A 71152-nucleotide genomic window follows, 5' to 3' on the forward strand; every position below is an offset into this window, starting at 1 on the left:
TCTTTGACCCGTGCAGGGCTCCTTCCTCTCTGCCTTCAGAGATCTGTCACCACCCTGCACCCCCCACATGTGGACTTGGAAGGGCAGCCCCTGGGGAGTTGGGCGCTCAGACCACTGACAGGTGGTGATGCTGGAGTTTAGTGAGACACAGGCTGCTAAGATTCCCAAGGAAAGGGAGGGTCAGTGCAACACGCCCAGGGCAGGTGAGTCCAGCTTGGAACCCAGGGCCCAGGGCTGTGTGTCAGGTTAAGAAACTATGGTAAGAAATCATGTCTCAGGGAAACGTCAATCAAAATGACAATGAGATTACTCAGAAAATTAAAAGAACTACCATATGACCAAGGAATTCCACTTCTGGTCATTTATCCAAAGAAAATATAAACACTAATTCAAAAAGACATATGTGCCCCTTTGTCCATTGCAGCATCCTATATAATAAGAGAGGAATATGCTAATTAGCCATTATGCCCTGAGGCATAATGACCAAATGCATTGTGACCAGATCACCGATCAGCAGGAGGGTGGGCCAGAGAGGTACAAGTGGCTGCGGAGAGCTACAGGAGTGGGCAGGGCAGCAAGCTACGAGGCGGGGGCGAGGGGGGAAGGGGATGGGGGGAGCTACAGGAGGGCGCCAGCGACCTACTGGCTACAGGAGGGCGGCAGAGAGCTACAGGATGGGGCAGGGCAGCAAGCAGGCAGGAGGCAGGAGGTGGAGAACTACAGGAGAGGGCAGGGCAACAAGCTATGGGGAGGGGGAAGCTAAGGAGGGTGGGGCAGTGGGAGAAGAGCTACAGGAGGCAGCAGCGACCTACTGGCCCACGGATTCATGCGCAGGGCTACTATTGCTAATAATAGCCAAAATATGGGAGCCACTGAGGTATCCATCAATAGATGAATGGATAAAGAAGATGTGGTGCATATGTGCAATGGCATACTACTCAGCCATAAAAATGAAGGCAATCTTGCCACTGCAACAACATTGATGGACCTGGTCAGTATACGATGTTAGGTGAAATAAGTCAGACAGAGAAAGACAAATACTATGATTTTACTTATACATGAAATGTAAAAAAACAATAAATGAATAAAACTAAACAGAAATGAACTCATAGAGAACAAATCGATCGTGGCTAGAGAGATAGGATTCAGGGTGTGGGCAAATTAGAAGGGGATCAAGGAGTACAGACTTACAGTTATAAAATAAGTAAGTCACAGGGATGTACTGAACAGGCTAGAGAGTGTAGTTAATAATATTGCAATAACTTTGTGTGGTGAGGAGGGAAACCTGACTTGCGGTGCTTCCTTGCTGCCAGTAAATAAAACTGCCCAAGGGCAATCCCGTCTCATTCTTGAATAGAACACCCGAAGTGGCAAGCCTCTTGAGTTTGGAAACAATACCACCTCACGCCCACTAGGATGTCTATTACCAAAACCAGAATAAAACAAGTGTTGGTGACAATGTGGAGAGGTCAGGATGCCTGTGCACTGCTGATGGGAATGTGAAATGGTGCAGTCACTTTGCAAAACAGTATGGCAGTCCCTCAAAAAGTTAAACGTAGAGTTACCATGTAACGGAGCAATGTCACTTCTGGGTATACACTCAAAATAATTGACAGAAGGGTCTGGAATAGGTATTTGTACGCACATGTTCATAGAAGATTTATTCACAATAGCTAAAATGTGAATGCAACTCTAGGGTCCATGGATGGATAAATGGGTAAGCACAATGTATATACAGACAATGGAATATTATTCACCCTTTAAAAAAGGAAATTCTGGCCCTAGTTGGTTTGGCTCAGTGGAAAGAGCATCAGACTGTGGACTGAAGGGTCCTGGGTTCGATTCTGATCAAGGGCTCAAACCCCAGTAGGGGGCGTGTAGGAGGCAGCCAATCAATGAGTCTCTCTTATTATTGATGTTTCCATCTCTCTCTCCCTCTTCCTTCCTCTCTGAAATCAATAAAAATATATTTAAAAATGCCTCTCCTAAAAAAGGAAATTCTGTAATATGCTACAGCATGAATAAACATTGAGGATATTATGCTAAGTGAAATAAATGGGGCACAATAGGACAAATATTTTATGATTCTAATTATATGAAGTACTTAAATCAATCAAAATAATAAAGACACAAGGTGTAATAGTAGTTGTCAGGGACTTGGGAAGGGGAGAATGGGGATTTTTTGTTTTTTTCTTTCTTTATATTTATATTTTTTATTTTTTTATTGTTTTATTGCTTAAAGTATTACAAAGGGTATTCAATCCCCCCGCCGCCCCCCGCCAAGAATGGGGATTTTTTGCTTAATAGGTAGTGTTTCAGTTTTACAAGAGTTATGGGATGGATGGTGATGATGATTGTACAACATTGTGAATGTATTTAATACAATTGAGCTGTACCTTAAAATGGTTAAGGTACTAAATTTATGTTATGTTTTTTGTTGTTGTTAATCTTCACCTGAGGATATTTTCCCATTGATTTTCAGAGAGCATGGGAAGGAGGGGGAGAGACACAGAGAGAGAAACATAGATGTGGGAGAGACACATCCATAGGTTGCCTCCCACACGCACCCCAACCCAGGACAGGATTGAGCCTGCAACTAAGGTACAGGCCCTTGACCAGAATTGAACCCAAGGCCCTTCAAACTGTGGGCCAACACTCTATCCACTGAGCCAAACCAGCTGGGACTGTTATGTGTTTTTACCACATTAAAAAAAGAAAGTAGAAATCATGGATCATTTGCCAACGGTACACTTGACTACAAAATGAGGACCGTCCTGAGGGTGCCTTCCAGCCCTCTTGGTGGTTAAGGTGGTTGATTTTCAAAAAAACAGTTGTCTGGTTCCCTTCCTGTGACTTTACAGCTCTCAGATGTTCTGAGAGGGTTCATTGCTGCCCTAACTGTTATGTGAAAATGACAAGTCATGTACCTTCTCTGTGACTCAGTTTCCCTATTTGCATAATGGGGTAAAGGTATTGCTAAGCTCATAGGATTATTGGAATGGTTACAAATTAATAAATGGGAAATTGTTAGCTACCGCTGAAAAGGTTGTATTGTCTAGTCTTGAACACAAAAAAGAGCTATTTCAAATCTTCTTGTGGAAAGTAAAAATCATATACTTAAAAAAAGTATTGACAGTATTACAGTATTACAACTGTTCCCCATTCTTCCCCTTTCTCCACTCCGTCCAGTCCCCATCCCATCCCAGGCCACCACATCATTGTCTGTGCCCATGGGTTATGAATATATGCATGTATGTTCTTTGATTAGTTTCTTCCAGGCCCCTCAATTTTTCAAAAAATTAAACATTTTACTTTGAGATAATTTCAGATTCACACCCTGTTGTAAGAAATAATGCAGAGACATCCCATGTACCCTCCAACCAGTTTCCCCTAACGGTACAAAACTATAGTAGGATACCACAAGGAGGAAATTACCACTGATGCAGCCCACTCATGTGATTCTGATCTCATGAGTTTTGCAGGTGTGTGTGTGTGTGTGTGTGTGTGTGTGTGTGTCTGTCTATGTGTGTGTGTGTTTAGTTCTATGAAATTTTATCACCTGTGTAGGATTGTGTATCCACCACCACAGTCAAGATACAGAACAGTTCCAGCACCACAAGGACCCTCCTGGCCGTTTATAACCAGGCCTGCCTTCCTCCCCACCCACTGCCTCCCCTGCACCCTCACTCAGTTCCTAACTTTTGGCAACCTGGTAATTTTTGGTGATCTGTCCACAGCTCCTCACAGCCCTGGTTTCATCCAGAAGATCGTCCAGATGGTTGTTCTGCTGTTTGGTCTAATTAGCATATTAGCTCTTTATTATATAGGACTAGAGGCCTGGTGCACAAAAATTTGTGCACTCGGGGGAGAGGGGGTGTTCCTCAGCCCGGCCTGTGCCCTCTCGCAGTCTGGGACCCCTAACAGCAGAACGACTGGGAATGACTGGTCACTATGACACACACTGACCACCAGGGGGCAGACGCTCAATGCAGGAGCTTCCCCCTGGTGGTCAGTGCACTCCCACAGGGGGAGCTCTGCTCAGCCACAAGCCAGGCTGATGCCTGCCAGTACAGCGGTGGTGGTGAGAGCCTCTCCCGCCTTAGCAGCACTAAGGATGTCCAACTGCAGCTTAGGCCTGCTCCCTGCTGACAAGTGGATATCCCCCGAGGGCTCCTGGGCTGCCAGAAGAATGTCTGATTACCAGCTTAGGCCCAATCCCCTGGGGAGCGGGATCATCCCCCGAGGGTCATCCCCCGAGGGTCATCCCCCGAGGGTCTCCGACTGTGAGAGGGCACAGGCCGGGCTGAGGGACCCGCCCCCCTTGAGTGCGCAAATTTTTGTGCACCAGGCCTCTAGTGTTACATAAACTACAACCCCACCTTCTCATCCTTTCCCACCTCTTTCCCAGGCATAAGCACTCTCCTGTAGGGGAAGGGTCTATCATCTGGTACTTCTTATCTTCTGCTTGTATTCATAACTGATATGTTGTGTAGTTTTATATTTTAAATGTACAGAAAGGGGTCATGTTTTTGGAAACAGGCTTTTCTTTTAAAGAAAGAACTCTTTTATTGTCTGCTTTTTTGCTAGTTTTGGTTTGTCACGTCTCCCACGTCTCCCCTCCAGGCCCCAACTACCTCTCCTAGCAGGTGTCTCTCTAGCTGCCTGCTCTAACAGTTTCTCTGTGGATCTATTAATACAGAACATGGAGCTGCTGGCAAGGGCATCTTTAATGATCATGGAAATTGCCAGGTTACTCATCTCAGTGGTTATGCTAATCCACATATCTGTCCATGAAAATAAAATTCGTTTCCCAGCTTCTCACCACCCTTGGTGATATACCACATTCCTCGGTGCTATAAATTCCTGTGTTACCCACAGTGAACTCACTGAATAAAAATAAGAAGAAGACAGCAGGCTGTTGTATTGACAGCAACTAACTCTTCATGATTCATTTTTACTATAGCATTTTGCAAGCTTTGGGGCAAGCATGTATTAGGTTGTCACGTCTCTCCTTAAAAAGCCCCTTGGAATTCACTCTCTTGTAGGAGATTTGAGCCCATCTTTTTCAGTAACTGAGAGAACAAAGTGGTTAGTGAGGATATAGGACATGAACCATGTCCTAGAAGCTTGAACAGACCTGCATATTATATTGTAATACAGTTTTCCAAGCACACATGCCTAAGTGGGCTGTGTGTCTCCTGTCTGCCCATCATCTCACAGCTCCCACCTCCACGTCCACCTGCCCTCTCTCACCTGTGTTCCTTCATGGTCCACTCTACATGAAAGGGCTCTGAGTCCCTCTCCCCAACAGCAGGGAGGGGAAGGGGAGGATGAGTTCCCCACAGACAGCCTAGCAGTGGTGTTCTGAGGGGTGGGGGTCAGGGAGGACCTCATACTCCCACCTCCTGGGTCCTGATCTGGAGTTGATGGCCAGGACACTGCCTGCTCCTTCAGGTCCTAAGAGAACCTGTGTCATGGAAATAACACATCTCTCCTAATTCTTCCAGGTAGGACACTTCTTGAAATATCCCGGGGGACCCATCTCCCACTGTGGAAGGCCCAGTCTGGAAAGTTCCACAGCAACTTAGGCCGTTCCACCTGAACAGATCCTGTGACAGGACCTTTAGGGTTATGGGCTCATGACCATTTTTCTTAGGGCTACACCTGGGGGCAGGGGCAACTGGGCCCTGAGATTCCAGCTTACACGGTCCACCCCTCGCCCCAATGATGGGCCCTGGAGTCTTGGGACAGCATGGAGGTAACATCTGGGTTCCATCTTGACTGAAAGAAGTCCATCTCTGAGGCCTGACGTGACTCCTTGCTTTCAGTAAAATTCCGTAGTTGAAGTTAACCGAACCGCATCCTTGAAGGAAAGAATATAGGATGATAACATCCTTTCTTGACATCCTGTTCTGCAAAACAGTTTTTTTGTTAATTAAATGGTAGCTAGAATGTTTGCACAAGCATTATTCTACAGGCCCTTTGGGTGGTCCACTGACCATGGGAAAACCCAGGACTACCCCGGGACCAGCCACCACCAGGTGAAGCTCATGGGACAGCTGACCTCATCCTCATGCCCAAGCCCTGCACCCACCCCAAGGCCCCCATATAAGCCATCCACAGGAACCCCTCGGGGGAGATCCACTTCTCTTTTCTGGCCGATTCCCTTGTGCACAAGCTTTTTTTCCAATAAACTCTATCTGCTTGAGATTGTACTGGGTTCAGTGCTCAGTTCTATGAAACTGAGACTCAAAGACCAGGCATTCAAGGTCCTGTAACATCCTGACCCCCATTTATTTCCAAACTATCACAGCCCTCCCCATCCCATCTTGTGAGTGATGTCTTGTCTCCCCAGGACACGTGCAGCAGCCTGCATCCTTCCTCTTCTCACAGAGCCCTGTCCTGGCAGAAATCCCAGGTGGAGTTACTACCATGGGAAAAGGGAGCCCACCCTGACCTCAAAGGAATCAGGGGATGACTCCCATCCCCAAAGTCCCTGGTCTATGCGACACTTTCCTCTGGTCCCTGAAGACATCTCACCAGCCCACGGTGTCCTGGGGAACAAGGGGGACTTCCTGTGCAGGATGGGACAGGAGAACCCAGGACCTGGGGGTTCTTCCATCTCAGAGCGGCTGAGGGTTCCATGGGGGCCTCTTCTCCCCTAACAGAGGGACCCACAGGATCCATGGTTGACACTTCACGTGGAACTGCCCCAGATCCTGGGCCCTGTGGGGAGGCCTAGAGCAGATGACAGACAGGAACACAGATGACTTGGATGCAGTGCCTCAGTGCTGTGATGGGGACACACACAGGGCATTCTCGGGATCAGTCCTTCAGGCTGGCACACTCTCCTGTAAGCCTCAAGAGACCCCTCACCAGGCCTTTCCTTGGAAATCTCGGGAACAAGGAGTTCCTCCTAAAACAGCATATTCCCCTGAGGGACAGTTCTCATGACACTGGATCCGGACTCCTCTGGACAACGCCTGTCCTCTCCCTGCGCTCACCCTGCCCTGGGGTGAAGTCAGGCAGCCTGAGACCCACTGTGACTGGCCACTCAGCCTGGAGGTCAGAGCTCACCTCTCCCAGGCCTCAGGGTCAGCTCACAGCATCTAGAGCCTGGTCAGCATCCCTGGCGCTGTCCCTGACATTGGCTGCAGGTCTCCTTCATGACCTCCAGGTGGCAACATGGAGACACACAGACAGCACACCGGAAATGCACACATGAACCTGGCTTTGGCTAAGGAGGTGCAGAAGCAGCTGATTTCCATCCCCGGCTCCATCAGGCCCTCTGGGCTCCTCCCTACTACCCGGCTCCTTCTAGGGGCCTTGGCGCACCTGCTCTCTCAGGGGTCTCAGTGCTGCTCCCCACCCCATGCCTGGCACCACCCATGGGGAAGGCAGGGTGACCACAGGAAAGTCCCCCAGGCAGAGGAGGGACAGAGGCTGCTCTGACCATCAGGGAGCACGTGGACAGGCCTGAGCCACAGCTCAGCCAACAGGCACAGAGAGGGAGGGTCTCCTTGAACCCTAGAATCTGAGGACCAGGGAGCCCACAGCCATCTGACCACCAAGCACAGTCCTCACTTGAGAGGACACACAGGACACCTATACCTTCACCCCAGGAACTTCAGGTCCTTCTGAGACACCTGGTCCTGGTCTCTGTGTGGGAAGCAAGGGCCAGGTGGGTGACAGCTGGAGATAGAGAGGGGCTCCCCTCCCCGTCATCATTCAGCTGACCCCTTTCTCACCCCAGAGTCGCCTCTGTGGCCTTCCAGCTGGGAGGAAATCCAACCTTCCCAGTGCATTTGACAACACAGGGAAGACCCAGATGGGTTTCTGTGTCGAAAATGGAGTAATCCCCAGGTTTGGGGACGCCTGGAGCTGTCTGTGTTGGTGACAGACCCAAGGCCTCTCCACAGCAGAGGCAAAGGCTGTGTGCAGAGTCTCAGGTCCACCGCACACCTGCCCAGTCAGAATCTACATTTGAACAGGATCTGAAGACCCTCTCTGTGCACAGGAGAGGGGGGGCGGCTGCCCCACCCACACAGCATGGGTCTCAGCCTGGCGGGCATCCACCTTAGCTGGGCAGCTGCTGAAGCAGTGTTTCTATGGTGCCACCTGGGCATTGCAATCGTTACCAAGTTCCACAGGTGATTCTCAAGCATGACGGGAGATGACATTCCTGTGACAAGAGTTCCTGATGCGGCCCAGGCTCCTATTCTTAAGGGAAAAGTTCCAAGTGATGAAAGGGGGCTCTGGGGGATGTCTGAGACCCCGACACCCCAACATCCCAGCCTTGTGTTTGTCCTAACAGGACGTGTGTGTGTGTACGTGCGTGGTGGATAATCACAGCTAAAGAAACTGAAGCTTCAGCAGTTCCCAGGAAACAGAAATGTAGACAGAAGGAAAAGGGGAGGAGGGGACAGGGGACTCAAGAATGAGAGGGAAGGGAGAAGGAGAGTCCTAGGGATAGACGCCGCCCCCTCCCACGTGACCGGGAAGCATTCCTGCCCTGGGAGGAGGTTCAATGCACTGGAAGAAAGGACAGCAGATCCCAGGCAACCAGAACAAAGGTGCCTGGGAGTGTTCCTGGGCCCAAGCTCTTCTCACAGAGGGAGGGACGGAACAGACAGCAGACACCATGGAGTCCCGCTCAGCCCCTGCACACAGAGGGTGCGTCCCCTGGCAGGGGCTCCTGCTGACGGGTAAGGAGGGGACCATCCCTGGGGGTGTACAAGAGGAGGGGAGACAGAGACTGGCTCAGGGTCTCCTGGGGCGCACAGCGCTCTGAGAGGGAACAGAGGGCTTCTGTTTGGACCTGAGGGAGAGGACAGGAGAGCAAAGTAGGGTGGGGGAGGGGCTCAGCAGCAGGACAAGCCCATGATCTGGAGGTGGTGAGGGGCAGGAACACCTTGACTGCTGTGTGTTTTTAAAGTTAATAATTTCTGAACAATAAGTTTTAGAAACTGATGACAATAATCACAATTTATGTCAGGGGGCAAGAACTTAACCAGGGGTGCTAAATAGCGTCCTCACCAGCAAGCTCAGAAATGGGCTGATACATCCCCGGAGGTGCAGGACCCTGCAGCACTCACTCATTCACCCACAGGTACTTACAGCCTGTTGCAGGCACTGGGGTGCAACAAGATCAGACAAGCCCCTACCCCCATGAAGCTCATGTTTTATGAGGAGGAGACAGACAAGGAAAGATCTAGATGTGCTGTCAGGTCCCCACAATGCCATGCAGGGAACAGCCCAGGGACAGGCCAGAAAGTGAAGACAGGGGTCTGTAGAGGAGGTGATCAGGGAAGGGGTCTCCCAAGGACACTCCTGAGTGTCAGCAGGGGTCTGAGGGCAGACACCTGGGTAACAGTATTCAAAACAGAGGAAATAACAGGTTCAGAGGTGCTGAAGTATTGGTGGCCATGCTGCTGAACTTGACTACAGGAGACACACACACATACTCAGACCAAGGCTGAGAGATGAAGAGACCTACTCAGGACCCAAAACCTCATCTCTCCTTCCCAAAACATAGTTCCAAATCTTGATCAATTTCCCTCTTCTCTCCTAGCCTCACTCTTAACCTTCTGGAGCCTGCCCACCACTGCCCAGCTCACTATTGAATCAGTGCCGCCCAATGCTGCCGAAGGGAAGGATGTGCTTCTCCATGTCCACAATCTGCCAGGGTTTCTTGGAGGCTATGTCTGGTTCAAAGGGGAAAGTGTGGACAGCAACCATCAAATTGCATCATATATAATAGATACTCAAGAAATACACCCAGGACCTGCATACAGCAGTCGAGAGACAATATACCCCAATGGGTCCCTGCTGTTCCAGAACGTCACCCTGCAGGATACAGGGTACTACACTCTACTAGCCATAAAGAAAATCTTTCAAGGTGAAATAGTAACTGGACAGCTCCGTATATACCGTGAGTGATTGCCCTCTGACCTCTGGGTGTTGGGTGGGGTGAATTCTACTTCACACACAGGACTGACATCCCTGGACTCTGCCTCCATCCCCTACTGCATCATGTCCCAGGTTGGGTTTGGGCATTTAGTGCAGGACACACAGTGGAGACAAACTTCCTAAGATCAGAGTTCCCTTCCTGGATTCCAGCCCTGCAGACATTCTCCACAGAGAGAAGGGCCAGTCTGATGGGAGAGACTCAGCAGAGGGAGGCCAGTCTTATCCAGCCCCTGGGCACCTCCCCATGACCATGACCCTGAGACAGGCTCTACAGCAGTGGTTCTTAACCTTCCTAATGCTGCGACCCTTTAATACAGTTCCTCATGTTGTGGTGACCCCCAATTTCATTGTTACAAATTGAACATAATTAAAGCATAGTGATTAATCACAAAAGCAATATGTAATTATAGGTGTGTTTTCCAATGGTTTTAGGCGACCCCTGTGAAAGGGTCGTTCGACCCCCAGGTTGAGAATCACTGCTCTACAGGGATCAGTCAGGCCATGGACTGAGGGGCCCCTAGGATCCTCACACAGAAGTTCAGCCCAGTCAGCCCCTCCCCAGACCTTTGATCCCAGGCTTCTGACTCCAGGGACCTTGGGGAGCCTGTGTCATGTTGGGTTTGGTCTGTGGGCAGGAATGACTGGGAGCAATTACTTCCCAGGTGCCCAAGTTACAAGGCTCCTGAGCTGGTCACCAGCCAGAGCTCATCCCCAAGAGCCACATCTGGGCAAGGACAGAGCCTGGCCCTTCACCTGAGATTGTGTGTGGAGAGCACAGATGGACAAGGTGGCCAGGTATTTGGCTAACTGCCCTGGGGGACTTAGAAGAGTCCAGGGAAAGGCCAGCATCCCCAGGGAGGAACAGAGGAGAGAAGATGCTCCGGGGGCTCCTTGTTCACCAGGAATCAGCCCAGGATTTAGGTCAGGTGCTGTGAATATTTTAGGGTTAATTCACTGACAACCTGGCAGCCAAATATTCACCCACCTACATTGAAAGGAAACCGAGGCACAGGGAAATACAGTCACTAAAACGGAGTTCCACAGACCATGAGCAGCTGATCAGAGTCATCTGAGGTCTGTCTGCAGCCAGAGCCCCATCCTCTCCTCCACCCCAGGGGCCTATTAGGTGTCTGTGGTTCCCTAGACCAGTGGTCGGCAAACTCATTAGTCAACGGAGCTAAGTATCAACAGTACAACGATTGAAATTTCTTTTGAGAGTCAAATTTTTTAAACTTAAACTATATAGGGAGGTACATTGTTATTAACTTAATTTAGGGTACTCCTAAGGCTTAGGAAGAGCCACACTCAAGGGACCAAAGAGCCGCATGTGGCTCGGGAGCCTCAGTTTGCCGACCACGGCCCTAGACCAACTGTTTGTTCAGATCCTTCCTTCTTAGGCATCTTCAGCTCAGAGGGAAAGATTCTGGTCTGGGGAAGAAAAGGAAATGGAGAATTAATCTGTTTTTATGCTAAAACGAAATTACCTGCAGTAACAATCAGAGTCAGTGTTGAGAACACCCCGCCCTCCCCTCAGGTGGCTGATCCACCCCTCCCTGCACTGGTCTTGAAATCACTTATTTGTTTCCTGTGTGTTGGTGTCACTCCCACTGGATATACTAGGTGTACCGGTTAATAATGGCGGATTTTGTAATCAAAGAAAACACGATAATTTCTTTTTTTAAAATTGTTTTATTGCTTAAAGTATTACAAAGAGTATTACATATGGCTCCTTTTTCCCCCCCGCCCTTGACAATCCCCTAGCCTCCCCTACCCCCCACTGTCTTATGTCCATTGGTTATGCTTATATGCATGCATACAACTCCTTCAATTGATCTCTTACTCCCCCTCCTGCCCCCCAACCCTCCCCAGCCTTCCCACTGTAGTTTGACAGTCTGTTCGAGGCTGCTCTGCCTCTGTATCTATTTTTGTTCATAAGTTTATAATGGTCTTTATTATCCATAAATGAGTGAGATCATGTGGTATTTTTCTTTCATTGACTGGCTTATTTCACTTAGCATAATGCTCTCTAGTTCCATCCATGCTGTTGCAAATGATAAGAATTCCTTCTTTTTTACAGCAGCATAGTATTCCATAGTGTAGATGTACCACAGTTTTCTAATCTATTCATCTACTGATGGGCACTTAGACTGTTTCCAGATCTTAGCTATGGTTAATTGTGCTGCTATGAACATAGGGGTGCATATATCCTTTCTGATTGGTGTTTCTGTTTTCTTGGGATATAGTCCTAGAAGTGGGATCATGGGATCAAATGGGAGTTCCATTTTTAGTTTTTTGAGGAAACTCCATACTGTCTTCCATAGTGGCTGCACCAGTCTGCATTCCCACCAGCAGTGCACAAGTGTTCCTTTTTCTCCACATCCTCTCCAGCACTTGTCGTTTGTTGATTTGTTGATGATAGCCATTCTGACAGGTGTGAGATGGTACCTCCTTGTTGTTTTGATTTGCATTTCTCCGATGATTAGTGACTTTGAGCATGTTTTCATATGTCTCTTGGCTTTGTGAATGTCCTCTTTTGAAAAGTGTCTATTTAGGTCCTTTGCCCATTTTTTGATTGGATTGTTTATCTTTCTTTTGTTAAATTGTATGAGTTCCCTATAAATGTTGGAGATTAAACTTTTATCAGTGATAACATTGGCACATATGTTCTCCCATGCAGTTGGCTTTCTTGTTGTTTTGTTGATGGTTTCTTTTGCTGTGCAGAAGCTTTTTATTTTGATGTAGTCCCATTTGTTTATTTTCTCTTTAGTTTCTAATGTCCTAGGAGCTGTATTGGTGAAGAAATTGCTTTGGCATATGTCTCTCTGAGATGTTGTTGCCTTTGGATTCTTCTAGGATTTTTATGGTTTCCCATCATACATTTAAGTCCTTTATCCATTTTGAGTTTATTTTTGTGTATGGTGTAAGTTGGTGGTCTAGTTTCAGTTTTTTGCATGTATCCAATTTTCCCAACACCATTTATTGAAGAGACTATCTTGACTCCATTGTATGTTCTTGCCTCCTTTGTCAAATATTAATTGAGCATATTGGTTTGGGCCGATTTCTTGGCTTTCTATTCTATTCCATTGACCTATATGTCTGTTCTTGTGCCAGTACCAGGCAGTTTTGAGAACAATGGCTTTGTAATACAGCTTGATATCTGGTATTGAGATCCCACCTACTTTGTTCTTTCTCAGGATCGCTGTAGCTATTTGGGGTCTTTTTTTATTCCAGATGAATTTCTGGAGAGTTTGTTCTAGATCTGTGAAATATGCCATTGGTATTTTAATGGGAAGTGCGTTGAATTTATAGATTGCTTTGGGTAGTATGGACATTTTAATGATGTTGATTCTACCAATCCAAGAACATTGTATGTTCTTCCATCTGTTTATGTCTTCTTCTATCTCTTTTTTCAACGTCATGAAGTTTTCTGAGTAGAGGTCTTTTACCTCTTAAGTTTATTCCTAGGTATCTTAATTTTTTTGGTGCGATGGTAAATGAGATTTTTTTTTAGTCTCTCTTTCTGTAAGTTCACTATTGGTGTATAGAAATGCCATAGATTTTTTGGCATTAATTTTGTATCCTGCTACATTGCCAAATTCATTTATTAAGTCTAATAGTTTTTTATGGAGTCTTTAAGGTTTTTTATGTATAATATCATGTCATCTGCAAATAAGAACAGTTTTAATTCTTCTTTTCCAATTTGGATGCCTTTTATTTCTTTTTCTTGTCTAATTGCAATGGCTAATACTTCCAGTACAATGTCGAACAGGAGTGGTGAGAGTGGGCATCCCTGTTTTGTTCCTGTTCTTAGGGGAAATGGTTTTAGTTTTTGCCCATTGAGTATGATGTTGGCTGTGGGTTTGTCATATATGGCTTTTATTATGTTGAGGTATGATCCTTCTATTCTCACCTTGCTGAGAGTTTTTATCAAAAATGGGTGTTGGATTTTGTCAAACGCTTTTTCTGCATCAATTGATATGACTATGTGGTTTTTTATGTGATGTATCACGTTTATTGATTTGCAGATATTGTATCATTCTTGCATCACTTTCAGTCTGCGTGAGTCCCTTATTCTGAGGTGGGTCTCTTGTAGACAGCAAATATATGGGTCATAATTTTTATCCATTCAGCCACTTGATGTTTTTTGATTGGAGCATTTCATCCATTTACATTTAGAGTTATTATTGAAAGGTACTTGTTTGTAGCCATTTCTATTTTTTGTGTCTGTTTTCTTTCTGAGATTTTTATTTCTTCTTTTTACACCAGTCCCATTAGCATTTCTTGCATTGCTGGCTTGGTGGTGATAAACTCCCTTAGCCTTTTTTTGTCTGTGAAGCTTCTTATTTCCCCTTCAATTTTGAATGATAGCCTTGCTGGATAGAGTATTCTTGGATTCGGTCCTTTGCTCTGCATCACTTTGTAAATGTTTGTCCATTCTTTTCTGACCTGATGTGTTTCTGTTGAGAAATCATTTGATAATCTAATGGGCGATCCCTTGTGTATAACTTTCCATCTTTCTCTTGCAGCCTTTAAGATTCTTTGTCCTGAACATTTGCCATGGTAATTATGATGTGCCTTGGTGTGGGTCTTTTCAGGTTCACCTTGTTTGGGACTCTGTGCTTGTGGGACTTTTTTCTTCCCCACCTCAGGGAAGTTTTCTGATATCATTTCTTTAAATAGGTTTTCTAACCCTTGTTCCTCTTTCTGTTGTTCTGGCACCCCTGTTATTCGTATGTTGTTTCGTTTCATGTTGTCCCATAGCTCCCTTAGGCTCTCCTCCTGTCTTTTAATTTTTTTCTCCAATTGCAGTTCAGTTTCGGTGTGTTTGATCCCCTGTCTTCTAATTCGCTAATTCAGTCCTCTGCTCCTCCTATCTAATGTTGAAACTTTCAATGGTGTTTTTTATTGCAGCTAAATTACTCTTCATTTCTTCTTGGTTCTTACATAAGTTATTGATTTTTTTCATCCATTTCTTTTTGGTTCTTACATAGGTTGTTGATTTTTTTCATCTGTTTCTTCTTGATTCTTGCATAAGTTGTTGATTTTTTCCTCCATCCGGTTTATGCATTCTGAATTCTTTTTCTGTCATGCTGCATGCCTCTGTTTCACTTAGCTGCTTTGCTGGCTAATCCTCCTTTTCTTTCCTTTGGGGGTTTCTTTGTCTACCCATATTTGATCTCACCGACATATCTAGATGTGGAGTTGTTCAGGGGCTGCTCCTTGGGTGGCAGTGGCTCCTCGGGCTGTGGTTGCTCCTCAGGTGGTTGTGGTAGTAGCTGCTCCTCAGTTGGCAGCAGCTCCTCTGGTGGGTGCTGTTCACAGCTGTGGTGGCTCCTCTGGCTGGTGGGGGGAGGCTTCACACACAGCTGCTGTTCCTCAGACAGAGGGTGTGGTGATCAGGAGGCTGCTGTTCCTTGGATCGGGTGGGCTACACACGCAGCTGCTACTCCTTGAACTGAGGCGGATTGCTCACGTGGCTGCTGTTCCTTGAATTGGGGCTGGATGCACGCTGCTGTTGTTCCTCTGATGTGGTGGGCTGCTTGTGGGGCTACTGCTCCTTGGACTTGGACAGGTTGATTGCAAGTCTGCTGCTCCTTGGACGGGGGTGGGTTGCTTGCGAGGCTGCTGCTCTTTGGACAGGAGTGAGCTGCACGCGTGGCTGCTCCTCCTCGGACAGGGATGTGTCACTCACCTGGCTGCTATTCGTCGGACAGGTGCAGGCTGTTGTGGCTCTGCTCCTCAGACAGGTGCGTGCTGGGCAGGGCTGCTGCTCCTCGGACGTGGGCGGTCTGCTCGTGTGGCTGCTGCTCCTTGGACCGGGGTGGGCTGCTGCTGCTCCTCAAATGGGGACGAGCCGCTCGCAGAACTGCTGCTCCTTGGATGGGGGCAGGCTGCTCACACAGTTGCTGTTCCTTGGATTGGGCAGGCTGCTTGTGCGGCTGCTGATGCTTGGGCGAGGGTAAGATGCTTGCGCAGCTGCTGTTCCTCAGACTAGTGCAGGGTGCGGGCTGTGTGCAGCTGCTGCTCCTTGGATAGGGGTGGGCTGCGCAGGGCTGCTGCTCCTTAGACGTAGGTAGACTGCTCATGCGGCTGCTGCTCCTCGGACGGGGAAGCGGGCCTCTCACACAGCTGCTGCTCCTTGGACAGGGGCAGGCCACATGAGGCTTCTGCTCTTAGGCTTGAGGCAGGCTGCTCACGGGGCTGATGCTCCTTGGACAAGAGTGCACCGCTCACGGGTCTGCTGCTCACGTGGTTGAAAAAATAATGTGAAAAGAAGTAGGAAATAAAGGAACAAACAAAAAAAAGGAGAACAAAGAAAAAAAGCAAAAAAAGAGCACCAAACAAAAAAAGGGAAAACAAAGAAAAAAGCAAAAAAAAAAAAAAACCTAACAAAATAATAATGAAAAATGAAAAATGAAAAATTGAAATGTCATTCCTTTGGCTGGCTTAAGATCCCAGTTTTCTGGAATGTCTGTGTTTTTTTTGTTGTTGTTGTTGTTCAAAAACACGGTAATTTCAAGAGAAACATCAAAAGTGCTTTATTCAAAGTAATGTCCATCGCTAGCTACACATTTCCCCCATTTTTCAGGTAATTTGTGGCTACCGTCACAATAGAACTTTTTTTTTAAAAAAAAAATATTTTATTGATGTTTTACAGAGAGGAAGGGAGAGAGATAGTTAGAAACATCGATGAGAGAGAAACATCGATCAGCTGCCTCCTGCACATCTCCTACTGGGGATGTGCCCGCAACCAAGGTACATGCCCTTGACCAGAACCTGGGACCTTTCAGTCCGCAGGCCGACGCTCTATCCACTGAGCCAAACCGGTTTCGGCAGAACTTTTCTTTTTTGAGGCAAACCATTCAGAGACCCAATTTTCCACTTATTCATATGTTTTGAAGTGCTTCTCAGAAACTGCGTGTGCCATCAATCAGAACAAGTGGTAATCTGAAGGAGCAAGGTCTGGTAAATAAGGCAGGTGGGTTAATACTTCCCAGGAAAGATCTTTTAACGTGTCTTTAACTGGTTTTGAAGTGTGTGATGGTATGTTATCATGAACCTAAATTATTTTGCCGTGTCTTCTGGTTATTTCAGGATCAAAGTGTGGATCAAATTGATTGTTTGTTGTTGGTAGCAACCAGTATTAATGGTTTCACCTGGTTTTAGAAGTTCATAATACACCACACCTTCCTGATCCCACAAAACGCAGAACATTGTCTTCTTTCCAAAGCGATTTGGCCTTGCAGTAGTTGTTGATGGCTGACCTGGATCAACCCATGATTTTGTGCATTTGGGATTCTCAAAATAAATCCACTTTTCATCGCCAGTCACAATTGGATGCAAAAAAAAAAAGAAAAAAAAAAAAGACTTTCTTTCCTGCTATTGAAGCAACATTTTACTGATGACTTTTCGGTTTTCCATTTGTCATTTGCTCAGTTGATGTGGCACCCATTTTCCTTCCTTTAAAATCTTTCCCATTGCTTGTAAATAATCGGAAATTGTTTGCTGAGCAACGTTTAATCTTTCTGCAAGTTGTTTTTGAGTTTGACATGCATCTTCATCCAATAATGCTTGTAATTGTTGGTCTTCAAACTTTTTTGGTTGACCTGGACGTTCTTTGTCTTTCACATCGAAATCATCACTTTTAAAGCGTTTAAAACAGTGTTCACAAGTATCTTGAGATGGAGTATGTTCACTATAAGCTTCCTGAAGTATACGATAACTTTTTCTTCAAAACAAAGTAATGAATTAAAAGTTCCCGCAATGCTCTTTTTTTTTTTTAGCATGAAATTCAACATTTTTTTCCTTTAGAACTATTTTATTAAATCATAAATGTACAACAGCTTCTTAACTCTACACACACACTTAAATTTTTGTAAAGGAAAAATGTTATGTCTTATTACACCATGATCCTGGCTAATAGCTTTTCAAAACTTTGAGAAAAATCTTAAAAAGGTTTCACATGTCACCTGAAACTTACAAATTTAACATTATCAAAGAAGGAATGCTTCCTCACTCTTACAAAGACCACTAGAAATAAACAACAATTAAAAAGCTAAGAAACTGTCTCAAAGGCATTTTTTTTTTTTACAATCCTTCCTCCACAGTAAGGTAATGCTATTAAATAATCCAGTCCATTCACAAAATGGCTCTCTACATCTGCTCTGGCGTCTTCTGCCATATCACTGCATACTTATGCATGACTGAGATAAGAGTTTCCTTAACATTGTTATTGGATAACCTGAAGCTGTTCTGTTACCTCTGGGCTCTCATCCTCTCCTATTTATACAGTGAAGCCCATGGCAAATAGGAAGAAGCTCAATATCGGCTTCTCCCTCCATAGCCCCCACTTCCTCCACTTCCTCCAGGACCATAGCTTCCTCCACCATATGGTCCCCCCATGTTCCTGCTACCACCAAAATATCCACTCTTCATTGGACCATAGTTAGATGGTTGCTGGTTATAATTTCCAAAATCATTGTAATTTCCTCCTCCATAGTTGTCATAACCACCTCCGTAGCCCCCACCCTGGTTGCCATATCCAGGTCCTTCACCACCATATCCCCCTCTTCCTCCTCCATAACCAGAGCTACCTCCAAAATTGCCACCTCCAGGTCCTCCATACCCATTATAGCCATCCCCAAATCCAGGACCACTTCCATAGCCATCAGATCCTCCTCTAAAGTTACTTCCTGGTCCTGGTCCAAAATTGCCACCACCACCTCGAGAGTCTCCAAAACCAAAGTTGCCTCCTCTTCCACTTCTAGAACTTTGAACTTCCTGCATTTCTTGCCTAGACAAAGCCTTTCTTACTTCTGCATTATGACCATTGATGGTATGGTATTTCTGCAACACAATCTTATCCACAGGATCATGGTCATCAAAAGTAACAAATCCAAAGCCTCTCTTCTTTCCAGACTGCCTATCAGTAATTATCTCAATGGTATCCATTTTTCCATATTCTTCAAAGTAATCTCTAAGATGATGTTCCTCAGTATCTTCTTTAATCCCACCAACAAACAGCTTCTTCACAGTTACATGAGCCCCTGGCTTTCCCAATTCCTCTCTTGCAACAGCACGTTTTGGCTCAACCACTCTTCCATCAACTGAATGAGGTCTTGCAGCCATGGCGGCATCAACCTCAGCCATGGATGAAAAAGTTACAAAACCAAATCCTCTTGATCGTTTGCTTGCAGGATCTCTCGTTACCACACAGTCTGTAAGTTTCCCCCATTGCTCATAGTAGTTCCTCAAACTTTCTCCTGTGGTTTCAAAGCTCAAGCCACCAATAAAGAGTTTACGGAACTGTTCCTTTTCTCTCTCCATCGCGGACTCAGTCGCTTCAGCCCGATTTCCCGCAGCCGAGCGAGATGAGAGAGATCTCCCCGGTCGCACGCGAACCGGACTCGTCCTGGCGCTGTAGTGAGAACTGCCGCCGCTGGAGAAACAACAAGGCTAGAGGCACGTCCGCACGCTGAGCCGGCGCCGCTGCTAATGCCGCTCCAGCCGCGGCCGCCGCTTTTCTAGAACCTTCCCTCCCACCGACGCGTCCCTATGTCAGGGCGCTGCGTGAACGCCCTAACTGCCGCCAATGGCGGGAACCCTCCACACCTTCCTTACGCCGAAGGTGTACTCCGCCCTCCTCCCCGCCCCGGGGAGCGTGGGGCGTCAGTGGCGTAAGCCGGTTTCGTGAATTAAGGAAGGCTGGGGCGGCGCAGTTCCCTCGCTGGAACGGGGTTCAGCCCCCGCCTGAGCGCAGGGCAGGTGAGAAATGGTCGCGCCCTTGGAGACTAAAGCTGTTGGGTGAAGCTGGATCCACAGCCCAGAGGCCCCCTCCCTCAGCACAGCCTTGGACAGTGCTCCCTCCTGTCCTGCTGCCCCCGGGGAAATCTCGAAATTCAACATTTTTAATTGTAAAAATATCTATGCTGTTTAACACTTTCAGCAAATTTGACATATGAAGTTTTGAAGCTTGTCAATACAAAAAAATAGCATACATATCAAATCGCATATATATCAACATAGGTGCAACTTCATCTATTGAAAAAAATCCGCATTATTAACTGGTACACCTAGTAAAGGAAAGGACTTTGCTTGCTCACTTCTCACTCTACACCAGCAACCAGTCCAGGGACCAACGGGTAACAAACACCCAATTGCTTTTGATGAATTAGGAAGAAATAAATGGTGAATTCATTCATGAATAAATGAATGAGTGAATGATTCCAAATCTCTTCAGAGACTGGAACCTGGCTGCCAAATCCTTGGAATTCTGGTCACATGGGACAGGTTCCCTGTCCATCCAGGGGTTGAGACCCCTGTCTCAGGCCCTTTGCTGCTCTCTAGAGAAATAGTCCTTCCTGCCCTGGCTGGTTTTTAACTCAGTGGACAGAGCATTGGCTTGTGGTTTTGCTCAAGCCAATGGACAGGGCATGTTCCTTGGTTGCAGGTCCGATCCCTGGCCCCAGTTGGGGCGCGTGCAGGAGGTAACCAATCGATCTGTCTCTCTCGCATTGATGTTTCTCTCTCTCTGTCTCTCTCCCTCCCTTCTACTCGCTCTAAAAATCAATGGGAAAAATATCCTCGGGTGAGGATTAACAATAACAAAATGAAGGGAGAGAAAGAGAGAGAGAGAATAGTCTTTCCTGCTATTGGTCTTTGGCTCTTATGTATTAACTAGGGGCCCGGTGCACGAAATTTGTGCACTGGGTGTGTGTGTAGGGGGGGGGGGGAGAGTGTCCCTCAGCCTAGCCTGCCCCCTCTCACATACTGGGAGCCCTCAGGCGTTGACCCCCATCACCCTCCGATCGCCTGATCGGCCCCTTGCCCAGGCCTGACGCCTCCGCCAGAGGTGGAGCCCCCCGATCACTGGCTCTGGCCCCCGCCCAGGCTGAGGCCTCTGGCCCAGGAATCATGCCTGGGCAGGGGACCCCCATCTCCCTCTGATTGCTTAATCCACCCCCCGCCCAGGCCTGACACCTCTGACCCAGGCTTCAGGCCTGGGCAAGGGGACCATCATATCCCCCCAATCCCCGGCTCCGCCCCCCACCCAGGCCTGATGCCTCAGCCAGAGGAGTTGACCCTCATCACCCTCCGATCACCAATCACCGGATCGGCCCCTTGACCAGGCCTGAGGCCTCCGGCAGAGGTGTCAGGCCTGGGCAGGGGACCCCCAGCTCCCCGCGGTTGCAGGCTCCGCCCCTGCCCAGGCCTAACGCCTCTGGCCTAGGCGTCTGGCCCAGGCAGCGGGGACCTGCAGTGGCAGCGGGGGGCGCCGCGATTGTGGGCTTCGCTTTAGGCCCAGGCAAGGGACCCCTAGCTCCTGGGACTGCCAGCTCCGACCGTGCCCAGCTCCCATTGCTGGCTCCACCCCTACTTCCTGCTATCACTGGCCAGGGTGGCAAAGGCACCTGATTTGCCGATCATGGCTGGGGGGCAGGGCAAAGGTGGCCCCAGGGCCACCTTTGCCCTGCCCCCCAGCTCTTAGCTCCCCCCTGGGTTTCAGATCACTGTCAGTGGCAGGGGGCTTCTTCCTGCTTTCCCTTTCGCCTCCCTGCATTGTGCCTACATATGCAAATTAGCCGCCTTAGTTGGCAGTTAACTGCCAATCTTAGTTGGCAGTTAACTGCCAATCTTAGTTGGCAGTTAACTGCCAATCTTAGTTGGCAGTTAATTTGCATATAGCCCTGTTTAGCCAATGAAAAAGGTATCGCCGTACACCAATTACCATTTTTCTCTTTTATTAGTGTAGATAATACTTTTCACATATGAAATATTTTAAATTCCTTTCAAGTTTCTCTTATAACCACCAAACACAAATGGTCCACAAGTGCCAGAATGTCAGTAAGTCCATGCTCCCCTCTTGCTGTCCATCACCCCTTCTGCATCTGCATTTGCATCTGCACAAGTCCTCCCCTGCCCTCAGCAGAGGGAGAATGACTTTAATGACCAAGGGCAGAGCACGTGATTCTGCTGCCACAGTCAGCTCCGGTCTGTCCCTTCACTCTTTTCTAGCTCATTCATTGGACTCTGCTCTGTCATTTATTGGCTCACTGGCTCATGTCATTCACACTCACCTGGGAAGGCCTAACCCAGCTCTTGGCCTCGGGGCCTGAGTAGTCAACTGTTCACCAGCTTGCTCTTGTTTTCCATGTGTTATTTCTGCTCCAACCCCAGTCTCTAGGATGCCCTGGGAAATTGTGCCTCATAGAAACACACTTCAGCTGGGTGATGGAGGCCTGAGCAGCTAGAAGAAATGGCCCCTGGTCAGCCAGGCAGTCAGCTGGTCAGTGAAGAACCAGGAGAAGTGCAGGGTGGTCTCTAGCTTCCCATCCTGTGTCTTTCCATGATCACGATAGTTAATTGACACCTGAGAAAGTCTGTACTTTTTCTCAGATATAGAGTTGGAGGCCTTACATTCTCTGAGCACTCAGATCCCCATGTGTTTATCTTGTGACATACCGGCCTGCTTTGTCCCCCGCCCCCACCCCACCCCACCCCCGCTTTACTCTTATGAGGACTTAAGCGGCTGAGAGTGGAGAGGTCCAACTCTGATGCCTTTGGAGGAAACAAAGGTACCACACAGAGCAGTGATCTCTTTGTTACCTGAACAGCAGAGTTACCCACACCCAATATCACTACCAACAACTTCAACCCCAAGAGTTTTGATTTGTGTTTTCCTAGTGATGGTGATGTTGAGCGTCTTTTCCTGGGCTTATTGGCCAGTTGTATGTCTTCTCTGGAGAAATGTCTATTCAAGTGTTTAGCCCATTTTTCAACCCTGGTTATTTGGTTTGGTTGTTGTTGAGTTGTAGGAGATCTTTTTTTTTTTTTTTTTTTGTAGGAGATCTTTATATATTCTGGACATTAACCCCTCATCCTATACAGATAGTCCTTGGGTTACGTCAGACTCGAGGAATGTCATTCGTGGTTACATCACCATCTCATAAAAATTTTTATATATTTATTTATATATTTAAGAAGTTCCGTCATTTCAACATATGTACATATATGCTTTATGTTTTCTATTATTTATTTAGCACAGGTAAAGATCAGGAATTGTTATCTTTCTTTTAAATTTTTTTTTACTGTTTTACTTCATTACTGCTGTGTATGTGCTCCATGTGAGCGACGTAGGTGCTTATGTAGGTGGGTTCCGACTTACAGCGAAAATCGCGTTACGTCACGCTGTAGGAACGGATCTCCGATGTAACCCGAGGACCTACTGTATATGATTTGCAAAGTATTTTCTCCCATTCCACAGGCCACCTTTCCCTCTGTTGATTGTGTCCTTTGATGAACAGTTTTTCATTTTTATAAAGCCCAGTTTATTAGGTTATTTTTTTGCATGTGTTCTTAGTGTCATATTCAAGAAGTCATTGCCAAATCCAATGTGATCAAGCTTCCCCCTATATTTTCTTCTGGGTTTTATAGTTTTAGGTCCCACCTTTAGAATTAAATCCATTTTGAATTAATTCTTGTTTACAATGTAAGACAATGGTCCACTTCATTCATTTGCATGTGGATAAAGTTGTTCACCACCATTTGTTGAAAAGACTCTCCTTTTCCCATTGAATAGCCTTGGTTCCTTTTTTGAAACCATTTGATCACATAATGGAGGTTTTATTTCTGGGTCTCCATTGTATTATTATATGGACTATATGTCTGACTTTATGCCAGTGACACACTGTTTTGGTTACTATAGCTCTTTAGTAGGTTTTGAAATCAGGAAGTATGAGACTTCCAATTTTATCCTTCTTTTTAAAGAAAGATTGTTGCAACCATTTGGGGACCCTTAAAATTCTATATGAATTCTAGGAAGAATTTTTCTATTTGTGCCCCCAAAAAAAGTCATTGGGATTTTGATTGGGATTACATCTAATATGTAGGTAGTTGTGGGGGAGGGGTCTTCCAATTCATGAACATGGATGTCTTTCCATTTATTTGTTTCCTCTCAAATATGTTTGGTAGTTTTCCATGTATACGGTACATTTCCCATGTATTGGTTAGGTTTATTCCTAAGTATTCTATTATTTCTGATGCTATTGTAAATGGAACTGTTTTCTTGATTTCATTTTGGGATTGTTCATTGTTGTTGTAAAGAAATAGAAATTATGCTGAGTGTTGATTTTTGTCTCCTGCAACTTCACTGAATTCATTTGTTCTAACAGGTCTTTTTTCCCCCTATATGTGGACTATTTAGGGTTTTCTACATCTAAAATTATGCCATCTGTTAAAACTTCTTCCTTTCCAATTTTTATGCCTTTTATTCCATCTTCTTGTCTGATTGCTCCAGCCAAACTTCCAGTACTGTAGTGAGCAGGAATGGTGAAAGCAGTATCTTTGTCTTGTTCATGACCTTAGTAATGTTTTCCGAGTTTCTCCACAGAGAGTTGTGTGGCTGTGAGCTTTCATGTATGGCTTTAGCATATCAAATAATTTTCTTCTATTCCTACAGTCTCTGCCTTTTGTTAAAACCTCTTCTCTCTAGAGATGTCCTTCATGGCAATATCCAATCACAGACCAGGAAGTAAAGTCCTGTTCAGATTGAGAAATAAATCCTTTAGATGGAACCTCTCCAGGTCCAAGGTCATGAAAACTGGGTTGGGCTGTTTTTATTGCCTAATAAATTATTTAACAAGAGGTAAATGCCTTTCTACTTTCTGTAAAGTTTCCCTGACCCCAGAAATGGACAGAGGTGGCAAACCTCCCTTCCCCAACATGCATGAAGTTTACATGAGGAGCAGGAGCTGATCTTCTTTGAAATCAAAGAAAGTTCTAGAAAAGGGCCAAAGTGTTTGTAAAAATAAATTCCACAGGAGAATAAGGTTGCAGGACACATGGGCTGAGGTTGCAGGACACAGCCTGACCCTGCATGCTGACTGGCCCTTGCTTGCCCTGCTCAGAAAAAATTCCACCTGAGAATGAGGTTGTAGGAGACATGAGCTGAAAAGGTGTTCCTGGTGTTGATATAAAGATGTCCATGGGGACAGGTCAGGCATCATCCTGGGGTGATCTGGGGTCAGAGAAGAGGTGCAGCCCCCTCTTACACATTGTCACCTGGACAAAATACTCATCCTGCAGAGGTTGGGGCCATCTTCTGGTGACCTTTATAGAGATCACTGTGGACTGTGAGTAGCTGAGACCTCTGAGGAAGGAGTACACTCTAAGTCAGTCACCTTTTCTGTTTCTCCACAGAGCCAGTGGGAAAGCCCTCCATCCGAGCCAGCAATGCCACAGTCACAGAGCATAAGGACGCCGTGGTCCTGACCTGCCTCACAAATGACAAGGGGATCTCCATCCGGTGGCTCTTCAAGAACCAGAGTCTCCTGCTCACGGCCAGGATGAAGCTGTCCCGGGACAACAGCGTCCTCACCATAGACCCCGTCAGGAGGGAGGATGCTGGGGGTTATCAGTGTGAGGTCTTCAACCCCGTCAGTTCCAGCAAAAGTGAGCCCCTCAGGCTGGATGTGTATTATGGGTAACCCTCCTCCCCTCCTCTATGCTATTAAGTTCTGAATAATTTTTTTCTTTTTAAAAAATATATTTTTATTGATTTCAGGGAGGAAGGGAGAGGGATAGAGAGATAGAAACATCAACGATGAGAGAGAATCACTGATCGGCTGCCTCCTGCACACCCCACACTGGGGATTGAGCCCCCAACCTGGGCATGTGTCCTGACTGGGAATTGAACTGTGATCTCCTGGTTCATAGGTTGATGCTCAACTACTGATAAATTTTTTCTTATCTGAAAATTATGGCCATGATGCACTTTCTAAATAGGTTCCTTGTGAATAGTCAATGACAAAGGTGGAAAGTCCTTAGAAGACTTGCATTGAGTCAATAAATGCTTAAAACTGTGAACTGATATTGTCAGTATTGTTGAGTCAAGATCACATTCCACACCAGAAACCACCTCTGGTTGGTCTCAGTTGCACCATCTCCACAGTGGAGGCAACACCGAGTTCCTCAGAGGATGGGCAGTGGCTGTGAAATGACCAGTGGAAGCATGTGATTAGCTCACAGGAATCTGAGCTCTGTCCCTCTTGCATGGGGTCATGTGGTTGGTGCCTGGACTCTGACATGGACAATGGGAATAGACAGGAGGTAAGATCGAGATGAAATGCACTCAACACAAAGCAGTTTGTCCACATCATCCTTCTCAGAGGTGGGAGAAGGAATCAGAGAGCCTAGGTCTCACGCTGAGACCCTGGGACAAGGTGAAGCCTGGAGTGAAGGAACAGTCTCCAGACAGGTTCCACTCTCATCTACAGACCCCACCACACATCAGCCTACCTGAAAGGTGCCTCCTAAATAGCAATGTGTGAATCAGGGACACGGTTCTTCTGTAGGGACAGGGACCACCTGGGCTGAGACTCAACGATAGAGGAACTCATGCAGGACAAGATCTCTCTCCACATGAGGTTTACCATCACCACAGAAAGATGCATCCCAGCACATCTGCTCAAAGGGGATAGCAGCCCAGGTGGACTCATGCTAGAGGTGAACCCTAAAGTCATAGGCCATCTCACACCCTCCATGCCTGTTCCAGCTCCTTCAGACTTTGCTCTCCTGGGCAGCAACCCCAATCCTCAGTCTCTAGGGAATGGCTTTCACCTCACTAAGCAACAGGGATCCTGGACACCCAGACATTCCTGCAGAGATTGGCCTGTGGGGGGCTGTTTCTCTCTTTTCCATGTCCCGCATGGAAAAGGAAACAGTCCATTTGCTGAGTGGAGGAGCTGGGGATTAAGAAATTAAAGAAAGACCAAGACGCAGAAATAGATTTTAAGCTGGGGCCAGGTGGGCGCCATCCTCTCTGATGGAGAGGCGGCAAAAGGCGGGCTGAGCCACACAGCAGGTTTATTTTAAAGGCCTAGATTTACATATCTAGTTCCGCCCCTGCCTGATTAACATGTCCAGCCTTATTGGGGAAGCATGTTCCCAGGGCGTGGCTCTGCCTATGCTCTGAGTTCAGCTGACAATAATTATAAGAAAATGCCTAGGTGCCTCCCAGGCGGCCCTCTACATTGGCCATGTGGGCGCTTGTCCTTGTCTTTCCTCTGAACCTCTCAGGGCCCAGGAGGCTCTCCTTCTAGGCTCTTTCTTTATTCAGGGGTTCAGGGAACTGCACATCCCTGAACCCCACTTGGAAGGAAGCTGCCCCTACCCTCTTTCTGACTCCATGTGGACAGCTGCACACAGGTGAGCAAAGATTGCACAACTTCAGGAGGCACCCTAAGCTAGAATAGAACATCCAGTGCCTATGGGACTCACCAGTGGTACTGACCTCTCTACTCCCCAGGCCTCAGCTCTTCTCACAACTCAGTCATCCTAGTGAGCTCCATCCCCTCTGTCCACACCTGCCTGCAGGGTATAACTGGCCCTCCTCAGCATTGCCAGTCTGAGCACAGGGTGGGTCCCTGTCCACTGTGGAAACCTAAGGGGCCTCATCCAGAAAAGGGACAGGGCTGAGTTCCCCTGGAGAGCAGCACCCAATGTTCCCATCCAGGCAGGTGACTGGTGACTGAGCTCTCACTCAAGCCTCCCCAGAGAGGACCAGCAACCCAACCACATCTCTAAGGAGGAGTCTCGGGGAGGCAGCAGGAGGTTGGGAGGTTCTGATGTAGGGAAGTGGCTGTGGAAGGTGCTCAGTAGGATGGAGAAAAGCCTGGGAACAGTGCAGGACCTGGTGTGAGGAATGGACAGGAGCAAAGAGAGGGGTGAGGGAGGTCAGAGAAAGCTGCCCCCTCAATCTCAAAGGTGATGGGGACAGTGAGCTCTGAGGGAAGTGGCTGCATGAGATCCATCTGGGGTCCTGACAGGTCTCCCCTCCCAGAGTATGTCTTGAGGACACTGGCAAGGGGAGGTGACTTTGCCCCAGCCTGGCCCTGCATGCTGACTTGTCCCTGCCCGACCTGCTCAGGTCACTCTCTATGTCCCTCTCCAGCCGTGGCATGGCCGGGTCCCTCTATGGCTTAAGTTTGGAGGAGCTGAGTCCGTGGGGCACGTATCTGACACATTCATCAGAAAGTGTTCTTCACCAAAAAAACCCCCCCAAACAGTTCAATTTAAAAATGGGCAAAGGACCTGAATAGATACTACTCCAGAGAGGACATACAGATGGTCAATCAATATATGAAAAAATGCTCAACGTTACTAATCATCAGAGAGATGCAAATTAAAACCACAATGAGATATTTCTTCACACCTGTCAGAATGACTATATCAATAAGTCAACAACCAACAAGTGTTGGTGAGAACATGGAGAAAAGGGAAACCTGTGTACTGTTGGTGGGAATACAGATTGGCGCAGTCACTGTGGGAAACAGTATAAAGGTCCCTCAAAAGTTAAAAATGGAACTGCTGTTTAGCCCACTAATTCCACTTCTGGGAATGTATCCAAAGAAACCCAAAACACTAATTCGAAAGAATTTATGCAACCCTATGTTCCTTGCAGCATTATTTACAATAGCCAAGATTTGGAAGCAGTCCAAGTGCCCATCAATAGATGAATGGATAAAAAAGCTGTGGTACAGCCCAGCTGGTGTGGCTCAGTGGTTGCGTGTCAATTCCAGGTCAGAGCATGTGCCCGGATTGTGGGCTCAATACCCAGTGTGAGGCATGCAGCAGGCAGCAGAAGCCAATCAATGATTCTCTCCCATCACTGATATTTCTATTTCTCTCCCTTTCTCTCTGAGATCAATTAAATATATATTTATATTTAAAAAGCTGTGGTACATTTACAATGAAATACTACTCAGCTATTAAAAATGAAATACTACTCAGCTATTTTACAATAGCATGGATGGACCTGGAGATTATGTTAAGTGAAATAAGCCACCAGAGAAAGACAAATTCCACTTATCTATGGAATCTAATGAACAAAAAACCCTCCAAACAAAACAGAAACAGACTCATAGATACAGAGAAAGGGGACTGAGGGCTGGATGAAAAAGATGCAGATTAAGCAAAACAACAACAACAAAAATCTCACCCCAAAACAAACATTTACAGACATCAGTATGATGATTATTACCAAAGGGAAAGATGGGTAGGGGAAGGCAGAAGAGGGTAAAGGGGGGATAAATGGTGACAGAAAGAAACTTGACTTTGGCTGGTGAATGCACAATACAATCTATATCCTATATAATAAAGAGGTGATATGCAAATTGACCATCACTCCAACACACATGGCCACCCCATGTGGTCAAATATGGCTGCCCCAATGTGGACACAAGATGGCCACCACAAGATGGCCGGCAGGGGCAGGCAGTTGGCGGGGGGGGGGGGGGAACCAGCCTTGTAGGAGAGGGCAGTTAGGGAGATCAGGCCTGCAGGGGAGGGCAGTTGGGGGTGATCAGGCCTGCAGTGGAGGGCAGTTGGGGGGACCAGGCCTGCAGGGGAGGGCAGTTAGGGGTGACCAGGCTGGCAGGGGAGGGCAGTTGGGGGCTATTGGGCTGGCAGGGGAGCAGTTAGGTGTTGATCAGTCTGTTAGGCAGAAGCAGTTAGGGGCTATCAGGCAGGCAGGCAGGTGAGTGGATGGGAGCCAGCAGTCCTGGATTGTGAGAGGGATGTCCGACTGCCCGTTTAGGACCGATCACACTGGGGTCCCAGATTGGAGAGGGTGCAGGCTGGGCTGAGGGACACCCCTCCCCCCATGCATGAATTTTATGCACCAGGCTTAGCCTATCTAATAAAAGAGAAACATGCAAATTGACCATAACCCCAACACCCTTCCCATTGGTTAATCAGCAGGATATATGCAAATTAACTGCCAACCAAGATGGCGGCTGGCAGCCAGGCAGCTGAAGTGAATAGGAGGCTTGCTTGCTTCAGTGATGGAGGAAGCCAAGGTTCCCCACCTGCCACTACCGGCCTCTGAGCTGCAACTCTAAGAAACAATGTTGCAAATATAGAAGCTAAACATTCCCCAGAAACCTGCTTTCAGCCAGCCGGGCTTCAGCCAGCAGGATCGCAACAGTGTTTCAATTATAGAACCCAAACAAACCCAGATCCCTGCTTTCAGCAGCAGAGGTCTCAGAGCTGGAGCCAAGCCTCAGAGCTAAAGCCAGCTCTCAGCTCCAGTGACAGCCATAGAAGGTAAATAAATCCCAGAATTAAAAAAAAAAGAAAAAAAGGAGAGGTTGGGAGCCTCAGTTGCCCGCCAGCCTGAAAACAGCCATCATCCCCTCACCCAGACTGGCCAGGCACCCCAGTGGGGACCCCCACCCTGAAGCAACAAGATGGCGGCTAATTTGCATAGGGGTGGGTGTGTCATTCTCATGTAGAAGGCAAAAAGGTAAGTCATTCCTTCTACAACATGAGCCTTTGTTAAATAGATATAGAAGACCTAACCATGAAACCTTGCATTTAAAATAAATATTTGTTGAATGGCTCTCAAATCCACTTACCTTGAGAGTCACAGGTGTACAGAGGTACATCACACAAACACACGTATGCACACACACACACACACGCACACACACACACAACACTCAGGGAACCTTCATGGTCATGGACAGCACCCGGCAGTCAACAGGAGCAAACAGATGAATGGCCCACATGATTGACTGGGGCAGACAGCTCAGAATCTACTGAGGGCTGAGATGGGGATAGGAAGGGGCAGGGTAGGCAGGGAGTGGGGAGGAGACCAGGGAGCTGGGCACTGCTGTCCAGGAAGGAGCACTATTCCCAACAGAGAACACATCTCTTTGCAGCCCAATGAATACAGATAGGCCCCCGGGACTAGCTGTCCCTGCCTCATCCCAACACCAACCTTGAACCAGGGTGCTGAATTTGCAGTGGATGGGATTGAGGTTAATGATGACAACCAGGGAAGCATGTAATTCCAAACTCAAAGGCATGTCCTCCAAAACAAGAAAGTATCCATGCATTCTCTGTTAAATTGTCAAGACATACACTCCTGACATCTAAATCAACAGGAAGTTCCATCATTCCCTGGGTTCCTGCCCCACATGTCCACTTGCAGGCACACAGGGTGTTAACAATTGTCCCTGCATCTCTCCTTTGTTCAGCTGCTGCCACCTCCTGGCAGGTGATGGAATCAGGACATGGAGCCTGAGAGCCTGGTCCCACAGCTGACCAGGGAGGCAGGACTGGGCCTCCAGACTGGTGGGGTCAGGGGCAGCAATGACCATTCTGCAGCCCTGGGGGGACTGGGCAGTTGGGCAGACAGGGCTGCCCGAGGGTGAGGGGGACAAAGAGCTGATGCAGGACTGAGTGGGGAAGGACTGAGGCCTCAGCTGGGAGCACTGAAGGGGAGGTAATGGAATGTTCGCAGGGAAAAGGCTGGATTCTGCAGAGGAAATGCTCTGGCGCACTGACTCAGCTGCAGGCGCTAAGCAGGCTGTGTGCCTCCTGCTGGCCCTCATCTCACAGCTCCCACCTCCAGGAATAAGGCTCTCTCCTCACGTCCACCTGCCCTCCCTCACCTGTGCGACTACATGGTCCACTCTACATGACAGGGCTCTGGGTCCCTATAATACACTGCAGGGAGGGGGAGGGGAGGCTGAGTCCCCCCACAGACAACCCAGCAGTGGTGTCCTGAGGAGGGTGGGAAGGGTCAGGGAGGTCCTCACACTCCCACCTCCTGGGTCCTCATCTGAAGCTGATGGCAAAGCCCAACACCACCTGCTCCTCGGGTCCTGAGAGAACCTCCCTCGCCACCCCGAGCAGACCTCCCCCTTGACTGCCATCATTTGGACACTTTCCTCTTCCTATGGGGGTTCAGCTGCTTTCAGGCCCTTAGGGAATGTGTGACTCTCTGTGTACAGGGATGAGTAACAGAAATGGGCAGAGAACTTGCTTTACTATTCACAGAAGATGGTCTAGCTTAACCTTTGACAGCTTAAAATCATAGGAGTGTCTACATAAAATCAACATTTTCAGATAAAACATGAAGGTGGATTTCACCATTTCCTTAAGAGCACAACTGCCTAAAGGACATTAATAATGAACTAGAAGTATATGCATCACAGTTACTGGTAAAATAAAGTTGTTTCTTTGTCCTTAAAAGAGGATTCCCGTGGATTAACTTCATGTTCACCATGTAGAAAGGATTGCCTTTCAGTCCATATGTCTTCCCACCTTCCTGAAGCACCTGCTCAGGAAGCACCTGCAGTGAGATTGTGGGAGACTTGCTTAGACCACATCCACATGACCCTTTCTCCTTTTAAATATCAAATACAAGACTAGAGGCAGCTCTGGACCCATCTCCCATAGCCAACTACCTGCAACCATGTTCTTGGGGTTCTGCTGAAGCCTGATGTCTCTGTGTCTGCCAAGCACCGGCCAGGCACCATCCGATAGCCCACAGTCACCAGAACCCTGTCCACCTCACTCGGGCCTCATCCAAACCCTTGGGACTTTCTGGAAGCCAAATACATGCACCAAGGCACCCACCCCTTGACCTGCTCGTCCAGGTCAAGGTCAACAGCAGAAGTGAGGGTCCTGTGCCTGCCATTCCAGGCATGTGGCAGCCACTTAGGCTCGGAGTTATTTTCCAATGCACGGCTCTAATCCCACAACCCAGCCCTATTCTCCAATGCTGGGAGGGTTACTAGACACAGAGTGTTTGGTCTGTGCCACACCAAGAGTGGAGTGTGGAACCTCAAACTCGCTCTTCTGAGCGCAGAAGGGCCCTTCCCTGTCCTCGGGGCAGGCACCCAGATCAGTAGGGCCTCCACCCTCAGAGGAGCACCCAGACCTCAGCGCCAGGGAGACCGCGCTGAGCACTCGGGAGACCAAGGTTTGACCAGGAACCGCTCTTCTTCCAGAGGCCATTGGTGATGAAGCCCCAGATGAGAAATGGGGGAAGTCCTTTCCTTGTGCCCTGAGGGGTCTCTGAGCAGAAGCCTTCACCCCAGTAGGGAGGATGACACACAAACTGCTGTGGGACCACACCAGCCCGGGCCCCAATCCTCAGCAGGTTGAGGACTCCACTCCAGGGCCTCGGGCCTGACCTGAGTCTGCAGTAGGGGCCACAAGTGGGGACCATTTTCTGCTAAGGACACCCACCTGCCATGCCCCCCCCACAACCACCCAAAGGTCCAGCCCTGCCAGGCACCTCTGGAGACTCCAGTCCCAGCTGCTTCCACCTGCTGGGCCTGCATCTCACCATCTCACCACCAGGGGCCACTGACCACCACAGGCCCCTCACCAGCTCCCACTGACAGGCCTGCCTACCTCCCAGACTCCTGTCCTCCTGTGGAGCCCTCCAAGGAAAGGAGTGTGTTTGGAATCATGAGATCTCAGTCCCCAGCATCCTGCACTCTACTTCCTCTGGACACTCAGCTCCTCCCATATAGAATCTAATTAAGACCCCTCAAAAAGAAGATTGGAAGCCGCTTGTTATCTCTATCCAGTCCCAGCTACAGCAGCTCCCAGTTCTTCCCTCCTACCCTCGTCAACACTTCAGCCCCCACCTTTGCCACCCCAAGGGCATCACACACACCTGTGGCCTGTGTCTGCATCACACCAACCCCAGCTGAGACCTCACCTGCCGCAGCCTCTTCTAGATCTGTGAACCGAGCACTCCCAGGTTCCAGCCTCGGCCATCAAGGACGTAGTGCTCAGCCACAGGGCTCCTCACCCATCTGTCTAGAGCAGCCGTGGACAAACTATGGCCCGCGGGCCGGATCCGGCCCGTTTGAAATGAATAAAACTAAAAAAAAAAAAAAAGACCGTACCCTTTTATGTAATGATGTTTACTTTGAATTTATATTAGTTCACACAAACACTCCATCCATGCTTTTGTTCCGGCCCTCCGGTCCAGTTTAAGAACCCATTGTGGCCCTCGAGTCAAAAAGTTTGCCCACCCCTGGTCTAGAGGCTGGAGGCCCAAGGCCTCTGTGTGAACCCAGGACGAGGCCAGACAGGACCCCTTTGGATATGAACTCTCCTCCTGGGCACACTGCAGAGAGTCGTTCCTTTCAAAAGATTTGCGATCTCCCTGACTGCCCCCTCCTTCCTGCCTTCACCCAGGGGAGCAAACTTGCCAGAAAGATTCACTTTCCCCACCTCCCCATTTGCACATGGACAGTCTCAACCAACAGTCTCAGCCAACAGACATGAGAGAGGGTCTCCCTGAAATTGTCCTCTGTGGACCAGGCAGCCCACAGACACATGACCTTCCACCAATATCTTTATTCCCAGGACATGCTGCACACCTCTCCCTTCACACCCAGGAACTGCAGGTCCTTCTGAGACACCCAGGCCAGGAAGTAGGGGCCTGGCTGCTGGCATCTGGAAATAGAAGGTCGGTCCCCTTTCAGTCATCACCCAGCTTCCCCCCTTCTCACCCCAGCGTCTTCTCTGTGGCCTTCCTGCTGGGAGGAAATCCAACCTTCACGGAGCATTTGAGAACTCGAGGAAGACCCAGTGTCACCAGACAAACAGTGGGTCCAAGCTGCCTGTCACTACTCAAGCCAATGAAGCAGAGACAGGGTGGAATCATGAGTGTTTATTCCAGTGCTGCCGGCAGCATGGGAGAGCAGCAGGTCAGCCACAGAAATCTGCGCTGCACCCCACCACAAGCCAGTTGTTTATATAGGAAAAGCACAAAGGAAAAGTAGGCAAAAGGGCAGTTTACAGACATGCAAAGGGACTAGGGGTCTTCAAAGGGCTTAGTGATATGCAAGGGCTGGGGTTACACAGGGAAGTAGCCAAAGCGAGTGCCAGATGGGCAGTTAACAGGTAAGGAGGCTGGAGGTGTGCAAAGGCCTGCAGGTGTGCACAGTGGGCTGGGGGATCTCCAAAGGGTTGGGATTCTAGTTTCTGCAGCAAAGTTGTTCATCTTTCCATGGTAATAGGCAGCTCCAAATGGGGAGGAAGCGCTGCTCCAGGTCAGCTCCAGCCAGGGTAGAACGTACCTTCTTTAATCAGAATAAAACAATCATGGTTAACAGAGCGTGATTAATATTTCTTATAAGACTAGTTGGTCCCCAAATTCTATGGCTGCCTCCTTTCACCATGCCCAGCTGGGCTGAGTGTTACAAATGGGAAAAAAGTCCCCAGGTTAGGGGAGCAGAGGGGCTATCTGAGTGGTGCTGACAGACCCAAGACCAGGACACAGCAGGGGCTAATGCTGGCGTGATGGGGTCTTCCTCTCAGGTGAAGGGGTCTCCATGAGCCTTGCTATGCAATTGTGCTCTGATGCTCTCATAATTCTTAAACAAACAAATTTAGATGTTTACAAAAAATGGCAAGTGAAACACGCTCATGGATTTATTAATAAGCATTGGATTTCACTTCTGTGCTTTGTGGACTGCTGTATGCCCCGCTATACTGCCTGGGAGAGCAGAATAAACTCAATAAATATGCGATAAATGACAAAAAGAAAGACAATGGGCTCCACAGGCCAGTGAGATCCACCTCCCCTGAGAGCTTGTTAGATGCAGAGTCTCTGGTCCACTGCACACCAACTGAGTCAGAATCTGCATTTGTCTTTGGCTTTTTTATTTTATGTTTTTTAATTGACTGGTTTTAGAGAGGAAGGGAGTGTGAGAGAAACATTGATTTGTTGTTCCACTCATTTAAGCATTTAATGGTAGATCCTTGCAGGTGCCCTGACCTGCCATCAAACAGGCAACCTTGGCTTATCAGGAGGAAGCTCTAACCAACTGAGCTCCCCAGCCAGGGCTCTCAGAATCTGCCTTTGAACAGGATCTGCAGACACTCCTGTGCACAGGAGAGGGGTGGGGCTGCCACAACCCCAGTTCACAGGGTCTCAACCTGGCTAGCATCCACATTAGCTGGGCAGCTGATAAGCAGCATTTCTACAGTGTCCTGTAGGCATCACCATCTTTACCACCGTCCACAGGTGATCCGATGCACAAGGGGTTGACATCCCTGTGACAAGAGTTCTTCATGTCATCCCAGGGCTCCTGCTCAGAAACAGAAGTCCAGAAGGAATAAGAGAGGCCCCAGGGGGCGCTACTGGGCACTCAACTTGAGCTCTAGGGAATTTCCCCCACCCCCACCTCCACCTCCATGTCCAAGACTCAAGCTTATCTCAAAAGGAAATGCCTATGGAGGTGGGGGTGGGGTGGAGAATCACTGAGGAAACAGAGGTCTCATCAATTCCCAGGATCTGACATTTAGCTGGAAGGTAACCAGGAAGGTGGGAGGGGGAGGTGGAAAGGAGGGGAGGAAGAGGGAGCGTCCTGAGCACAGACCCCGCCCCCTGCCCATGTGACCAGGAAAGTGATCTTGTCCCTAGAGGAGGCTCAGCAGGTCCCACCAGTAGGGAGAGCAGTGCCTGTGAGTGCTTCTGGACCTCAAGCTCTTCTCACAGAGGGAGGGACGGAAATGGAGTCCCCCTCAGTCCCTGCTCACAGAGGGTGCGTCCCCTGGCAGCGGCTCCTGCTGGCTGGTAAGGAGGGGATAAATCCTGGGGGTGGACAGGAAAAGGGGAAACAGAGACTGGCTCAGGGTCTCCTGGGGAGCACAGCGCTCTGAGAGGAGACAGAGGGCTTCTGTTTGGATCTGAGGGGAGAGGACAGGGAGCAGAGTAGGGTGGGGGAGGGGCTCAGCAGCAGGACACTCCCATGATCTGGAGGTGGTGAGGGGCAGGAAAACCTAGATTATGGTAAGTTTTACAAGTTATTCATCACTGAAATACTTTCTGAAAACTGATTATAATAATAACAATTTGTGTCAGGGTGACACAAGAAAAAAATGAACCAGGGGCACTAAGCATTGTCTTTACCATGAACCTCAGAAATGGGCACATGCACCCCAGTGGGTGCAGGACCCAGGGACTCATTCATTTACCCACAGGCACTTCAGCCTGCTGCGGGCCCTGGGGGTACAAGAGATCAGACAAACCCCTTTCCTCATGGAGCTCACCTCCTATGGAGAGGAGACACCCAGGAAACATCTAGATGTGAGGTCAGGGACCCACAAGTGCCATGAGGAGACAGAACAGGGACAGGTCAGAAAGTGGAGACACAGGTCTTTAGTGTCAACAGGGGTCTGAGCTGTGCCCGTGAGCATGTCTGACCTCAGGAGCCAGGCAGCCATCTGGAAGTTTTCAAACAGGAAATAAGGTCAGAGGTGCTAAATAAAGTATTGGTAACCATGCTGCTGAACTTTACTACAGGACACACACACACACACCAAAGCTGAGAGATCAAGAGACGTGCTAGGATCCAGGCCTCATCTCTCCATCCCAATACATAGCTCCAAATATTGATCAATTTCTCTCTTCCCTCCTAGCCTCACTCTTATCCTTCTGGAGCCTGCCCACCACTGCCCAGCTCACTATTGAAACAGTGCCGCCCAATGCTGCCGAAGGGAAGGATGTGCTTCTCCGTGTCCGCAACCTGCCTGGGGATCTTGGAGGCTTTATCTGGTACAAAGGGGAAAGAGTGGACAGTGACCTTCAAATTTTATCATATGTAATAGACACTCAAACAACTACCCTTGGGCCCGCATACAGCCATCGAGAGACAATATACCCCAATGGATCCCTGCTGTTCCAGAAAGTCACCCTGCAGGACACAGGATACTACACCCTACTAGCCATGAAGAAAATTTATACGAGCATAGAAGTAACTGGACGGCTCCGTGTATACCGTGAGTGATTGCTCTCTGTCCTCTGGGTGTCGGGTGGGGTATGTTCTACTTCACACACAGGACTGCCAGGGCTGGACTCTGCTCCATCCCCCTCTGCCTCACATTCCAGGTTGGGTTTGGGCATTTAGTTCAGGACACACACAGTGGAGACAAACTTCCTGAGGTCAGAGTTCCTTCCTGGATTCCAGCCCTGCAGACATTCTCCACAGAGAGAAGGGCCAGTCTGATGGAAGTGACTCAGCAGAGGGATTCCAATCTCAGTCCAGGCCCCTAGGCCCCTCCCAACCATGACCCAGAGAACAACCCTGCAGGACTCATACAGGGACTGGCCTGGGGAACCCTGGGATCTTCACAGACAAGTTCAACCAGGCAGCCCCTCCGCAGACCTCTGTCCAAGGGCTCCTGATACCAGGGAACCTGAGGAGCCTCTGGGTGATTGAGGTTGATCTGTGGGCAGGGCTGACTGGCAGCAACAATTTCCCAGGTGCCCAAGTCACAAGGTTGCTGAGGTGGTCACCAGCCAGGGCTCAGCCTCAAGAGCAACATCTAGGAGGGATGGAGCCTGCTCCTTCACCTGAGACCACGTGTGGGAGTATGTGGACAAGGTCCTCAGGCCATTAGCCAACTTCCCTGGGGGACATAGGAAGGAAGAGGAACATGGTCTCCCCAGGGAGGAGAAGAGAAGATGTTCCTCGAAGCGCCTAGTCCACCAGGGATCTGCCCATGGCATCCTCTCTCACGGACACAAATAATAACAGAGGCTGTTAACTTGGGCAGGCCCTCTCTTCCAAGATGTAGGTTATGAAATTATGAAAGATTCAAGGTTCATTAACAGGCAACATGGCAAACCTGAGACCATTTACCATTTATCCTGTTTCATTCAGGAAAAACTGAGTTACAGGAAGATACAGTCACTCAATCAGAATCACACAGACTGACTGACCAACGTGAGTCATGCCAAGGCCTCTTCTCCACTCCAAGGGCCTTATTGTGCTCACTTCACCCCTGACTGGTGACTCACATCCTCGTCCTGGTGTGAGGCTCCCATTCCTCCCACTGGCTCCCGAGGCCTTCCCAAGGTGGGCCTGGTGACCCTGCACCATCTGACTGGTTCACTGCCTGTTTCACACACATGTTCTCATGATGACACCGTGACCACAGGGTGGGATCCTCTCAGATGGTGAGATCCACCAGCCACTGTCCTTTCTCTCAGATGCTGCCCATTTGAATGAATTTGACTAAACTCCAGCTGTTTCCTGAGTTAGAAGGAAAAGGAAGAGCACATGCCACAGGCCCGTGTGGGGGCTCCTCCCCATCTGCCTGACTGTCCATAGAAACAGGGAGGGACCTTCTCCCTAACTTTACTAACATGACACATGTCCTTTCTCCCAATCTGGTGTTTTCCCTCCCTGTACACAGCACAGACACCTGGACTCACCCTCCGGTCACTTCTCTTCTCAGGACTCACCTTCTTTCTATCCCAGGGAGTCCCTGATTTCAAACCCACTGTGGCATCTTCTTTTGGTCACAGTGTGAACTGGTTGGATGGCAGAACTGGGTCTATGACCTTCATGCTCTCTAGACAGAGATTCCTGCAAAAAATGGCATTAGATCTTCGGGGCATGAGTGATTTTCACATATTCTTTCACAGTTTAACTCAAAATCTATCTCATAACTGCCAAACACAAATGGTCCATGAGGGCCGTATTTTCAGCAAGTTCATGGTCCCCCACCTCCACAAGCCCCCCTTCTGCTATTGTCTGCGTGATGAGGAAGGATCCCTGCCCTCTGCAGTGGCAGAAAGGACATTAAAGTCCAAGGGCAGAGAGCCTGGCTCTGCTGCCACCGCCAGCCAGCTCCCGCCGTCCCTCACTCTTTTCTAAATCCTTCCTGGACTCTGCTCTGCCCTTTCTGGGGTCACTGTCTCATGTCAGTCACCAGTGAGCTCCTGGGCAGAAGGCCACACCTCGTGGCCCTGCAGCCTGGGTACTAAACTCACCGCCAGACTTGCTTTGGGTCTCCTGTCTATTGTTTCTGCTCAGACACCCAGTTCCAGGACACCCTGCCCAGTCCTCTCGAGGTTTAAGGACTATGGGGATGCCCATCATTACTCATCTCTAGGTCAACCCTGGTATGTGAGGCTTCACTGGAAACACATTTCCACCCGGCAACGTAGGTCTGTGTAGCTGGAGGGGACTCAGCACCTGCACATCCAGGTGAGACACCAACATCAGCCAGGCAGTCAGCTGGTCAGTGAGGAACCAGGGCAGGTGCCAGGTGGTCTCTGACTCCCAGTCCTGTGTCTCTCTGTGATCAAACCCTGATAGTTATCTGATCCCTGAGAGTCTGTGCTTTTTCTCCCAGACATAGAGCAGGCAGCCTTACATCTTCTGTGTGCTCAGCTCCTCATGCATTTGTTTGTCTTGTGATGCGCAGACCTGCCTTATTCTTTTAAAAACTCAGGTTGGCTGAGAGGCAAGAGGTGTCAACTCTGATGAAAGAAGTCTTTAGAGCAGTGGTTCTCAACCTGTGGGTCGCGACCCCTTCACAGTCAGTCATCTCTGCTTCTCCACAGAGCCAGTGGGGAAGCCCTCCCTCCGAGCCAGCAATGCCACAGTCACAGAGCATAAGGACACTGTGGTCCTGACCTGCCTCACAAATGACAGGGGGATCTCCATCCGGTGGCTCTTCAAGAACCAGATTCTACCTCACAAGCACAGGATGAAGCTGTCCCCGGACAACAGCATCCTCACCATAGACCCCGTCAGGAGGGAGGACGCTGGGGGTTTTCAGTGTGAGGTCTTCAACCCCATCAGTTTCAGCAAAAGTGACCCTCTCGAGCTGGACGTACAATGTAAGTGACCCCTTGCCCTATCCTATATCTCCCTGGGAGGATTGCTCTACCAATGGTGTGATAAAGGGACAGAAGTCACAGGGAGCAGATTGTCAATCGGGAGACAGCACAGTAAACAGAATGGCAAAGTGGTTAAGAGCTCAGTTTCCGACCCTGGGTCTGGCATTCACTGTGACCTTGCACAAGGTTGCTTTTTATGCTCATTTTTTATGTGATAAACTATACACAAAATTTACCATTTTAACTTTTAAGTGTACACCTCAGTGGCATTAAATGCATTCACATTGTTATGCAATCATTACCACTATCCGTTAGGAACTTTTTCATCTTGCCACACTAAAACTCTGTACTCATTAAACAATAGCTCTCCAATCCCCAATCCCAACCCCTGGAAACCACCATTCTATTTCTATTAATATGACTACTCTAGGTACTTCATATAAGTGGAATCATATGATATTTATCCTTTTGTGTCTGGCTTTTTTCACATAGCATAATGTCTTCAAGTTTCATCCATATTATAGCATATATGTCAATTTCATTCCTTTTTAAGGCTGAATAATATTCCATTGCACCCATCACATTTAATTTCTCATTCATCTGTCCATGAATTCTGCGTTGTTTCTACCTTTTGTCTGTTGTGACTAATGCTGCTATAAACAAGGGTGTACAAATATCTGTTCAAATCCCTGCTTTCAATTCTTTTGAGTATTTACCCAGAAGTAGAATTGCTGGATCAAATAGTAATTTTTGTTCAATTTCTTGATGAACTGCTGTGCCATTTCCATAGTGGCTGCACCATTAAATATTCCTGCTGGCAATGCACAGAAGTTCCAGCGTTCCCCATCTTGCCAACACATTGTTTTCTGGGTGGTTTTTTGTTTTTTGTAATGGCCATCTTAATCGGTGTGAGGTGTTATCTCGTGGTGGTTTTGATTTCATTTCTCTAACGATTAGTGATGCTGAGCATCTTTTCATGTGCTTATTGTCCTTTTCTATATTTTCTTGGAAGACATTTCTATTCAGTTCCTCTGGTCATTTTTTCATCCTATTGTTTTATTGTTGTTGTTGAGTAATAGTTACATATATATTCTGGATATTAATCCCTTATCAGATATATGATTTTCACATATTTTCATCCATTCTGTGTGTGTCTTTTTTCTTTTTAACATTGTCATTTCATAAACACAATTTTTAAAATTTTTATAAAGTCCAATTTATCTACTTACTAGAGGCCTAGTTCATGAAATTTTGTGCTCCAGTAGGGTCCCTAGCAGTTGCTGGCTGCCAGCCGGGACCTCCCTGGTGGTTAGCGCACGTCGAACGCCCGGTTGGTCAAACTCTCACCCTTAGGGACAATTTGCATATTAGCCTTTTATTGTGTAGGATTCTTTGTTGCTTGTGCTCTTAGTTTCATATCCAGAAATTCATTGCCAAATCCAATATCATAGAGATTTCATCCTATGTTCTCTTTTAAGAGGTTTTTTAAGTTATCTCTCACACTTAGATTTTTGGTCCATTGTGAGTTAATTTTTTGTATATGGTGGTAAGTAGTTCCAATTCATTCTTTTGATGTAAATACCATTTTCTAAGTGCCATTTCTTGAAAAGACTGTGCTTTCCTTCTTGTATGGTCTTGGCACTTTTTAAAAATTGATTCTAGAGAATGAAAGAGAGAGTGACTCTTGATGTAAGAGTGAAACATCAACTGGCTGCCTCCCACACATGCCTTGCCTAAGGATCAAACCAACAACCTGGGTTGTTTCCTGACCAGGAATAGAATCCATCATCTTTTAGTGTACGGGACGATGCTCCACACAACTGAGCTACATCTGGCAGGGAAGATCTTGGTACTCTTATCAAAATCATTTGACCATATATGTGAGGGTTTATTTCTGGGCTTTCTAATCCATTTCTATATGTCACAGCCTTACAGTAAATTTTGAAATAAGGAAGTATGAATCTTCCAATTTTGTTCTTTTTCCAGTTTGTTTTGGTTATTGGGGGTCTCTTGACATTCCATATGTATTTCAAGATGGATTTTTCTATTTTTGTTCCAAAAATGTCATTGGGATATTGATAGGGATTGCATTGAATCTGTAGATCACTTTGGGCAGTATTGTCATCTTAACAATATGAAGTCTTCCAATCCATGAACACAGAATTCTTCCCATATTTTTCCAGCAATTTTTTTTTTTTGTGGTTGTTCAGTATATAATAAGTCTTTCACTTCCCTGGTTAAGTTAATTCCTAAGAATTTTATTCTTTCTGATGCTATTGTAAATGGCATTTTCTTAATTTCCTTTCTGAATTGTTCATTGTTCATACATAGAAGCACAACTTATTTTTACCTGCTGATTTAGTATCCTGCAGCTTTGCTGAACTTGTTTATTAGTTCTAACAATTTTTGTGGGACTTTAGGGTTTTCTACATAGAAGGTCATATCATATGCAAACAGACATAATTTTATATCTCCTTTTCCAATCTGGATGCCTTTTATTTCTCATTCTTGTCTAATTGCTGGCTAGGACTTCCAATACTGTTTTGAGTAGAAATGGCAAACGAAGGCAGATCTTTGTCTCTGCCTGATCTTAGGAAAAAACGTTTAGTCTTTCACTATTGAGAATCATGTTAGGTGTGGGTTTGTCATAAACGGCCTTTATAATGTTGACATAGTTTCCTTCGATTCCTAGTTTGAGCATTTTTTCTGTTTCTTTGTTTTGCCGTGCCAGCACAGCCAAGTGTTGGGTAAGCCTGAGCGGGGGTGGTGAAGGATTAAAGCAAAGAGAGACAAAGAGAATATAGCTGGGGCTCGGTGGATCTCCTGTGCCTGGATGAGGCCACAGAGAAGGATCCAGCCAGCAAGGTGAGGCTTTATTTTATAGTCAGAGAAAAACAAGGTTGTGGTCAACATAGTTACAATGTTCTTATGAGTTTCACTTGTTTTGGCAGCACTTGCTGGATCTCCCGAAGCCCATTAGCTACCTAGGAATTATCTGGGGGGCAGCCATAAGGTCAAGCTTAATTATGCTAAGAGGGCTCTGCCCTCTAAGCTGGGACTTGTTTGTGGCTTTGCCCTGTCAATCCAAGGCTTAACTCTGGAGCCGCTCCCTACACTTTGTGATTCCATCTTGGTAAGGTTTTGTGTTTGTCCATTTCATCTAAGTCATCCAATTTGCTGGCATACAATTACTCATAGTACTATTATAATTCTTATTATTTCCATAGAATTGGTAATAATGTATCCACTTTCATTTATGATTTTAGTAATTTGAGTCTTCTCACTTTTTTTCTTAGTCAAACTAGGTTAAGTTTTGTCAATTTTTTTCATCTCTTTTGAGGAACCACCATTTTGTTTCATTGATTATCTCTCTTGTTTTTCTATTCTGTAATTTATCTATCTCCACTCTAATCTTTATTAGAATTTAGTTTGTTCTCTTTCTCTAGTTCCTTATGTTATAGAGTTAGATTGCTTATTTGAGATCTTTCTTCCTATTTAAAGTAAGCATTTACAATTGCAAATTCCTTGCCCAAGATTCTCAACTTCTCTGAGCCTCATATTCCACATCAGAAAATTACAATAAGAGTACCTGCTTCGTGGTATTGTTTTAAGTATTTAATGTGCTATTGAATCAAACCCTTGGCAAATGTCACACACAGCAGAAATGTTCCATGGTATTAACTGCTATTATTACTTCTATTATCACTGGCCTCTATGAAGTCAGTGGTCCTAGAATCAAGGATCCACCCCTTACTAATCATATGACTTTGGGTAAATTTTTCACCACTCTAAGCCTCAATTTTTTCATCAGTAAAATGGAAATAATGTCTATCTGACAAGGTTATTATATGAATCAGATGAGATATAACAAAGGTATTTAGCACAGAATCTGGCACATAGTAAGTGCCCCATAACAGCAGCTAAAATTAATATTAATCTTTAATCTTGAGTTCACTAGTGAGGGCAACAGAAATGGGAGGAAAAAGACACAGATGCAAAATGATTTAATTTAGGGTTAGGGGGGCATTACACACACACACAAAAAAAATCATTATAGGAAAAGAAAAGAGGAGTTGAGTGCAAAGTCTCAAGCCTGATTTGTTAGTTTTCATCCCCTGAGAGGCAGCCATGATGGTATCAGACATACAAATATTTATTTGGAAAAAAAAACCCTGTGAAGAAAAGAACCTGGGATGGAAGTGGGAGGAGCCTGGAAGTTTCCTCTGGCAAGGATGCAGATCTGGTTATTGCGAAGGAGAAAGAAAAGAAAGATTTAGGTTGAAGTGCCATCTTTTCTGTTGTTCTTTTTTTGTTTGTTTGTTTGTTTACCCATCTTTGTGAATTAACTTTGGAAGACAGCAAGCCATCTGAATGAAAACTTTTGAAATGATGAAAGATGATTATATAAGAATACTTAGAGAACATTTAAAGGATATAACATTACTGTTTAGTATTCACTTGGCAAACTGAAAAAGGGAAGTGGTGACATTATGCCCCTTTTAGACAATTATTTTCAAGCTTAAGTTTGTATAGGAAATCTTTAGGGAGCTTGTTAAAATTTCCAGATTCCTAGACTCTGCCCATAAAAGTTCTGATTCAGAATGTCTGGAGTGGGACCCAGAAGTTTGCATTTTTAGAAAACATCCCAAAGAATTCTGTTGTAGCTGGTCTTTGAAATACTACGTTTTGACATACTGGTTTAAAGGTCTCAAGTAACTCTAGACAACATCTGTAGACAAAAAATAGTCCTAGGTAGGGAGTGTTTTCTTCCTAGAATCACTGTGGATCTCATGCAAAAGTCAAAGGAACACAAACTCTTCGGACACCATGACTATGGGAGCTAAACATCCCTCTGATCTAAAGAACACTCCCAACTGCCCATAAAGATCAGCAAGGATGAATATCTGTAATAACCAACCCATTATTTTTACCAGAGGAAACTAGGAGACTGCCCTTTAACTCTGCTACCAGGGCTTTTGGAAGCTCCAAACGGCTTCCTAAAATGTGATCTTTCTCCATGAGCCGTGGGCCTATGAGATGAGAACCTATCACTTCCCAATGCACCATCTCCCCGCTATGTTCCCTCGAGCATCCCTGCTTTCCAGGATGGAATGCTGTGGAACAAAACAAAGGTGTTAGTGGTGACTATTTAGGATGGAATCATTTACTTCTCAAGGAATTACACTTACCCCTCTCAGGGTGGTTGGAGAGCATATGTCTGTTTCAGGTTAGAAAAGGGAGCTGGGGGTTCACAGACTGTCTAAACAGCGACATTTCCGCAACCTATGGTCAGTGTGCCTTCTAGGTTTGCCACCACCATCCTTAAATGGAAACTCTTTTTTCACGGTACAGGAGCTGGCAGAACTTTTTGCTCTAACTTGAATAGGAAAAAATTCTCCTGCACAAGACACCTTTAAGTTTATTTAGGGAGTTAGGCCTCAGGAAGAGACCTGTTTTAATTGTTTTTTTTAATCAACCCTGGAAGGAGTGAAGAGAAGCAGGGTGGACAATACCTTTAGATCCCCAGTAGCTCTCATTTTAAAGCATGTTGGAAATGCCTCCAGTGCCATGTTTTTTTCATGTGTGTGGGTGTGTCTGTGTGTGAGAGAGGAAGGGAGAGGGAGAGAGAGAGAATTATTGATCAGCAGCCTCTTGCACACCCCCCACTGGGGATCCAGTCAGCAACAGTGGCATGTGCCCTGTCTGGGAATCGAACCAGTGACCTTTTGGTGCAGGGAACGATGCTCCAGCCACTGAGCAACACCTGCCAGGGCTACAGTGCCTTCTAAGAGAGTATCTGCAAGGCTGATGGGGAGTCCTTGAGCTAAAGTTAGCCACAAGATGAAAACCATTGCTCACAGCATTGGGCTTATTTCAGATCCCTGCTGGGAGCCTGTGGGAAGTCTCTGTGCAAAGTAGGTGGTGCAGTCACCACCTTCCATCAGTTAAGTCCCCACCAAGGAGACCCGACTGGCACATATTCATGGCCGCCACACCTGGCACAGAAAAAACGCAACCATGAAAGGTGGGAAGTTATGACTTACAAAAATGGCCATCAGCTTTCTCACATTTCCAGAGCTCCAATCATATCTCAGTGCAAAAAGTCCAGGTTAGAATTGTGTCAAGTCTGGGCACCAACATAGAAATACAATGAGAGAAAAAATTAGGAGGATATAGTGAGCTATTTCCCTCATAGCAACCCTCCCAGGGGAAATATCTTCCTTCAAGGAACAAGTAGAGACTGCTTCATGTTGGGAGTTGTTTCCCAGGGCACCCCCACTGTAAAATAATGTCACCTCACTCATTCTTCTCTTTTCTATCCATGACAGATGATCCAACACTACCAAGTCCTGGCCTCTCAGTTGGGGCTATGGCCGGCATCGTGGTTGGCGTCCTGGCTGGCGTAGCTCTGATAGCAGTGCTGGCGTACTTCCTGTATATCAGAAAGACTGGAGGGTATGATGGCCTTCCCTCTTGCTCCGCTTCCTCCATGGCTGATGACCATCCTGGGAGAGGGAAGGGACTTCCCCTCTGTCTCTGGGCCTGGATCTGCTCCTCCTCCTCCTTAAATCCCTGCTTCTCAGCACTGATTCCTGAGGCCTCTTCTTCCCTGGTCTTCAAGCTTCCTGTACCCCACTCTCTTTGGAACATGGTTATTCCCATCCCCCTGTGGTTTAGAGAGGGCAGATCTGACTATGTTCCTTGGTCCTATAGTCAGGGAAACCAAGGTCCAAGAAGGAAGACAAATCAGTAAACGAAAAGAGTAGCAGGAGAAAGCGAGTTGTGTGCTCTGCCAACCACAGGAAGAGGAGAAGACAGGAAGAGAACCTTAAAAATACGTGAGAGGGCCTGCAGCTCCCAAAGGGCCTGGTTCGGGCTCCTCTCCAAGGCCAGGGCGGCCTCCATGGCGCCTGAGTTTCGCCCACTCGTCCTGGGGGGGCTTCAGCACGTCCTGGAAGGGGATGCGGCCACCGCGCTGGTTTTGCAGCTTTAAGAGCCGCTCAGCGCCCTCAGCTGCTTCTCCGCCATCTCCAGGAAGAAGCGGCCCCGGCCTCGAGAGCCGCATCCTCGGGGCGGACATGGAAGACCAGAGAGGGAACTTACGTTACTTCTGAGACTTGCTATTTGTTTCCTTCGCCGGCAGCCACACACAGCCTTCTGCATTATTCCATCCAGAGTCCAGCCAGCAGCTGTAGTGCATAGGTGATAGAATTACAAAATATTTCAGCTATCCACTGAGAGTTGATCCACCTAATCTGCACACATGAGTTTATCAACAAGAAAAAAGAGAGAGGAAGTGAGAGGGATAGAAAGAGAAGAATATCAATATGAGAGAGACACATCGATTGGTTGCCTCTGCATGAGCCCCAACCAGGACCCAGGCCAGGGAGGAGCCTGCAACCGAGGTGCATGCCCTTGACTGGAATCAAAGCAGGCCGACACTCTATCCACAGAGCCCCACAGAGCCCCACAGAGCCAAACGAGCTAGGCAGCGGTTCTCTACCTGTGGGTCACGACCCCTTTGGGGGTTGAACGACCCTTCCACAGGGGTCGCCTAAGACCATCGGAAAACATATATAATTACATATTGTTTCTGTGATTAATCACTATGCTTTAATTATGTTCAATTTGTAACAATGAAATTGGGGGTCACCACAACATGAGGAACTGTATTAAAGGGTCGCGGCATTAGGAAGGTTGAGAACCACTGAGCTAGGGCATAAAGTGTGTTATCTTAAGGTAAAGATTTACCTTCCTCTAGGAAGCTACAGGCCTACGATAGGGTAACTGCTGTGACACGCTTTTAGTTAGGAATTCTTATGTTCAGATCATCCTAGGTGGTTACTTTTGGTCTCTGAGTTTTAAGGCCCATTCAGGTTAGGTATGTGGCCCCTTTTTGTACACAGTTTTAAGAGGAAGCAGTGTGAAAATAAGACCAGAAGTAGATCACGAAGATAGAAGAGTGGTCCCTCACTAAAATGACCCAGAACCTGCCAGACGTATGTCCTCCCATGTTAGAACCTGGCTACGCTCTATTTCCATTTTGTTGAATGAATGAGGGAGGGAGGGAGGGAGGGAAGGAAGGAGGAAGGAAGGAAGGAAGGAAGGAAGGAAGGAAGGAAGGAAGGAAGGAAGGAAGAAAATATATTCTCTAGGGCAGTGGTCGGCAAACTGTGGCTCGCGAGCCACATGTGGCCTTTTGGCCCCTTGAGTGTGGCTCTTCCACAAAATACCACGTGTGGGCGCGCATGTACAGTGTGATTGAAACTTTGTGGCCCATGCGCAGAAGTCGGTATTCCACTGCTCTGTTGTAAGAACTAATCCTAAAAATAGTATTTCTGTTTAGGAGTTAAGACAACATTTATTTCAAGTCATTATTTTGTCCTAATTCATAAACTCTTTGTTAGGAGATGTTTTCTCAATTAAAGACAAGAGAAGTTTTAGGGGGTGGAGGAGGGCTTTGTGAACACGCTGTGTTTGTGGCCTGACAAATGCTCTGTGCACACGTCCCCAGAATCTGCTTGGTTTCCTTCTCTTTTCCTTACTCGTTGAAACCTAAATATTTAATGTGGGAGATTCTGTTCAGATGAAAGTGGCTCAGTGCCAGCTCTGGGTTAGTTCTTAGCCGAAGGACATGAACGATTACAAACGATGGAGAGTTATGTATATCCACGGTTGTATCAGCTGTGATAGTCAATGAGTTTGTTGTTTTATTCTCACACTTAAGCCAGCATCTGCTTTATCCTCATAATAAAAATAAATGTTTTTTTCCAGCTGTATTTTATTATTTATTCAGCATTGTGTTTGAAGATCAATATTGTTGCACACTTGATTGCATTTCTTCGTAACCAATCAGTTTTCCCCGTAGGCTTTTTTGAATTTGCTGGAATTAGCTGCAATCAGGGCTTCTTATTCCTGTCTATAAAGCCCACATTTAAATTAAAAATGAGTTTTTCTCCAAAAAAAAAAAAACAAACAAACAAACAAACAAAAAAAAAAACGTGAAACCAGGCCAGCCTGTGTGGCTCAGTGGTTGGACATTAACCCATGAACCAGGAGGTCACACTTCGATTCCCAGTCAGGGCACATGCAAGGGTTGTGGGCTCAATTGCCAGAACAGGGCTTGCAGGAGGCAGCTGATGAATGATTCTCTCATCATTGATGCTTTTATCTCTCCTCCTTTCCTCTCTCTAAAATCAACAAATTTATATATTTTTAAAAGCTGAACCCAAAGGCCTTTTGGATAATAAATGAAGAATGAAAACAGAATCAACAAAGCCAAAAGGTATCCAGGTAGAAATAGGCTCAGAAGCAATTAATAAAGAATAGACCTTTGTGCCTGGCCAGGTGGCTCGGTTGGTTGGAACATAGTCCTGTAGAAAGGTTGCAGGCTCCATTCTCAGTCAGGACACAAACCTACGTTGGAGGTTCTATCCCCAGATGGGGGTCTCTCTCTCTCTCTCTCTCTCTCTCTCTCTCTCTCTCTCTCTCTCTTTCTCTCTCTCCACTCTTGCTCCCCTCTTCCTCTTTCTTAAAATAACAAATACCAGATGAAGATTTTTTAAAAGGGATGGGCCTGTGTGAACGTTAGTGCAGCAGGAACGGAGTGCACTATAGGAGGGATGGTGGGTGCACTGAAGAGGAGCCCTAGGAGGAAGGCAATACTGACTCTGGTCCAAATGAGCGGACAGTGTCCTTCCTACTTCAAGGAGCAAAGAGCCTGTGCTTGGAAATAGCAGTCACAGTCTCTGATATTTGTTTAGGGCAAGCGACCAGCGCGATCTCACAGAGCACAAACCCTCAGCCTCCAACCACAGTAAGTAAAGCCATCACCAGTGAGAGCTGGTGTGTTCCACCACGTGCCCTGCCCTAGCAGGAAACCTGGTCCCAAGGACTCAGTACCTTCTGAAATGTTAGAGGGGATCTCCACTTCCCAACCTTAGGTTGCCATAGGTCCTCACACCCTTCTAGTCACAAAAGATTCCCCTGAGACCCCGCCCTGGGAGAGACTCACTCAGCCAGACCTGGCAGGCCTGAGTAAGATGGACATGTTTTCCAAAGCCATTCCTCACCTTACCCCTTCCCCTCCTCCTCTATTACGGGTGTGGGCACTCTCCTTTGGCGAGACTTTCTTTATCTTGTGGTGCTCTGGGTGCTGTGGGTCTCTATGCCCCTCCTTGCCTCTGGTGCCTGTTGCTGAGAAACACAACTGGACAAAAACAATGACTTGTGAGCTGGAAAAAACATTCAGAAGTGGACTGAGGCCTCCCTGTCACTAATACAGCCACACTCACCCCTCAACCCTACCCCCTCCTGCTGGTACTAACACCCTGGGTCTGGATCACAGACTCTGAGAGAAGTGATTTCCTTAAGTAAACATCCCACTCCCCTCCCACCACCTTCCACCTCCTTCAGCTAGAAACCACAACAGCTTAGGAACACCAAGGCTGTAAGACCTTAAGTCAGTTTTGCATTTTCATGGATTGCTAACTCTTTCAACTCCCAGGTCAGGGCCACTCTGACAGCTCACCTAATAAGCTAAGTGCAGCCAGTTTCACTGGCTCATTTTCTCATGCATATACCTCTACAGAGAATGAGTTACTCTTGAAAACACAAATGAGATCATGTTTGAGTCAAGGTTCCTCAATGTAGCAACAAGCCAAGATGTATTGGTTAACTACTCCCATGAGCCTACCCCATGCAAGAATGTGGGTTCTGGAGTTACCCCAATCCTGACTTTGAATCCTGGCTGTGACTCTTAGTTCCTCTGTGACCTTGGGCACGTAACTTGATCTCTCTGATCCTCACCCTGTCATCTATAAACACGAAATGTTGCCTAATTCAGAGAGAAGCTGAAGGAATGAAATGAGATAACACATGCAAAGCACCAGCACGGTGCCCAACATCAGGAAGGCACTGGGTCATTCTCCCTCCTCTACCTCAGTCTGATCCTGTTCTTCCTGTTAAAGGATAATGTCCATTCCAGTGGGTCTGAGATCTTAGTTCCTTCACTTTATAATAATGTTACTGAGCTTCTCTCATTTAGCCTTTCAATAGAGCACACATATGTATTGAAAAGTGCTTAAAGCATATATATATGTATGTATGTGTCTGTGTGTGTGTATATACATATATATATGTATGTATGTATGTATATATTATGCAAATTAGCCAGACGCCATAACAGTAGCAACCTGTTCAGGAGGAGGCTGTGCGCACAGATGGTGGGCCCAGAGTGGAGACACAACACACAGTGCACCAACAGTCCAGCCTCTGCGCGTAAACTGCAAAGGAAACACTTTTTTTTTTACCGCTCATTGGCTAAGCTCCCTGTACACCACTTGTAGTATTCTTGGTAACATGGGTAATAAGAATCCAAGAAGGTGATGTAGGGTTTTTCCACCTTATTCCTGGAGGAAAAAATGAAGGTCTGCTGCTGGAGGGGCTAAGAAATGTCATATCCTGCCCTAGCCAGTTTGGCTCAGTGGATAGAGCCTCAGCCTATGGACCGCAGGGTCCAGGTTAGATTCTGATCAAGGGCATGTACCTAGTTTGCAGGCTCCTTCCTGGCCGGGGCCCAGGTCAGGGCTCATGCAGGAGGCAACCAATTGAAGGGTCCCTCTCACATTGATGTTTCTATCTTTCCCTCTCTTTTCCATGCTCTCTAAAAATCAATGGAAAAATATCATCTGGTGAGATCAAATAAAAAAAAAAAAAAGAAATAATGAAATGTCATATCCTATGAAAGAGACATCTTTTTTTTTTTTTTTTTTTTAAATTCCTTTATTGATTTCAGAGAGGAAGGAAGTGGTAGAGAGAGATAGAAACATCAATGATGAGAGAGAATCATTGATCACCTGCCTCCTGCATGCCCCCCACTGGGGAGCGAGCCCTCAACCCGGGCATGTGCCCTTGGCCAGAATCGAACCTGGGACCCTTCAGTCCGCAGGCCGACGCTCTATCCACTGAGCCACACTGGCTAGGGCAAAAGAGACATCTTGAAAATGCCTAAAGAAAGTTGTCATTTTTTCATAGTGAAGAGACTGGAGTCCGTGTTGATGAAAACACCTTGGTGGCTGTGGCGGCTGGCAGTGGCAGCAACAGCAGGGTGATGGGGGTGGCGTCTTCCCCTGATCAGCCAGTCGCATCCTGCAACCAGTAGGACATTCCCTGAGGGCTCCAGGTCTGTGAGAGGGGCAGGCTGGGCTGAGGGACCCCCTCCCCCAGTGCACAAATTTAGTGCACCGGGCCTCTAGTATGTTAATTATGTATAAATTATCATGAATTGAGCATACCCTTGTAAGCAGCACTGAAATGAAGAAACAAAGCATGTCATCTCCCTGCAAAATGAAACCCTCCAGTCACTTTCCTCCAAAGAGTAACCATATCCTGACTTCCGATGCACTAGGTTATTTTTGCCTGTTTATGCTCTTACATTAAAAAGCACAGTATATCCTTATTTGTGTCTTGTTTCTTTCTTTCAAAATGGTCTTGTGAGACTTATCCATATTGTGGTATGTATGTGTGGTTGTTCATTCTCATTGCTGTATCCTCCTCTTCCATGGTATGAATACATAATCTATCTCTTCTAATGGTCACTGAAAGGATGTCAGCAAGCAGAGATAATGGGTAATAAAAGTCCTTCTCCAAAGCAGAAGTTTCCAAGTGGTGAGAGCAGGTGCTGCCTAATCACAGGAGGCCAGGTAAGGGCCTGACCTGTGACACTGATTTAATTGACCACTTCTTATCCCTTTCAGATCCATGAAGTTACATATTCTTTGCTGAACTTCAGTGGCCAAGAATCAAAGAAACCAACGTCAGCCTCCCCATCCCCACCAGCCACAGAGCCAGTTTATGTGGAAATAAAAAAGAAGTAATGCAACCAGCCCTGCTCACCACACTGCTGCCTGGTTCCAGTCTCATCCCATCACTAGGAGACCCCGTTGCCCTCAGGGAAAAGGAGAGGACGTAACCACAAGCCCGGAAGAGCACACCTGGAAAGTCTCTTTCCCCTCCGCCCGCCCCGCACCCCCTCCCCCCACTCTGTCATGAGGCAGCTCCAGGCTCCTGGTCACAGCCCCTCCCTTTGGTGTCAACAGGTGAAAGGGAATCTGTAGGAAGCCCAGTCTTCCTTTTCATTAAAATTTGTCTCATTAAATTAGTACTAGAACCAACAAAGTCTAAAGATGGCTTTTTAAAAAGCAAACTTCTGACTGAATTATTAAGAAGAAATGAGAGTGATCACAATAAGCAATATTAGGAGTAAAAAGGAAAAATGACAGCAGGCAATAGGAGGACATCAGGAGCATCCCCATTGCAAATATTTGAAAGATTAAAAGAAATAAATACTTAGAAAAATAAAATGAAAACAGAAGTGAGTCAAAAAGAAAGAAAAGTATGAGTAGCTCTATTAACCAATAAAGAAACTGAGTTGGTAATCCTTCCAAAAAAGGATACATATAATCTAGATTATTTGATGGTGTTTTCCAAACATTCAGAGAACAATACTAATCTTATAAGTGCTCTTACAGAAAATAGAAGAGAGAGAACACTTCCCCAGCTGTCATTGTGTGGCAAGTATAATCTTGACCACGGAATCAGAAGAAAGTTGCTAGGCATGAGCAGAGCAGAGACAGAGAGGTACAGAGACTCACCAGGGCAGAAAGCTCCAGAAGACTATTAAGGGGCACAATTGAGAAAACAAGAACCTATCCTCCCCTAGCATATCACTGGACATGTGGTTGGACCTGGGATCTTTCATGTCTCTGGTCAGGCAATTTAGACCCCCTGACCATTTCCTCCCATAACATAACATCTAGGTATCCGTTGAATTTCAGCTCAAGGCCCAGAAATGCAGAAAAACCAGACAAGTGACACAGTGGCTGCCTAAAGACCTATTACATTGACTAATGACCTCCTGCCTTGACATCGTCCAATCAGTGGAGAACATGACCCTGAAAGAGCAGCACACCTAGGAAGCTGATGAATATTCCATTAAGACCCTCCCCCGAGACCTCCCCTAAGATTTCCACCTCCCAGAAAGAGAGACATGTGCTCAGGATAAAGGACCCAGTGTGCACTCTCCCTCCAAGGAGCATGCCCTTCCCATTCCCTCACAGGCACGTGTTCCCCAACCTCTGGGGATCCCATGAGACCTGCAACCAGGGGAGCAATGGGCAGCGGCAGCTTGTCCCCAGCTAACCCCCTGCACTTCTCTCCAAGAACCCTTTTCTCTGACTTCTCAGAGTCAAAGCAGCCCAGCCTAGGCTTCTCTGTTGCTTCTTCTATGCCCTTCCTTGTTTCACAGTCCTAAGTACATTTTTGCTGCCATCATGGGGTACCATACCTTTTGCTCAGTACTGTGTAGTCCTTCCCCTTGCATATCCCCATCTCCCATCCCCTTTTCCTTAAGTAAATTCCATTTTCTTTAATCACCATCTGAGATGGCTATTTAGCCTGCCTGAGCACCACCCACTTTAATCTTTCAAAACTCAGAAAGGAAAATAACAGGCTTAATATTCTTGCGTATGAACATCCTCATGAACAGTAACACAATCAGCAATGAATAAAAACGATGACATGCAGGAAATGTGGGTTTATTTCAGAAAGAGTTTAACAGTATAAAAGTCACTGTAATTCACAGCATTAAAGGTTTAAAGGAGAAAAACCATGTAACATTTTCAAAAGACACTTTCAAGAAAAACTCTACCTAAAATTCAGCCTCTCTTTATGTTAAGAACTTAATAAACCAGAAATAAAAGGAACTTCCTTAATCTGAAAAAGAGTGTTTACAAAATGTTATGGTAAAGTGTGGGCCACACACTACACACAACGGGCTCAGGGGAGGCCTGGGTGGTGGCCTTGCAAACTCAGGGGCCTCAAGTGACCACAAAGGATGGTGTGAAATGAAAACTTTTAACTAAAAGCAGTTTATGGCAGCTAGTAATGTCCTAGGCTAGACTCTTCCCTAGCAAAAGTCAATCTTGACCTTAACTGACCCTGTCTGATGTCCTTTGCATCTGCTATAGCTTTCCTATGGAATGTCCGGAAAATTCCCCTTTCTTTTGACTGTTAATTATCCTGTACCCACCTAGTTAAAAGATGTGAAACATTTTACATCCAGTCCCAGGGGTGCCCCCATTTGCTTTTTCCCACCTCCCTAATCTATTACCAGTGGATGTCAACTGACCCACTTGCCTCTGGTCTTTTGATTGAAATGTATAAAATAAGATGCAAAATGGCCATTTTCTGGAGCATTGTCTCAATCCATGGAGATTTTGCTCCCAAGCTATTGTCGATAGTTTAGCTCAAGTAAACTCACAAAAATTCTTCAGCAGTTTGGAGTTTCATACTTTGACCTTTACTCGTTATAGTGGGGCAGGATTCCAAAGCAGTTCGCCCAGGACCACCCTGCAGACCCAGACCCAGTGCTAGGATCCAGCAAGGGGTCCATTGAGCTCACTAACCCCCTGGCCCCCTATCTGGTAAACTTGCTGAGTTGTCTCTTGGATCCAGGACCTTCCCTTGCTTGTAGTAGATGATCTGACTTTATTTGAGCTGTATTTTAAATCCGCAAGGTGGACCTAAGGTTAAGGGTTGACAGAAGCAAGGCTAAGGTGAGACACAAGGAAAAATGGGTGGCTGTTTTTTTTAACTCAGGCATTTCAATTGGAATTGTTTTCTGAGAGTCTGAGCAAAAAACCTTCACTGTATAAATGAGAGCTGAAGTTGTTCAGCTCTGAAGATCAGGGGCACATCCTCCCTCCAGCACAAATCTCAGGTGTTCTTAAAGGCTTGGCAGGAGCCTTGACTTGCAAGTGATTTATAGAAATGAGAAGATTTAACTAGAAATTATATTAACTTAAAATGGTCAAAATGCACCTGGCTGGTGTGTCTCAGTGGTTGAGCATCGACCTATAAACCAGGAGGTCAGCTCTAGCCAGTTTGGTGCAGTGGATAGAGTGTCGGCCTGAGGAGGAAGGTCCTGGGTTCGATTCCGAACAAGGGCACGTACCTCAGTTGTAGGTTCCCCAGCCCTGGTCGGGGAGCATGCAGGAGGCAACCAGTCGATGTGTCTCTCTCACATCAATGTTACTCGTCTCTCCCTGTTTTTTCCACTCTCTCTACAAATCAATGGAAAAATATTCTCAAGTGAGGACTAACAACAACAAAAAACCACCACACTAAACCAGGAGGTCATAGTTTGATTCCCGGTCAGGGGACAAGCCTGGGTTTTGGGCTCAATCCCCTCTGGGGATCATGCAGGAGGCAAATGATCAATAATTCTCCCTCCTCATTAATGTTTCTATCTCCCCCTCTCCTTTCCTCTCTGAAATCAATAAAAATATTTTTTAATAAAATAAAATGGTCAAAATGCAGTTGCCTTTGGGTGCCGAAATTAATTTTTTCATGCAAAAATTAGAAAAACGGAGGCTCTAACATTATACTGAATGAATGAATGGGAAATGTGTCTTGACTTGGAAATTAAAAGTTCCCAGTAGAAGCACAGATCAATTTTTGGAAAAAAATAATAAGAAATATTAGAGACTGTCTCTGAACTCTTCTAAAGTGATAAATGCCTACACCTCATTCTTCCTTCTTCTATACCTCATCCACTATATCCTTTGCTCTCAGAGCTTCCTTGTTCAGCCTTGCCCTTCCCCTCCCTTCTTCCTTCCCCTTCTGTCTCCTCCACGACCACTCTCTACTGACTTAAGGGAATTCTAACAGCTCCCTTTGATGAAAAGTTGGTCTCAGCCAGAGAAGAACAAGCAATTGTTCCTGATTTTATCTGGGAACCTGATGGGTTCACAGAGAAATTTAACTGTTAGAACGTGTAATCCTGGCTATTCTAATTTATTGCAATTAATATAGCTACTGGTTTCTGGAAGCAAAAGCAATAGAATTACTAAATAAGGTTCGCAAGAAAACTTCTGTAGAGAAGTCTACCCACTTTAAGGATTATAAGAAACCAAAATGGGATTTAGGGAAAAAAAAATCAGAAACAAGCATAAAGCTGCTCTGTGGACTATAAGAAGGCATTTCCCCTTCTTATTAATAGTTTAGGAGAAATGAAAATTACCATGAAAAAGGAGGAGCTTATAATTCCTTGTATGAGACCCTGTAATTCTCCTATCCTTCCAATAAAGAAACTGAATGGTAAAAGGGAAAGTTGTACAAAATCTCAGAGCTATAAATAAGCTAGTTATCCCCAGACATCCTATAGTTCCAAATCCACAAGACTTATCATCAACCATTACTATGACTGCCAATATTTCCCAGTAATAGATTATGTAGTGCCTTTTTAGCATTCCAGTAGAAAAAGACAGTCCATACCTCTGCTTTCACCTGGAAGATTAAAGTTTACTTGGCCAGTAATGCCCAGGGATATGTGAAGACTCCCACCTATTGTCTTAGATACTAAAAGCTGATTGAAATTATGTTAAATTTTCTAGATATTCCACTCTACTCCTACATGAGCGTGATCTGGTTGTATGCTCTAGTCTAGAAAAGTACTAGACTCCCACAAGGACACAATTTACCTATTACAACAGCTAAAGGCACATGGATACCAAAGAACAGCTCTGATTCGGTTTCCCAGTAAAGCACTTTGGTTCTGATATTAAAGATGGGCTACTAATTAGCCATGAAAGACTCAGGAATCCTAGCTTTCCTCTTAAAAAACAACAACAAGGAAGCAGCTTAGAGGATTCCTGGTTTGGACTGAATATTGTCACAACTGGGTTCCAAATTTTTCATTAATGGCCCACCCTCGAGATGTCTTATTAAAATTAAAATGACCCGATCCAGTTTAGTGGAACTAAAAAGAGAAACAAACGATAAAATCTCTAAAGAATTATCTAAAGCTTCCACTTTGGGACACATTAATTATAGAAATTTTAACTCAAAAATATAGATCATCATAGACCTGTAGGTTGTTATAGTCACCAACTAGACAAACTAGACAAAAGGCCCCCTCCCTGCATAACACCATTTCTGCTACAGACATGTTATGCAAACAAATAAGCAAAAGATAGTTATGGCCTCTCTTTAGTTTATGTTCCTCATTCTATTAAATCTCCACTGAATTTTCATCACATTCAACACTTCTGTCAGCTGACTGGTTCTTACCTTTGCAATTAATTTCACTTAAGCTCAATGTAAGTCTTAACCTAGCCACTTTGCTACTTTCTCTGCAGGATAAAGACCTCTACAATTATATTTTGGTTATTGACCACACTCTTATTCCTAGAAATGGTTTCTAGGAAATGATTTAATATTACTGACTTAATTGGTTTACGGATGTTAGGAGCAGAAATAGAATACTGGTGATTAGCTATAATTATCTATATATTTAAAAGCCTAAGCAACCATTACAACCGAATGACTGGAACGACCGGTCGCTATGATGCCCACTGACCACCAGGGAGCAGATGCTTAATGCAAGAGCTACCCCCTGGTGGTCAGTGTGCTCCCACAGCCAACCTCCTGTGGTCCCTCCACCACCACCCACCCCCCCATCCCCGTGCACAAATTCGTGCACCGGGCCTTTAGTAAGAAATATTAACCATGTTCTATTAAACGTTATTGTTCTGTTCTGATTAAAGAAAGAACATTCTAACCTGGCTAGGAGTTGTACCCAGGACCTGGGGGCTCACCTGGTAATGCAGCCCATCCTCTTCCTTGGAGAGCTGCCTATTATCATGGAAAAATTAACAAACTTGTTGCAGAAACCAGAAGACCAGCCCTTTACAAACCTCTAGTCCTTTGCCAATATTTGGGTAGCAACCCTCTTGTTGAGGTATTTAAAAATAGATAAATTTTAAAAAAGCAATGTCCTTGTTTTACAAATGTGGTCATTACAGGACCAAAGGTATGGTTCCAGAACATCAAAAGCCCACCAAGTCCTTTTACCCTCCTAGTCATCTCAAGAGACTGGTAGATGTTAGGTACACCACTAAAGGAGCCAGGCCCAGAGATGTTGTGAGGGTGAAGAATTTTTATTACATTGTCTCACAGTGAGCTGAGACCAGTGTGTTGGTGTCAGGCCTGCAGGGGTGGTTAGGTTCTCTTATATAGGGTAGAAGTATGCAATATAGTGTCAGGGTATGGGTGCACGAGTACTGGAAAGAATTCATAAATGCCCCAATGTGTGGAGTTCAAAGGTTGGAGTACCACTGCCAGATGCCTCCCATAAGAAACTATTACTCTAGGCTTTGTTATGCACATTCTTGCACTCCATTGTGCTCTGCTTGGGCCCTCGCCCCTCCCTGGAATGTTATGTACATTCTTGAGCTCCATTATGCTCCCTGGGGACTCTTGCCCCTCCCAGTGATTTTCCAGTTATTCTCATGGCAGGTTTCAGGATTAATTGCCTTCTGTTTCCAGTAAACCCCTCACCAGTTTCTGGTGACCGCCTACACCTGGCCCCATCTGCACTGGGCCCCACTGGTTACTCTGACTAACCTTCACAAGACACAAAATATCCCGCTCCCACTACTCTGTGCTGCTGATGCCATTTTGGCCTCAGCCCTTCTGTGAGCAGATGTTACAATCTATACTAATAAAAGGGTAATGTGCTAATTAGACCAGACATCTTCCAGATGTCCTTCTGGGCAAAGCCATGGTAGTGGGGGCTGAGGTAGAGGCAGTTAGGGGCAATCAGGCCATCAGGGGAGTGGTTAGGGGGCAATCAGGCCAGCAGGGGAGCAGTTAAGGGGTGATCAGGCCAGTAGGCAGAGGCAGTTAGGGGCAATCAAGCAGGCAGGCAGGCAGTTGAGCGGTTAGGAGCCAGCGGTCCTGGATTGTGAGAGGGATGTCTGACTGCCAGTTTAGGCCCAATCCCACACATGGATCAGGCCTAAACCAGCAGTCAGACATCCCCTGAGGGGTTCCAGATTGGAGAGGCTGCAGGCCGCACTGAGGGACACCCATCCCCCCATGATTATCCTGCACTGGGCCTCTAGTCCTATCTAATAAAAGAGAAACATGGTAATTGGCGTACGACCGCTACCCTTCCCAGTGGCTAATAAGGGCGATATGCAAATTAACTGCCAGCCAAGATGGTGGGAAGCAGCCAGAAAGCTTAAACTAAACATGAGGCTTGCTTGCTTCAGTGACGGAGGACTGCAACGTTCCCCGCCTGCCTTGCCGGCCTCTGAGCTTGCAGTTTAAAAACCATTGTAACAAATATAGAAGCTAAACAAAACCCCAGAAACCAGCTTTCAGGGAGCTGGAATCTCAGAGCTGGAGTTGATACAGAGTTTCGTTTATAGAACCGAAACAAACCAGATACCTGTTTTCAGCAGCTGAGGCCTCAGAGCTGGAGCCAAGCCTCAGAGCTAAAGCTGGCCCAGAATAAAAAAAGAAAAATAGGAGCAGTTGGGAGCTTCAGTCCCAGCCTGAAAACAGCCCTCAGACCCTCACCCAGACTGGCCAGGCACCCCAGTGGGGACCCCCACCCTGAAGGGTGTGTGACCAGCTGCAAACAGCCATCATCCCCTCATCCAGGCTGGCCAGGCACCCCAGTGGGGACCCCCACCCTGATCCAGGACACCCTTCAGGGCAAACAAGCTGGCCCCCACCCATGCACCAGGCCTCTATTCTATATAGTAAAAGGGTAATATGCCTCCCAGCACCGGGATCAGCATGACAGGGGGCAGCGCTCAAACCCCCTGATCGCCCTGTGGCTCTGTGTGTGACAGGGGGCGGGGCCACAACCTCCCTATCGGCCCTGCTCTGTTCGTGACAGGGGAAGGCGCCCCAACCCCCTGATCAGCCCTGCTCTGTGCCTGATAGGGGGGAGCTCCCCAACCCCCTGATCACCCTGCAGCTCTGTGTGTGACAGGGTGTGGCGCCCCAACCCCCCTCCCCACGGGCCCTGCTCTGTGTGTGACGGGGTAGAGCCATAACCTCCCCATTAGCCCTGCCCTGAGTGTGAGAGTGGCGGCGCCCCAACCCCCTGATCGGCCCTGCTCTGTGCGTGACAGGGGGGAGCTCCCCAACCCCCTGATTGACCCTGCTCTGTGCGTGACAGGGGGGAGTTCCCCAACCCCCTGATGGGCAATGCTCTGTGTGTGACAGGGGGCAGCGCCCCAACCCCGATTGGCCCTACTCTGTGTGTGACAGGGGGTGGCGCCACAACCTCCCCATCAACCCTGCCTTGAGTGTGACAGGGGGCAGTGCCCCAACCCCCCAAACGGCCCTACCCTGAGCGTGACTGAGGGTGGCATCTCAACCTCCGAATCCACCCTGTTCTGTGCATGACAGGGGGCGGCGCCCCAACTCCCCAATCGGCCTGCTCTGAGCCTGACCAGGGGTTGCACCTAGGGATTGGGCCTGCCCTCTGCCACCCGGGAGCAGACCTAAGCCAGCAGGTCGTTATCTCCTGAGGGGTCCCAGACTGCGAGAGGGCACAGGCCGGGCTGAGGGGCCCCCCTCCCCCCTGAGTGCACAAATTTTTGTGCACCGGGCCTCTAGTCTATATATATAAAAGGCTAAGTGACCATCAGATCGGCTGGTACATATGATGCGCACTGACCACTAGGGGGCAGGCGCTCAATGCAGGAGCTGCTGAGCTGCCAGGACTTGGGAGCGGCGGTTCTTGGGGATGTCGGAGAGCTGGTTTTGGCCTGATCCCCACAGGCCAGGCCAAGGGACCCCACCTGCTGAAGTGACCCTACTCACTCTGCAGATACCCTTTGAGCTGTGGCACTGCCCCAGCAGCAGCTGGCCAGAAAGGACCAGAGGTTGGCTCCAGGGCATGTCGGCTGTCTTGCCCAGTCCCGCCCCGCCAACCACCTTCTAATTAATTTATTTTCAATGTGCACGAATCCGCACACAGGGCCACCAGTAAGTTTATAATTCTATATCCCTTTTGGCCTGGTGGGTACACTTCGGCAACCCTAACATTTGGTGCTAAAATGCAGGAGGGTTCCACGGGAAGGGGAGCCATAGCCCAGGCTTTGTTCACCCTGAGTTTGCTACGTGGAGAGTAGCAGGCAGCAGCAGCTCATCCTGGGCTTATCTCCGAATCCTACTCGGGTGACATGATTGCCGACCTCGATTAGGCCTCCCTGCTTTACGGGTCTTCCCGAATCAGCCAAGGAGGACATTGGACTGGAAACCTCGCCTTCCAATTGTTGACTCTGTACTCAACACCGGCTCGTGTCATCTCTGGTAAGTAACAATTGGATCACCCTTCTGGATTTCTGATTTGCCATCTCAGACAAAAGACCTAGTGCTAGGCCAGAAATCCTCTCCAGTCCAGCCCCAGCCCCTGGACCAGGTCCCATAGTCTTCCTTGTTGCAGGGACAACTGCCACGTGGATTAGACTGTCCTCTTCCCTCCAGCCTGACTAGACAGTGGGGACACCCTCCATCTAGTCTTGCTCCCCGGGTCTCCCCCTATTGCTTACCTCCTCTTTCTAATTTACACCATGAGGAATTCTTTTTTTCTGCCCGTCCCTCCCCCCCCCCCCAAAAAAAAAAAACAAAACCACTCTGGGATGTCTCCTTTCCACAGAGATCCAGCCAAAGAGCCTTATCCACTATATAGATTAGACAAGGATTCACACTGGCCTGAGAATGGAACTTTCAATTTTAATATTCTACGGGACTTAAACAATTTCTGTCACCACAGCGGGAAATGGTCCAAGATCCCCTATGTCCAGGCCTTCTTCCTTCTCCGCAGTCACCCTTCTCACTGTCAGGACTGCACCACTGACCAAATTCTTCTTCATTCTAAACCTTCCTCGATGTAATCCCTTCCTGATGAACCTTTCTTTGACCGAGCTGATCATTTAGTCCCAACACCTACTGCTCTCTCTTAACCATAGCACCATTCTCTCCTATAATCTTCTTTCTTCTCTGTCAAATAGAAAACCACAAGATTTGTCTCTTACATAATTAGAAAAATCTGAAACTCAAACTTGAAAAAGAGAGATTAATTTTCTTCCCCAATATCAACTCTGGCCTATAAAGGAATCTCTAAATTGTAGAGATTACAATTAAATTTGGTCTTCAATTAAATTTGTTTTGCTAATGCTTATAGCCCTTTTACCAAGATAGGAATTTAAGGAAACTTTCCTCACAGTTCCTGCAAACTGCCTGCCTCTCATAAAGGCAGAACAGCTGCTTTCCTCCATCCTCCACCCCACTCTTTCCAAGGAGCAGCAGCTGTTTAACCCTTTCTTTGTAGGCACTTGCCTAACAGTCCTGCCAGTATCAGGAGTGGAGCTCATTATCACCCAAATCTTAGCATCTTATCTCTAAGGAAAGTAATACATTTATTTAAAAAAAAAAAAAAAAGGGGGGGGGGGAACAACCAAGATGGCGGCATAGGGAGTAGACCTGTGTGTGCTGCCTCCCACAACATCATTGAAACTACTAACTATAAGACAAACAACAACCACCATTCAGAACCATGGGGAAGTTGGCCCAGTGGAAGTTCTACAACTGGAAGGAAAGAAAGAAGCGCAGTGAGACTGAGTAGGAGCTACAGAGGTGCCAAAAACAGAGGTACACAGTAGCGCGCCAGGTGGGCTGCAACTGGATGCGCTGTTTTTTTTTCAATCAGAAGGGGTTACGAAGTCTCAAATCCTCTGGGCTTGCTCTGGGAGGGTCTCTGAGGCCCCAGACCCCACGGGGAGAGGCGGCATGGCCGGAAAGCGAGAGAGGCTCTGGCGCACAGCTGCTCTCCGGCACTGGGGGACACCAATTCCTAGAGTCCCAGAGAGGCGAGACACCGCCATTGCTATTTGCTCCACCCTGCTGGCTCCCTGAGACCCCGCCCTACTCAATTTACATTCCCATCCAGGCTGTGCCAGAGGCACAAGAGGAAACACCTGCGCTTTTACAAACTCTCGAATCCACTGAGCTGGTTTGAGCTGGTTTGGGCGGGATCATGAGGCCCCAGACCCCACGGGGAGAGGCAGCACGGCCTTGCAGCGGTCAAAGTGAGGGAGGCTCTGGCGCGCAGCTGCTCACCGGCACTGAGGGACGTGAAGTCCCGGTGTCCCAGAGAGGCGAGGAGCTACAGAGACGCCGCCATTGCTATTTGCTCCACCCTGGCGACTCCCTGAGACCCAGCCCTAATCAATTTACATCCCCATCCAAGCTGTGCCAGGGGCACAAAAAGACCCACCTGCGCTTTTGCAGCCTAACCCAACGAATTGCAGACTTTAACTTCTCGCACCCATGGGAGACACACTCAAGAAGCAGACCCAGGAGAACCAAGATAGCGGCATAAGGAACAGACCTGTGCATGCTGCCTCCCACAACAACATCGAAACTAACAACTATAGGACAAACAGCTATCATACGGAACCATGGGAAAGCTGGCCCAGTGGAAGCTCTGCAACTGGAAGGAAAGAAAGAAGAGCATCGAGACTGAGTAGGATGTGCAGAGGCACCAAGTACAGAGCCCAACTCAGCAGGCTGCAGATTTTGGCTCCTCACATCCGGGAGGGATGTGCTTGGGGGGCGGAGTTGGGTTCCGGGGAGGCCGGGGCTGGTTGGGCCAGCAATGTGGAACCACCGAACCAGCAGGCGCACAAGCAAGCCCACCAGTTCCAGTCTTATGTGGGCCTCTGGGGGACAGCAGACGGGCAGTCTGTGCACTTGTTGGAGGGCGAAGTCCGAGCAGGTGTGCCAGATGTTCAGCCACCAGGAACGCCTGGAGATTTTGTCTGGCGGGGAGCCGCCCGGCAGGGGACAGTGTGCCAAACTTCGTGTTGCCCTGGTGAGGTCGGGATGGCCCCGGTGAGGCTGAAACAGCCCCAGTGCAGCCGGGACGGCCCTGGTTAGGTCAGGATGCCCCCAGAGAGGTCGAGACGGCCCCGGTGAGGTCAGGACAGCCCCAGTCAGGTTGAAACAGCCCCGGTGAGGTCGGGACATCCCCGGTGAGGTTGAAACGGCCCTGGTGAGGTCAAGACGGCACTGGTGAGGACGAAATGGCCCCGGTGAGGTTGGGATGGCTCCAGTGAGGTTGGGAGGTCCCTGGTGAGGTTGAAACAGATAATGGGGACCAGTATAGACTGATTAACAGGGGTAGATGCAGAGGCACAGCAGCTTTGAACAGACTGTCAAACTACAGTGGGAAGCCTGGGGAGGGTTTGGGGGGGTGGGTTAAGAGATCAACCGAAGGACTTATATGCATGCATATAAGAATAACCAATGGACACAAGACACTAGGGGGTAGGGGAGGCTGGGAGAATGTCAAGGGGGGTGGGGGAGGAGACATATGTAATACTCTTTGTAATACTTCAAGAAATAAAAATTATTTTTTAAAAAAACCCAACATTCATTATAAACTGGGGGGGAAAAACAACAACAGGGGGAAAACATGAAAAAGAAATTATTTGGGTGTGTTAAGGGCCCAAAATTTTTGGAATACATTTTATCCAATAGACTGCCTCAGGCATTAGAAAAAGTGACCCAAACTAGACTTAGGACCCCAGACCCCCACTGAGCAATTAACAGATGTAACTTTCAGTGTTCTTAACATCTAAGACAGAGAAAAGGAAAGAATCCCTCCCATCCTCCAGAGCCTGTTGGGCCCAGAACCTCACTCCTGGAGGCTGGCTGTGTGCTCTCTGGGCAGGGAGGACTCCAGGCAGGGAGGAGCCAAGGACCAGGCCTTGTCTGGGAGCTGGTGCAGGTAAATGCAGTCAGGCTTGAAGGGGCAGCGACCATTCCCCTGTGCAAATTACCGGCATCGGATCTGGCTGATCCGAGCCTAGAAGTTCCTGATGCTCCTTCTCAGCCCCCTCGCTCACCCAGAATTTGTGGGGGATGATTTAGCTGGAATGGACACGGCACTGGGGACAGGTCCTGATGACATCCAGTGGGAAGTCCTGGTGGAAGAGGGATTGTTCTGGGGACTGGAAGATGCCCAGGACTAGAGTCTACCCACACAATGGCCTTAAGCTGATGGGGCCCAACCCTCCAGTCAGCCCCCTCTAAGAGCATCATCATTAAAGGGATGGAGCCAAAGGTAGCCCTCAATGTGACAGATGAGAATTAAATGTTTCTTAAATATGGACTGCTTACTCTCTTACCAAGGCCTCTTGCTTCCAAAGGTTTGTTTGATCACTGTGGTAAATAGGCATCCTCAATGCTACCCTTTCATTCTACCCCTTTAATTGCAGCCTCAAGAATCTCTTACTATTAGTCATGCCTTTCAGAAACTACAGGGAGGAATACAGCCCCCCCCCCCCCCCCTCGTAAAGAAAGAATGTGGTGCTTTTGAATCCAAGCAGATGGCAAGCATTAAGGCCTGCACCTCCCACCTCCCACCTCCCACACACACACACCTATTTCTACATTCTAAACAAAAAGGCTGCTTATAATGCAGTCAACTATGACAAACTTAATGAAATCACTCAGGGCCCTGAGGAAAATCAAGCTCTCTTCCTTTCCCACCTCACAAAGGCCTTACAGTCTAGCAAGACCACTCTCTGGATCCGGTTTGGAGTTCCCAGAAGACACCTTGGGCCCCACCTTCCCAGAGGAAACCCTTCATCTGATTCCATTTTGTATCCCAATTAGCCCCCAACATATGCCACAAACTTCAAAAAATATACACAGGTCCACAAAGCCCTCATAAACACCTCATTAACCTGGCCTTTAGAGTATTTAATAATAGAGACAAGGAGACCCAAATCCAAAAATAAAGGGGAGATCAGGCCAAGGCTGAGGCCCAGAAGGAGGCCTTCCAGCTCCTAGCCACCACTCTCCAGAACCCCAAACAAGTGCTGGTCCTCCAAACAAGGGTAAGTCAGGGGCTAAGCCTCCTCCATGCTTCAAATGCAACAAGGATGGACACTGGACCAAGTCCTGCCCAAATCAGAGACCCCCGCCTGGGCCCTGCCCAAGGTGTGGAAGGGAAGGCCACCGGAAATCAGACTGTAGTGTGATCCCCCCAGGTCGCACCTCGGCCAGTCTAGCAAGACCACCCTCTGGATCCAGTTTGGAGTTCCCAGAAGACTGAAGCTGCCCAGGCCCTGACAAGACCCCACAGACTTACACCACTGGGTAATGATCGTGCTGACAGGTAAGCCATCTATTCTTTCCTTCACACTGGGGCCACGTATTTTGCCTTCCCCAAATTTGCTAGGACCCTTGTCCCCTCCTCAGTCTCTATTATGGGGGTTGACAGACTAATCTCACAGCCATTAGCCACCTCCCCACTGCACTGCATCTTACTAGACACCCCCTTTATCCACTCTTTTCTCATTATATGTAGGTGCCTGACCAGGGCTGCCACTCATCCCCTCATAAAGCCCAATGGTCCCAAACCACAGTCACCTACCTCGGTTTCACTCTCACCCCACAAAGCTGAGCCATTACCTTGGACCATAAACGCCTTATGCTGTCTCCTCCTCTAAACAAAAAATACTCTCCTTTCTTGGGCTCACTAGGTTCTTTCACCTCTGGGGTCCCAACTTCAGTCTCTCCCAAAGCCCTTCTATGATGCAGTGTAGGGACCCCTCACTGAACTTTTAGATCCCAAGGCCAGCGTTTTCACCCCTTTTCATGCTCTTCCTGGCACTCATCTTTGGTCTGGGCATCCTAAGAGCTCTCCCCTCCTTCCTCCAAAACTGCATTCAGACAATTACCAATAGATCCATAGGGGAGATGATGCTATTCCAGACTACACTAGATATCATCCCCTCCCTCAAACACCGACGAATCAGGGACATCTCTACACTCCACCTAAGCATGAAGAAGCTACAGAAAAACGAGATTGGCATCCCTCATCAACCCCAGCTTGCAGGAACCCCAGCTTCTATGAACCCCAGCTTACAGATAAAAAAAGAAAAAAGAGAGGCTGGAATATTAGGCACATTCTTACACTCCAGTATGCTCTGCTTGAGTCCCTCACCCCTCCCTAGGATGCTGGGCACATTCTTGCGCTCCATTATGCGCCCCCTGAAGGCTCTTTCCGCTCCTGGTGATTTTTCTGTTATTCTCATTGCAGGTTTCATGATTAATGGCCTTTGATTTTCCCGTTATTCTCATTGTCGTTTTTATGACTAACAGCCTTTGGTTTCCAGTAAACCATCTCACCCAGTGTCCAGTGAGCACCTACACCTGGACCCCACCTGCACCTGGTCCCACCAGTTACTCTGACTGACCTTTACAAGAGACATAAATAACCCGCTCCCCCTACTCTGCACTGTTGATGCTGTTTTGGCTTCAGCCCTTCTGCTAGCAAATGTGATAGTAAATTTATCATTCTTCACCCCTTGTGGCCTCATGCGTTCCTCCTTCGGCGACCCTAACAGGTTTGTCCAGTGTCACCGACAGGAGACCTGTTACTTCTGAGAATCTCCTCTTTGAATTCGGCTCTAAACCTTTGTAAGTTCCTTTCTAGAGCAGACTGAAATTTCCAGAACATTTATTGTAATATTATATATATATATATATATATATATATATATATATATATATATATAAACATAGTTATTATTATTAATTTTTATTTGGAAAAGCTTCTCATGTAATGTTTCAGGCATCTTTTGAAATTTAAAATTTGGGAAGTTTGTCAAATATACTTACCCAAAAGATTATATTATAAATCTTTTGTAAATTTAGGTAAAAGAAATGTATAGCCTTATGGTAATAACTTCAAAAGATATTAATTATACTTAAACCAGTTTTAATATTAAATATTTTGTCTAGATCATTGAATCTTATTTAATTTTCTGTAGGACAATAAGATATTATACCCTAGAGGATTCAAACATGGCGGCCAGCAGGACAGCGGTGAGGAAGAGAGTGTGAGTGAGTAAAGGAGTGAGAGGGGACTGTGTGGACGTGTGTGGTGTATGTGTGGGTGAATGAAGGACAGTTAAGTCTCACAGGATTCTTGGGAACTGGCAGATAGGGCTCTCCTGGACAGGGAGACACTGCTACTGCCTTGGGCACTCAAAGGCCAGGTGTGGCTCTGGTGCGGAGCCCACTCCATCTTGAAGGAGGAGGGAGGAGTGGAGGTCAGGAGCACAGCCACACCAATACCCAGAATGCCCTTGGACATCACCCCGAACCTGAGCAGTGAGCCCCTCACCATACATTTCAGAAAGAATGTATGCACCCATATGTTCATAGCAGCACAATTTGCAATAGGTAAGATCTGGGAACAGCCCAAGTGCCCATCAATAAGTGAATGGCTAAAAAAGCTGTGGCACATTTACACCATGGAATACTATGCAGCAGTAAAAAAGAAAGATCTCTTACCCTTTGAGACAGTATGGAGGGACCTGGAATGTATTATGCCAAGTGAAATGAGCCAGTCAGAGAAAGACATGGAACAGACTTCAGAATCTCAGAGGGAAGGCAGGAGAGGGTGGGTGAGTAGGAAGAGACCAACCAAAGAACTTGTATGCATATATGTATAACCCATGGACACAGACAATAGGGTGGTGAAGGCCTGGCATGGTGGGCATGGATAGAAGGGGTCAATGGGGTAAAAAGGGAACATATGTAATACTTTCAATAATAAAGATTTAATTTAAAGAAAAAAAGGAATGACTTGGTCATTCCTCCCTTGGCCAATATTTAAGGACTGGCCAGCTAAGAACAAATTCTTATTGTCTTCTTTCATCAGAGAATTTTCTTATTTTCTCTTCACTCCTGAAGGATAAATTTTCCAGATACAGAATTCTTAGTTCACAGTTCTTTTCTCTCAGCACTTGAAAAATGTTATGCTACTTCTTTCTGGCCTTTATGTTTTCAGATTCAAAATCTACTGTCTCTTAAATTAGTACTTCTTAAAAGGTAGTGGGTTGTTTTAAAATTAAGAACAACCCAAGGATGTCCAGCATTGTCAGTGTTATAGTGGGATTTCCCAGCCAGCACAGACCCACTATCATTATTCACAGGTGATTATAATTTACACACACACACACAAAATAACACAAAAATGCCTATAAGTAAATTATTAGAAAGAATAAAAGAGTCTAGCGAGATGTCTGGTATAAGATCGACATATTGTATAAAAATCAATTACATTCCTTTCAATAAAAAAGAAATGTAATTTTAAAAAGGCATAATTTATAGCCCTGGCCAGTGTGGCTCAGTTTGTTCAAAGCATCATCTTGTGCACCAAAGGGTCTCAGGTTCAATACCTGATCAGGGCACATATCAAAATTGTGGGCTCAGTTCCTGGTTAGGGTGCATAGGGAGGTGTCTGATCGATGTTTTTCCCTCACATCAACAGTTCTCTCTCTCTCTCCCTCTCCCTTCCTCTTTAGAATCAATAAAAAACATATCCCCAAGTGGGGATTAAAAAAGACATCATTTATAATAAGAAATTATATAGGCTGTTTTGGAATAAATTAACAAAAGATGTGCAAGATCCTAATATAGAAAATAAAACACTCACTGAAAAATATTAGGGCCCTAACCGGTTTGGCTCAGTGGATAGAGCGTCGGCCTGCAGACAGAAGGGTCCCAGGTTCGATTCCGGTCAAGGGCATGTACCTTGGCTGCGGGCACATCCCCAGTAGTGGGTGTGCAGGAGGCAGCTGATCGATGTTTCTCGCTCATCGATGTTTCTAACTCTCTATCCCTCTCCCTTCCTCTCTGTAAAAAATCAATCAAATATATTTTAAAAAAAATATTAGGGATGATCTAAATGACAGAAAGAAATTACATGTTCATTGGTAGAAAGGTTCAACTTCATAATCTATAAACTCTCCCCAAAATAAGCTATTATTCATTGAA

At 47.0% G+C, this 71152-nt stretch overlaps 3 protein-coding genes across 4 annotated transcripts; 2 read left to right on the plus strand and 1 right to left on the minus strand.

Annotated features, from left to right (window-relative positions):
- Nucleotides 1–8515: 8515 nt before the first annotated feature.
- LOC308531074 (cell adhesion molecule CEACAM21-like) lies at nt 8516–25833 on the plus strand. The gene is made up of 3 exons (XM_081107927.1): nt 8516–8705; nt 9572–9931; nt 25168–25833. The coding sequence occupies exons 1-3, from the start codon at nt 8528–8530 to the stop codon at nt 25452–25454; spliced, it is 825 nt and encodes a 274-aa protein (XP_080964053.1). The 5' UTR covers nt 8516–8527; the 3' UTR covers nt 25455–25833.
- Nucleotides 18191–19330, minus strand: LOC308531075 (heterogeneous nuclear ribonucleoproteins A2/B1-like). Its single transcript, XM_081107928.1, has one exon. It carries the CDS (start codon nt 19294–19296, stop codon nt 18289–18291), a length of 1008 nt encoding a protein of 335 aa, XP_080964054.1. The 5' UTR covers nt 19297–19330; the 3' UTR covers nt 18191–18288.
- A 10358-nt stretch (nt 25834–36191) lies between the features above and the next one.
- Nucleotides 36192–53953, plus strand: LOC308531072 (cell adhesion molecule CEACAM21-like). 2 transcript variants are annotated; one of them, XM_081107924.1, is made up of 6 exons: nt 36234–36364; nt 37210–37569; nt 40145–40423; nt 46753–46879; nt 50188–50240; nt 52460–52882. In XM_081107924.1, the coding sequence occupies exons 1-6, from the start codon at nt 36301–36303 to the stop codon at nt 52534–52536; spliced, it is 960 nt and encodes a 319-aa protein (XP_080964050.1). In that variant the 5' UTR covers nt 36234–36300; the 3' UTR covers nt 52537–52882. The 2 variants fall into 2 exon arrangements, with proteins under 2 accessions (XP_080964051.1, XP_080964050.1); XM_081107925.1 differs by lacking the exons at nt 50188–50240; nt 52460–52882 and adding an exon at nt 53182–53953 and having other exon boundaries at nt 36192–36364.
- The last annotated feature ends 17199 nt before the right edge of the window (nt 53954–71152 follow it).

The sequence above is a fragment of the Myotis nattereri genome (genome assembly GCF_964212035.1).
Source record: "Myotis nattereri genome assembly, chromosome: 15".
Lineage (NCBI taxonomy): Eukaryota > Metazoa > Chordata > Mammalia > Chiroptera > Vespertilionidae > Myotis > Myotis nattereri.

Coding starts and splice junctions, on each gene's coding strand:
- LOC308531074 (XM_081107927.1), top strand. CDS start 8,528: ATGCACTGGAAGAAAGGACAGCAGATCCCAGGCAACCAGAACAAAGGT. Junction 8,706..9,571: donor GCAGGGGCTCCTGCTGACGG/GTAAGGAGGGGA, acceptor CTTCTCTCCTAG/CCTCACTCTTAACCTTCTGG. Junction 9,932..25,167: donor TGGACAGCTCCGTATATACC/GTGAGTGATTGC, acceptor GTTTCTCCACAG/AGCCAGTGGGAAAGCCCTCC.
- LOC308531075 (XM_081107928.1), bottom strand. CDS start 19,296: ATGGAGAGAGAAAAGGAACAGTTCCGTAAACTCTTTATTGGTGGCTTG.
- LOC308531072 (XM_081107924.1), top strand. CDS start 36,301: ATGGAGTCCCCCTCAGTCCCTGCTCACAGAGGGTGCGTCCCCTGGCAG. Junction 37,570..40,144: donor TGGACGGCTCCGTGTATACC/GTGAGTGATTGC, acceptor GCTTCTCCACAG/AGCCAGTGGGGAAGCCCTCC. Junction 46,880..50,187: donor TATATCAGAAAGACTGGAGG/GTATGATGGCCT, acceptor ATATTTGTTTAG/GGCAAGCGACCAGCGCGATC.